The 72,089-nt window shown below is 46.6% G+C and overlaps 1 long non-coding RNA gene across 1 annotated transcript; it reads left to right on the plus strand.

Annotated features, from left to right (window-relative positions):
• The first annotated feature begins 734 nt into the window (after nucleotides 1–734).
• Nucleotides 735–34,003, plus strand: LOC137517751 (uncharacterized). Its single transcript, XR_011020651.1, has 3 exons — nucleotides 735–802; nucleotides 20,807–20,895; nucleotides 33,873–34,003. It is a non-coding gene; the product is annotated as an uncharacterized lncRNA (long non-coding RNA).
• The last annotated feature ends 38,086 nt before the right edge of the window (nucleotides 34,004–72,089 follow it).

The raw sequence follows: 72,089 nt of genomic DNA on the forward strand, positions 1-72,089 counted from the left end.
GGGGAACCGCTGCCAGATTGTGTATGTTGGGGGAACCGCTGCTTCCAGATTATGTATATTATGGGGGAACCACTGCTGCAAGATTACATATATTTTGGGTGATTTTTTTTGGCGATCCGCTGCCAGATTATGCATATTTTGGGTAACCGCTGCCAAACCAAATTATGTGTATGTTAGGGAAACTGCTGCTGCCAGATTACGTCTATTTTGGGTGAACGGTTGCCATATTATCTGTATTTTGGAGAAACCTCTGCCATATGGCGTGGATTTTTTGTGGAATGCTGTCAGATTACATGTGTTTTGGGGGAAAACACTAAGATAGAGCTCAAACTTCCCCGGCAGACCTTTTACACCACTGCTAAGGTCATGTATATTTTGCCCCACCCATGACCACGCCCACATTCTGTTGCGTGACCACACCCATTTTTCGGCGCACTGCGCTACGCGCGGCGCAGGAGGTTTTTTTTATCAGTGTGAAATATCTGTTTACAGTAAATTATTAGATCTTACTCTGTAAAAAAATAACATTAAAAATGTGGGCGACACTGGTACGGGGCCCCATAATCTCCTATTGCCAGGGGGCCCCATGAGTTGTCAGTCCGCCCCTGTTCATATATCTTTTACCGGAATCGCACACTCTACATTTTCTCTTTAATTGCAGAAAACAAATAACATTTTATTTTATTTTCCCATATAGCTGTTTTCTGACTTTCATCTCATCTCATATTCATTAGGTTTGACTGAGAAACACTATTTGGAAATGCTACATGTCGGTGCCTGGCCATTATACACACAAGCCGTTGTAAGTGGACTGTTTTAATTGTAAAGTCATGGCGTCTATGCAACACCCGTGGCTTTTGCCAATTTATTATTGTAATAAGGAATGAAGTAAACAAAAGCAATACGGAAAAGTTGTGATCATGTCATTATTTCTGGGCCCTTTAGAACTTTCTTCATATTCAGTGTCTTGATCTCCCCGGCCGCCCTCCACAATCCACTCTCCGCACCACAGCTAAAAGTTCCTCTTCATTAATTTTAATTCGGTGTGACTCATTGTTACCCACATACTTCATTCTTATGAAAATTAGCTCATCTGAGTTTTTAATAAAAGTTGAAAGTGGTGACTGTTAATGTATTCAGGACTGTTATAGTGTTTCAGTTATAAGCTGGAGGGGTCACAGGAATCAAAAAGGCATTATGGTAAATTTTTACCTCGACCTGTTTTAAATTGACAAACACTTAACGTTCACAGATGGAAAGGTTGCATGCCTGATAAAAATGATAATAAACATTTTTGTAAGGATCAGTTATTTTAACAATTTTGTGTGTTAATTCAACTAAGCTCCAAATTCAGCCGCTCACTCTCCCTATAATATAGCTCTCTGTAGGCAGGCATGGAGTGCGGACAGGGCTGGGGGAGGGAGGGAGGCGCTAGGGTTCAGAGCAGGTCTAATACTGGTGCAGGATAGGGATGACCAGGAAAAATTCCTAAACTTAATTTTGCAGGGCAATCTCTAAATGTCCATGAACTAAAACAAGCGTGTTCACCATACGTTCTTAAAGTGATATGGAGGCTTCCATATGTATTTCCTTTTAAACAATACTGGTTGCCTGGCAGTCCTGCTGATTTGGCTGCAGTAGTGATTTGGCTGCAGTAGTGAACTGAATTACACCAGAAACAAGCATGCAGCTAATCTTGTCAGTTCTGACAATATTGTCAGAAACCCCTGACCTGCTGCATGCTTGTTCAGGGTCTATGGCTGAAAGTATTAGAGGCAGAGGACCAGCAAGGCAGCCAGGCAACTGGTATTGCTTAAAGAGACACTGAAGCGAAAAAAAAAATGATGATATTATGATTTGTATGTGTAGCACAGCTAAGAAATAAAACATTAAGAACAGATACATCAGTCTAATTTTTTCCAGTACAGGAAGAGTTGAGAAACTCCAGTTGTTATCTCTATGCAAACAAGCCATTAAGCTCTCCGACTAAGTTAGTCCTGGAGAGGGCTGTTATCTGACTTTTATTATCTCAACTGTTCCTGGACTATTTACTTTTCCTCTGCTAGAGGAGAGGTCATTACTTCACAGACTGCTCTGAAAGACTCATTTTGAATGCTGAGTGTTGTGTAATCTGCACATATTATAGAATGATGCAATGTTAGAAAAAACACTATATACGGTACCTGAAAAAAAAAGTATGAGAATATTTTCTTTGCTGCTAATCTTCTAGTAATTATTCATAGTACACAACCAATTCACTGTATCATATTTTTTTCTCGCTTCAGTGTCTCTTTAAAAGAAAATAAATATGGCAGCCTCCATATTATTCTCACCTCGGGTTCCCTTTAAAGTGTGGTTTATTAATCATACATCATCAATGTGCTCAACAGTGCTCACAGGAGTGTATACGCCAGGGGTCGAGTGGGGCGTGGACGCGGGTGGACGACGTCCACCTGCTTTTTTCAGAGGGTGCACGCCGTCCACCCTGGCATGTGTGGAGGGGAGCAGCGCAGTGAAAGGAGAGTAGTGGGCAACGTGCAGGGCCGGGCCGAGGCATAGGCTGGAGAGGCTCCAGCCTCAGGGCGCAGTGTAGGAGGGGGCGCACAATTAATTCAGCTGTCATTCCTAATTGTGTATGAAGCAGAAAGAATTAAGAAAAGGGGATACATAGCAGTGACTGCAAGCCAGATAACTAGATATTAAGGTGTTGGGGAGGTTGTGGGCCCTGTGGCTCTCTTAGTCTAATAGTAATCAGTGTGTGACAGCTGAGGTGGGAGGGATGGAGGGGCGCACTTTGGTGTCTCAGCCTTGGGTGCTGGAGGACCTTGTCCCTGCTCTGGCAACGTGGAGAAGGGGGGATGTCTCCTTTCCTCACTTTGGGGCTCTCCATCCCTCGCCCTCCCCTCCAGAACTAAAATTTGTGGCGGCGGGCAGGACTTACCTCTTCCTCGATCCAAGCGCCGGGTAAGATCTATGTGCCGCTGCTCTGGTCTAGACAAGAACAGACTAGCAGCAGTGGAGTGCTCCCTCTCGCGCTGGAACGAGGAAGAGATAAGTCCCGCCCGCTGCCAGCCGCCCGCACATTTTAGTTCTGGATGAGGAGAACGAGGGATGGAGAGCCCCAAGGTGAGGGAAGGGGGGGAGATGTCCCCCCTTCTCCACGCTGCCCACTACTCCTGCTAGGGGGGACACATGACTACCTATTCTGGGGACATATACCCCTGACTACATATACTGGGGACATATACCCCTGCCTACATATACTGGGCACATTTACTGAGGACATATACCCCTGACTACATATACTGGGGACATATACCCCTGGCTACATATACTGGGGACATATACCCCTGACTACATATACTGGGACATATACCCCTGACTACATATACTGGGCACATATACCCCTGCCTACATATACTGGGGACATATACCCCTGCCTACATATACTGGGCACATATACCCCTGCCTACATATACTCGGGACATATACTCCTGACTACATATACACTGCACATATACCCCTGCCTACATATACTGGGGACATATACCCCTGACTACATATACTGGGTACATATACCTCTGACTACATTTACTGGGCACATATACACCTGGCTACATATACTGGGCACATATACCCTTGGCTTCATATACTGGGCATATATACCCCTGCCTACATATACTGGGCACATATTCCCCTGCCTACATATACTGGGCACATATTCCCCTGCCTACATATATTGGGCACATATACCCTTAGCTACATATACTGGGACATATACCCCTGACTACATATACTACTGGGCACATATACCCTTGGCTACATATACTGGGCACATATACCTCTGGCTACATATACTGGGCACCTATACCCCTGGCTACATATACTGGGCACATATAACCCTGGCTACATATACTGGGGACTACTATACCCCTGACTACATATACTGGGCACCTATACCCCTGGCTACATATACTGGACACCTATACCTCTGGCTACATATACTGGGGACTACTATACCCCTGACTACATATACTGGGCACATATACCCCTGCCTACATGTACTGGGCACATATACCCCTGCCTACATATACTGGGCACATATACCCTTGGCTACGTATGCTGGGCACATATATCCCTGGCTACGTATACTGGGCACATATACACATGGCTACATATACTGGGCACATATAACCCTGGCTACATATACGGGGGACTACTATACCCCTGACTACATATACTGGGCACCTATACCCCTGGCTACATATACTGGACACCTATACCTCTGGCTACATATACTGGGGACAACTATACCCCTGACTACATATACTGGGCACATATACCCCTGGCTACATATACTAGGCAACTATACCTCTGGCTACATATACTGGGGACTACTATACTCATGGCTATTTATACTGGGGACACCTATAGACCTGGCTACCTATGCTGGGGTTACCTATTTTGGGGGAACTGCTGTCAGATTATCTTCATTTTTGTGGAACCGCTGTTAACAGACTAAGGGCTTGATTCACTAACCGGCACTTAGCCGGTTAGTGTGCCTTATCTGAGGTTAGTGTGCCTTATCTGAGTTAGTGTGCCTTATCTGAGGTTAGTGTGCCTTATCTGAGGTTAGTGTGCCTCATCTGAGTTAGTGTGCCTTATCTGAGTTCAGTGTGCCCTATCTGAGTTAGTGTGCCCTATCTGAGTTAGTGTGCCTTATCTGAGTTAGTGTGCCTTATCTGAGGTTAGTGTGCCTTATCTGAACTTAGTGCCCCTTAAGTAGCTTTGTGCACACTAAAAGATGCACAAAACTACACCGTGCACTGCACGATAACATCGCACCCGCTACACTGTACATGATGCAACCTTAAGGTCGCATAGGATGTGACCTAAACTGTACATCAGTGCACCGTTATCGTTGCATCCTATGCGACCTTATGGTCGCATCATATACAGTATAGCGGGTGCGACGTTATCATCGCACTGCGCACAAAGATCGACGCATTACGCTGTGCGCGCTGTGCTCGGTGCAGTGCGCGCCGTAGCTTTGTGCATCTTTTAGTGTGCACAAAGCTACTTAAGGGGCACAAAGTTCAGATAAGGCACACTAACCTCAGATAAGGCACACTAACCTCAGATAAGGCACACTAACCTCAGATAAGGCACACTAACCTCAGATAAGGCACACTAAGCTCAGATAAGGCACACTAACCTCAGATAAGGCACACTAACCTCAGATAAGGTTAGCGCTGTAGTTTGTGCTCACTAAATGATAAGGCACACTAACCGGCTTAGTGACGGTTAGTGAATCAAAAGTGTATTTTGGGGAATAGCTGCCAGATTGTGTATGTTTGGGGGACCACTGTTGCCAGATGAGGCAGGGGGGAGTGAAGGCGCAAAATTGCATTTGAACTTTCACAAAAAATTTGATTTTTCTGCATTCCCACTGCTTTAAACGTGAATTGCTTATAAAGTGCAAAAAAGCAGACCTGCAACATGATTTTAAAACACAGAGAAGGACAAATGTGATGCCGTTGAAATAATGTACATGCGCATCAAATTCAAAATCGCAAAAACGCACATGAATTATGATAAGAATGAACGGGCCTGAAATATTTTTTTTCCTGCTTCAATTGATGAAAGTTTTGGAATTTGAAGTTACAGTACACATTTTCTTGTTTGCGTGTGCTGCCTCACTTGTAATGTATTTATACAGTGCGCACAAGTCTCCAAAATTGTTCTGTGTTAGTTCGCGTTTTTGTTTTTGCAGGAAAAGCTGGCTTTATGCATCCTTTTTTCAAATGCCATGAGCAATCCTAATTCTACTGTACTTTTACACAATTTATAAAATGGCATGAAAACCCATTTTCAAAAGAAAAAAATGATAGTGGAATAAAATGCTATGGCAATGAGACGCAAAAAGAAAAATGGCTGCCAGTTTGCATGTCCAAATGTGCGCCCGGGCCTAACAATTAAAACATGGGGCCCACCTCACACTCAAGTGTGTGCCCAGCCTAACAACTGAAAAAAACGGATAACACGGGGCCCTCCCTTCCAAGCAATTGTAAAAGAAAATGTGGACTGCCACTTTAAAATTCAAAAGCAGAGTTTCACCAATTGACCATAGCAGTAATAGTGGCTGTTATTGGACTCATAGCCAAGGAGAGCCTGGTGTCAGTGGTCACTGATAAGGAGGTCCATGGTGGGCCTCGTAGAGACCTGTGGGGGGCCCCTGGAGATGCAGTGTACCGAGCAGAGCGGAGGAGAGAATTAACACCCCTCTCCAGACTCCAACTACTATCCACCTTCTCCAGGACATCCCTGTTAGTGATGGGCGAACAGTGTTCGCCACTGTTCGGGTTCGCCCGGATTTTGGGCTGTTCGAGTTCGGTTCGGGCTCCGCCGGACACCTCGTGGTGTTCGACCATGCGTTCGGCCATGTGGAACGAACTTATGTTCGGCCTGACAGCGCATGGCCGAACGTTCCCCGAACGTTTGGCTCGCGCTGTGATTGGCCGAGCGGGTCACGTGGTTCGGGCTCGAACACGCGGCTCGCACTGCGATTGGCCGAGCGGGTCACGTGGTTCGGGTAAATAAATACCCGAACCGTGTCATTTCTCCACCACTTGAAGTTGGGTTTAGCTTTGGGTAGGCAGGCAGGTTAGACTCTCTCACCAGCTAGGCTAGCCAGGGCCCCCCCAGCCTCCTAGTCATACTATTGTAGTGCCAGTCAGCGTGCTTGTACTGCTGGGATCAGTAGTACTTCCGCCACCAGTATATAGCATTGTCTATTTGCCACTGTACTGCCAGTCAGCGTGTACTTCTGGGATCAGTAGTACTTCCGCCACCAGTATATAGCATTGTCTATTGCCACTGTACTGCCAGTCAGCGTGTACTGCTGGGATCAGTAGTACTTCCGCCACCAGTATATAGCATTGTCTATTGCCACTGTACTGCCAGTCAGCGTGTACTGCTGGGATCAGTAGTACTTCCGTCCGTCACCAGTGTATAACATACTATATAGCATTGTCTTATTGCCACTGTACTGCCACAGTCAGCGTGTACTGCTGGGATCAGTAGTACTTCCGTCCGTCACCAGTATATAGCATACTATATAGCATTGTCTTATTGCCACTGTACTGCCACAGTCAGCGTGTACTGCTGGGATCAGTAGTACTTCCGTCCGTCACCTATATATACTATATAGCATTGTCTTATTGCCACTGTACTGCCACAGTCAGCGTGTACTGCTGGGATCAGTAGTACTTCCGTCCGTCACCTATATATACTATATAGCATTGTCTTATTGCCACTGTACTGCCACAGTCAGCGTGTACTGCTGGGATCAGTAGTACTTCCGTCCGTCACCAGTATATAGCATACTATATAGCATTGTCTTATTGCCACTGTACTGCCACAGTCAGCGTGTACTGCTGGGATCAGTAGTACTTCCGTCCGTCACCAGTATATAGCATACTATATAGCATTGTCTTATTGCCACTGTATTGCCATAGTCAGCGTGTACTGCTGGGATCAGTAGTACTTCCGTCCGTCACCAGTATATAGCATACTATATAGCATTGTCTTATTGCCACTGTACTGCCACAGTCAGGGTGTACTGCTGGGATCAGTAGTACTTCCGTCCGTCACCAGTGTATAACATACTATATAGCATTGTCTTATTGCCACTGTACTGCCAGTCAGTGTGCGTGTACTGCTGGGATCAGTACAACCATAATGAAGAAATCCAGTGAAAGAGGGAGGGGCAAGGGAAGAGGTGTTTCCCCTGACGGTTCACGTAGAGGCCGCAGTGGAGCACCTAAGAAAACCCACTCAATACCACCCATGTGTGCCAGACAAACAACCCTCACTAATCTACAAGAGCAGGAGCGGATAATGAATTGGTTGACCTCTCAAGCGTCCAGCAGCGGGTTAAGCAGCAGCAGCACCAGCACATCCTTGTCACGCACGAGGTCCTCTGCCAGTTACAAGGAGCCAGTGGGCACAAAGGTGACACAACCAGCAGCTACACCATGCACACAATGGTCAAATAACCAGTCCAAACAATTATTTCCGGACACAATGGGCTCTTCGGAGGAGCTATTCCCACTCCTACCCCCACAAACAATGGAACAGCCAGAAATGTTGTGCCCGGATTCACAACCATTGTGCGAGGAAACTGCACCACTTATTGAAATGCAAGGCGAGGACGAAGACACCCAAATCCCTGAGCAATGTGCGCAGGAATTGGAATTGCAGGAGGTCCACCAAGAACATCTTGAAGACATGGGAGTGAGGTGCGCAGAGGGTGTTCTGGGGAGCTCTAGTCCACTGCACACAGACACAGTCACAGATGAGGAGATGGAAGAGGAGGTTTTGGACGATGTGGACACAGAGCCGGATTATCGAGTAGAACCTCGCCGTCGGGATAGCAGCAGTACAGATGAGTCTGCTGCAGAACCCACTGCTGCAAGAGTTCGCCGTGTGCCACAAAGTAGGCGGGGTATTTCGGACACAACAGGCGTAGCCGTAGAAGTGAGACGCCAAAGAGGCACGAAGCAAACTCGCCAGCAAAGCAGGAACTCAAAAGTCTGGGCTTTCTTTGAAGACTGCAAGGTGGATGTTACCATGGTGATTTGCAAGGTGTGCAGGACCCGACTGAGCAGGGGGAAAAATGTCAACAACCTCTCCACCACCAGCATGCGCCGCCACATTGTAGCCAAACATAGCACTCTGTGGTCAAACACGCAAGGCCAGGGTAGCGGCTCGCTTCCAGCCCCCAGCAACACTGCCTCCGTTGTCACCAGACCCTCCTCAGCAGCAGCCCAGCCATTACGTGGTGCACAAACATCCGTAGTAGACGACGATGTCAGTTTCCGCAACAGTCCTCTTGACGTTTCCCAGTCTTCAACCACCACGACAACAACAATCAACTGTCCTTCAGTGTGCGATCCTACGGTTCAGTTGTCTGTCCCGGAGATGTTTGAGCACAAGAGAAATTTGCCAGAAAATGACCCACGGGCCGTGGCACTAACAGCCAGCATAGCCAAGTTTGTGGCCTGCGAAATGCTGCCATATCGCGTGGTGGAGACAAACAGCTTCAAGCGCATGATGGCGCTTGCCATCCCACGTTACGTGGTTCCCAGCCGATACTATTTTGTGCGGTCTGCAGTGCCAGCGTTACATGAGCACGTGGTTAGCAAAATAACCAGAAGCTTGAAAAATGCCGTTGCCTGCAAGGTTCACCTCACCACAGACACCTGGACGAGTGCCTTTGGACAGGGTCGATACATCTCCCTGACGGCGCACTGGGTGAACCTTGTGGAGCCTGGCAGTGACTCCTCCTCACCGGCTACGGCGCGGGTGTTGCCCACGCCGCAAACTGCTGGACCGACGTCCCTCAGAGGCACCAATCTCGACTCTGACTCCTTCTCCTCCAACGCCTCTCAAAGCTGTACCTCATCCGGCATCGGTAACCCAGCAATAGGGTCGTCGTGGAAGCAGTGCAGCACAGCTGTTGCCATGCGTCAGCAAGCCTTACTGAAGCTGATCTGCCTTGGAGATAAGCAGCACACAGGTGAAGAAATTTGGAAGGGAATCAAGGAACAGACCGATTTGTGGCTGGCACCGCTGGACCTGAAACCAGGCATGGTTGTGTGTGACAATGGGAGCAATCTCATTCGCGCTTTAACTACTTCCCGACCGCCGTATAGACAAATGGCGGCCGGGAAGCAGACGCCGCAAGGACTGCCGTATTGACAAATGGCGGCGGTCCTTGTTTGGGCATGGGCGGAGCGATCGCGTCATCCGTGACGCGATCCTCCGCCTCCGCCTGTCGCCGCTCACTCGCCGCAACATCCCGCCGGCCATACGGAAGCGCCGGCGGGATGTTAACCCGACGATCGCCGCATACAAAGTGTATAATACACTTTGTAATGTTTACAAAGTGTATTATACAGGCTGCCTCCTGCCCTGGTGGTCCCAGTGTCCGAGGGACCACCAGGGCAGGCTGCAGCCACCCTAGTCTGCACCAAGCACACTGATTTTCTCCCCCCCCCGCCCCAGATCGCCCACAGCACCCATCAGACCCCCCCCTGCCCACCCCCCAGACTCCTGTTTGCACCCAATCACCCCCCTAATCACCCATCAATCACTCCCTGTCACTATCTGTCAACGCTTTTTTTTTTTATACCCCCCCCTGCCCCCTGCTCCCTCCTGATCACCCCCCCCCACCCCCCAGATTCTCCCCAGACCCCCCCCCAGACCCCCCCCCCCCCCATGCACTGTATGCATCTATCCCCCCTGATCACCTGTCAATCACCTGTCAATCACCTGTCAATCACCCGTCAATCACCCATCAATCACCCATCAATCACCCCCTGTCACTGCCACCCATCAATCAGCCCCTAACCTGCCCCTTGCGGGCAATCTGATCACCCCCCCACACCAATAGATCGCCCGCAGATCCGACATCAGATCACCTCCCAAATCCATTGTTTACATCTATTCTCTCCTCTAAACACACACTAATTACCCATCAATCACCCATCAATCACCCCCTATCACCACCTGTCACTTTTACCTATCAGAGCAGACCCTAATCTGCCCCTTGCGGGCACCCAATCACCCGCCCACACGCTCAGATTGCCCTCAGACCCCCCCTTATCAATTCACCAGTGCATTCATTACATCTGTTCTTCCCTGTAATAACCCACTGATCACCTGTCAATCACCTATCACCCATCAATCACCCCCTGTCACTGCCACCCATCAATCAGCCCCTAACCTGCCCCTTGCGGGCAATCTGATCACCCACCCACACCATTAGATCGCCCGCAAACCCGCCGTCAGATTACCTCCCAAATGTATTGTTTACATCTGTTATCTTCTCTAAACACCCACTAATTACCCATCAATCACCCATCAATCACCCCCTATCACTGTTACCTATCAGATCAGACCCTAATCTGCCCCTTGCGGGCACCCAATCACCCGCCTACACGCTCAGATTACCCTCAGACCCCCCCCTTATCAATTCGCCAGGGCATTATTTACATCTTTCCTTCCCTGTAATAACCCACTGATCACCTGTCAATCACCTGCCAATCACCTATCACCCATCAATCACCCCCTGTCACCCCCTGTCACTGCCACCCAACAATCAGCCCCTAACCTGCCCCTTGCGGGCAATCTGATTACTCACCCACACCAATAGATCGCCCGCAGATCCGACATCAGATCACCACCCAAGCGCAGCGTTTACTCTCCTCTAAACACCCACTAATTACCCATCAATCACCCATCAATCACCCCCTATCACCACCTGTCACTGTTACCCATCAGATCAGACCCTAATCTGCCCCTTGCGGGCACCCAATCACCCGCCTACACGCTCAGATTACCCTCAGACCCCCCCTTATCAATTCGCCAGTGCAATATTTACATCTGTTCTCCCCTGTAATAACCCACTGATTACCTGTCAATCACCTGTCAATCACCTATCAATCACCCATCAATCACCCCCTGTCACTGCCACCCATCAATCACCCCCTGTCACTGCCACCCATCAATCACCCCCTGTCACTGCCACCCATCAATCAGCCCCTAACCTGCCCCTTGCGGGCAATCTGATCACCCACCCACACCAATAGATCGCTCACAGATCCGACGTCCGATCACCTCCCAAGTGCAGTGTTTACATCTGTTCTCTACCCTAAACACCCACTAATTACCCATCAATCACCCCCTGTCACTGCTACCTATCAGATTAGACCCCCTATCTGCCCCTAGGGCACTCAATCACCCGCCCACACCCTCAGAATGCCCTCAGACCCCAGCCCTGATCACCTCGCCAGTGCATTGCTTGCATCTATTCCCCCCTCTAATCCCACCTTGAGACACCCATCAATCACCTCCTGTCACCCCCTAGCACACCTACCCATCAGATCAGGCCCTAATTTGCCCCGTGTGGGCTCCTGATCACTCGGCCAAACCCTCAGATCCCCCTCAGACCCCCTTCCGATCACCTCCCCAGTGCATTGATTGCATCTATTTTCCCCTCTAACCACCCCCTGAGACACCCATCAATCACCTCCTGTCACCCCCCTAGCACTCCTATCCATCAGATCAGGCCCAATACAACCTGTCATCTAAAAGGCCACCCTGCTTATGACCGGTTCCACAAAATTCGCCCCCTCATAGACCACCTGTCATCAAAATTTGCAGATGCTTATACCCCTGAACAGTCATTTTGAGACATTTGGTTTCCAGACTACTCACGGTTTTGGGCCCGTAAAATGCCAGGGCGGTATAGGAACCCCACAAGTGTCCCCATTTTAGAAAAAAAGACACCCCAAGGTATTCTGTTAGGTGTATGACGAGTTCATAGAAGATTTTATTTTTTGTCAAAAGTTAGCGGAAATTGATTTTTATTGGTTTTTTTCCACAAAGTGTCACTTTCCGCTAACTTTTGACAAAAAAATAAAATCTTCTATGAACTCGTCATACACCTAACAGAATACCTTGGGGTGTCTTCTTTCTAAAATGGGGTCACTTGTGGGGTTCCTATACTGCCCTGGCATTTTAGGGGCCCTAAACCGCGAGGAGTAGTCTAGAAAACAAATGCCTCAAAATGACCTGTGAATAGGACGTTGGGCCCCTTAGCGCACCTAGGCTGCAAAAAAGTGTCACACATGTGGTACCGCCGTACTCAGGAAAAGTAGTATAATGTGTTTTGGGGTGTATTTTTACACATACCCATGCTGGGTGGGAGAAATTTCTATGTAAATGGACAATTGTGTGTAAAAAAAATCAAACAATTGTCATTTACAGAGATATTTCTCCCACTTAGCATGGGTATGTGTAAAAATACACCCCAAAACGCATTATACTACTTCTCCTGAGTACGGCGGTACCACATGTGTGGCACTTTTTTACACCCTAAGTACGCTAAGGGGCCCAAAGTCCAATGAGTACCTTTAGGATTTCACAGGTCATTTTGCGACATTTGGTTTCAAGACTACTCCTCACGGTTTAGGGCCCCTAAAATGCCAGGGCAGTATAGGAACCCCACAAATGACCCCATTCTAGAAAGAAGACACCCAAAGGTATTCCGTACGGAGTATGGTGAGTTCATAGAAGATTTTATTTTTTGTCACAAGTTAGCGGAAAATGACACTTTGTGAAAAAAAACTATTAAAATCAATTTCCGCTAACTTGTGACAAAAAAATAAAAACTTCTATGAACTCACCATACTCCTAACGGAATACCTTGGGGTGTCTTCCTTCTAAAATGGGGTCATTAGTGGGGTTCCTATACTGCCCTGGCATTTTAGGGGCCCTAAACCGCGAGGAGTAGTCTTGAAACAAAAATGACCTGTGAAATCCTAAAGGTACTCATTGGACTTTGGGCCCCTTAGTGCAGTTAGGGTGCAAAAAAGTGCCACACATGTGGTATCGCCGTACTCGGGAGAAGTAGTATAATGTGTTTTGGGGTGTATTTTTACACATACCCATGCTGGGTGGGAGAAATACCTCTGTAAATGACAATCTTTTGATTTTTTTTACACACAATTGTCCATTTACAGAGGTATTTCTCCCACCCAGCATGGGTATGTGTAAAAAATACACCCCAAAACACATTGTACTACTTCTCCTGAGTATGGCGATACCACATGTGTGGCACTTTTTTGCACCCTAACTGCGCTAAAGGGCCCAAAGTCCAATGAGTACCTTTAGGATTTCACAGGTCATTTTTGAGAAATTTCGTTTCAAGACTACTCCTCGCGGTTTAGGGCCCCTAAAATGCCAGGGCAGTATAGGAACCCCACAAATGACCCCATTTTAGAAAGAAGACACCCCAAGGTATTCCGTTAGTAGTATGGCGAGTTCATAGAAGATTTTATTTTTTGTCACAAGTTAGCGGAAATTGATTTTAATTGTGTTTTTTCACAAAGTGTCATTTTCCGCTAACTTTTGACAAAAAATAAAATCTTCTATGAACTCACCATACTCCTAATGGAATACCTTGGGGTGTCTTCTTTCTAAAATAGGGTCATTTGTGGGGTTCCTATACTGCCCTGGCATTTTAGGGGCCCTAAACCGTGAGGAGTAGTCTTGAAACGAAATTTCTCAAAATGACCTGTGAAATCCTAAAGGTACTCATTGGACTTTGGACCCTTTAGCGCAGTTAGGGTGCAAAAAAGTGCCACACATGTGGTATCGCCGTACTCAGGAGAAGTAGTATAATGTGTTTTGTGGTGTATTTTTACACATACCCATGCTGAGTGGGAGAAAGATCTCTGTAAATGGACAATTGTGTGTAAAAAAAAATAACAAATTGTCATTTACAGAGATATTTCTCCCACCCAGCATGGGTATGTGTAAAAATACACCCCAAAACACATTATACTACTTCTCCTGAGTACGGCAATACCACATGTGTGGCACTTTTTTGCAGCCTAACTGCGCTAAGGGGTCCAAAGTCCAATGAGCACCTTTAGGCTTTACAGGGGTGCTTACAATTTAGCACCCCCCCAAAATGTCAGGACAGTAAACACACCCCACAAATGACCCCATTTTGGAAAGTAGACCCTTCAAGGTATTCAGAGAGGGGCATGGTGAGTCCGTGGCAGATTTCATTTTTTTATGTCGCAAGTTAGAAGAAATGGAAACTTTTTTTTTTTTTCTCACAAAGTGTCATTTTCCGCTTACTTGTGACAAAAAATAATATCTTCTAAGAACTCACTATGCCTCTCAGTGAATACTTTGGGATGTCTTCTTTCCAAAATGGGGTCATTTGGGGGGTATTTATACTATCCTGGAATTCTAGCCCCTCATGAAACATGACAGGGGGTCAGAAAAGTCAGAGATGCTTGAAAATGGGAAAATTCACTTTTTGCACCATAGTTTGTAAACGCTATAACTTTTACCCAAACCAATAAATATACACTGAATGGGGTTTTTTTTATCAAAAACATGTTTGTCCACATTTTTCGCGCTGCATGTATACAGAAATTTTACTTTATTTGAAAAATGTCAGCACAGAAAGTTAAAAAAATCATTTTTTTGCCAAAATTCATGTCTTTTTTGATGAATATAATAAAAAGTAAAAATCGCAGGAGCAATCAAATAGCACCAAAAGAAAGCTTTATTAGTGACAAGAAAAGGAGCCAAAATTCATTTACGTGGTAGGTTGTATGAGCGAGCAATAAACCGTGAAAGCTGCAGTGGTCTGAATGGAAAAAAAGTGGCCGGTCCTTAAAGAGACTCTGTAACATTCAAAAGATCCCCTGGGGGGTACTCACCTCGGGTGGGGGAAGCCTCCGGATCCTAATGAGGCTTCCCACGCCGTCCTCTGTCCCACGGGGGTCTCGCCGCAGCCCTCCGAACAGCCGGCGACTGTGCCGACTGTCATTTCAATATTTACCTTTGCTGGCTCCAGCGGGGGCGCTGTGGCGGCTTTCCATTCCGAACTACACGGAAATACCCGATCTCATTCGGGTCCGCTCTACTGCGCAGGCGCAGGAAACTTGCGCCTGCGCAGTAGAGCGGACCCGACGGCGATCGGGTATTTCCGTATAGTTCGGAGCCGACAGCCGTCAGAGCGCCTGCGCAGGAGCCAGGAAGGTAAATATTGACGTCACCGCTGCCCGGACTCCACGGAGGGCTGCAGCGGGACCCCTGACGGATGGAGGACGGCGTGGGAAGCCTCATTAGGATCCGGAGGCTTCCCCCACCCGAGGTGAGTACCCCCCAGGGGATCTTTTCATGTTACAGTTCCTCTTTAAGGGGTAGAAAGCCCTAGGTCCTCAAGTGGTTAAAGTTGGCTAAGCTGAGACACATCCCTTGCCTGGCACACGTTATGAACCTAGTTGTTCAACGGTTCCTGAGTACATACCCAGGCGTGGCAGATCTTCTGCTGAAGGTCCGACGAGTGGCCAAATATTTCCAAAAGTCCAGTACCGCTTCGGAGGGACTCACCAAGATGCAGGAGCGGTTCAATCTACCGAACCATCGCTTGGTGTGTGACGTACCCACGCGCTGGAATTCGACGCTGCACATGCTAGCACGCTTTTGCGAGCAGAAGAGTGCAGTGGTCCAGTACATGACGGCGCAGTACCGACATTAGAGAGGAGATTGACATCCTCCTCTAGCCAGTTCCACGCCGACAGACTGACTTCCGCTAACCCAGGACGAGGAGGGGAACAAAGAACGCAAGCTGCAGGTAGTGCCCACAAGGGAATGGTATCTGCAGTGTCCTTGGAGTGGCAAAATTTTATGACACCCATGCAGCAGCCCACAGAACAGCAATCGCCCAGTTCCACCTCCAACACCGATCGCCTGCAGAAGATGGTCAAGGACTACATGTCAGATGGCGTAGCCGTGTTGAACAATCCATCTGCACCCTTCAATTATTGGGTCTCTAAGCTACACATCTGGCACGAACTGGCAATGTACGCAATAGAGGTGCTGGCTTGTCCTGCAGCCAGCGTTATGTCCGAATGCTGTTTCAGTGCTGCCGGAGGCATCATTACAGATCGGCGTATCCGCCTCTCCACAGCAAATGCAGACCGGCTGACACAAATTAAAATTAATCAATCGTGGATTGGAAACGACTACGCAACACTCCCCGAGTCCGACCCCGACCAAGGACCATGAACATCTGTGATGGCTTAGCGTTGCCACTTTCCGTAATATCCCATTTCTATTTATTAATCACTGCATGGCGACAAAACTCATTGCTTTGCTTTGAAAATAATACAAGATTGTTGTTACCTGTGCCAAAAAAAACTGACATTTTCCGCATTTAAAAGACAATTTCCCTTTGAAACTTAAAAATCGTTTTTCTCAAAAACTATAAGGTCCTTTCGGAAAAAAATAGTTTCCTCTTATACTTACCCCCCCCCCCCCCCCCTGTCCACATACCCTGAAAATTTGGTCTATGTTACATGTAAGGAGGCTTTGCAAAGCAGGAAAGTTCGGGTCCCCATTGACTTCCATTATGTTCGGTGTTCGGCACGAACGTACCGAACATCGGGACACCGTTCGGCCGAACGTTCTCGAACCCGAACATCTGGATGTTCGCCCATCACTAATCCCTGTCTCCATGACCATGAGTGCAGCTTCGTTACTCATTGCTTGACCCGCTGGCAAATTACAGTAGGTTACATGGAGAGACAGTGCTGGAATTATAGAAATGGTGAGTGTGAAGGAAGATAGATCCTCAGTGGAGTCTGGAGAGGTGAGTTACTTCTCTCCACTGCTCACTACTCTGCATGGGGAAGGGTCACATTTGGCTACCTATATTTGAGGATGTTATCTAATACTGGAAGCCCCTCCAGCTATGTATACCAGAGGCTATTTCAGGCTACCTATACTGAGGATGCTACTGTCCCTCTGGCTACCCATTCTGGGGTGCAACCTGGAGACTTGAAAAAAATGCAGAGTTGAAGATTTCAAGTAAGATTCCTTAAAGACTCCTATCCACATTCGAAGATCGAATTTTATTTTACAGATCAAGTATGTGTTTTGTTAAACTTAAATTGCAAAATGCTTGATATTTATGTTTAGACCATGTTTGAAACTAAAGGGCAAGTGGCCTGAAAGTGATGCTGCTCGCTGCCAAGGATGGGGTAGACTGGATGCTTGTTCAAAGGGAGTATTGTATGCAAAAATCTAATAACAGGGAAAAAAACAGAGAATTCATTGACACTATCGGAATAAGAAGGTTAAGCGAAGCCTGGGATCCACCCAGACCATGGATTGCAAGTAGAATGTTCTGTCCAAAGGTTAAGGCTGGATTTATATGTTTTCCACCCATAAGCCAAGACTCCTCACACAGCACAAGTTCTGTGCTTTTCCCCAATGATGACCTCTTCACCTTGCTCTCCTCTCGCTTCTCCTACTCTGACTGCACGTTATTAGTGTAAACACAGTACAAACATGCTGCCCCTGAAATCTCTGCGCCTGATGCAAATGTTTCACTTTGCTTCATGAGAAAACCGCCCTGTTTTCCCATTGGCATTGGGAATTGTGTTTTTCAACCAAAATGATTTGAAGAATTATTTCGTTTAGCAGCTCTGGCTGCATGCCTTCTGATAGGTTCCTTGTTAAAATGTAAAATATATCCGCCCAGTGCTTCCAAACAACATATAAACCTATAAGCAGGTAAGCAGGGGTGAGGGGTTAGGGTTGAACAGGAAGGAATTAACAATAAAGGGGGATTTGTGGGGATTTAGGCATAAGAAAATAGTACATAGTAAGGGACGGGTTAGGTAGAGACATCAGGAAAAGGCAGGGCCGGGCCGAGGCATAGGCTGGAGTGGCTCCAGCCTCAGGGCGCAGTGTAGGAGGGGGAGCACAATTCATTCAGCTGTCATTCCTAATTGTGTTTGAAGCAGAAAAAAATAAGAAAAGGGGATACATGGAAGTGACTGCAAGCCATATACCTAGATATTAAAGGGACACTTAAGTTAAACAAAAAAAAATGAGTTTTACTCACCTAGGGCTTCCAATAGCCCCCTGCAGCTGTCCGGTGCCCTCGCCATCTCCCTCCGATCCTCCTGGCCCCGCCGGCAGCCACTTCCTGTTTCGGTGACAGGAGCTAACAGGCTGGGGACGCGAGTGATTCTTCGCGTTCCCAGACACATTAGCACCCTCTATGCTGCTATATGGTACAGTATATGATATATGCTATAGCAGCATAGATGGCGCTATTGTGGCCAGGAACACGAATAATCACTCGCGTCCCCAGCCTGTCAGCTCCTGTCACCGAAACAGGAAGTGGCTGCCGGCGGGGCCAGGAGGATCGGAGGGAGACGGCGAGGGCACCGGACAGCTGCAGGGGGCTATTGGAAGCCCCAGGTGAGTAAAACTCATTTTTTTTTGTTTGACTTAAGTGTCCCTTTAAGGTGTTGGGGAGGTTGTGGGCCCTGTGGCACCTCTTAGTCTAATAGCAATCAGTGTGTGACGGCTGGGGTGGCAGGGATGGAGGGGCGCCCTTTGTTGTCTCAGCCTTGGGTGCTGGAGGACCTTGTCCCGCCTCTGGAAAAAGGTTAAGTTTAGAGTGAGAGTGAGTTAGGGCTATGCATCAGAAAGGATTTTTATCAATAAGTGCATAGGTTAGGGGGTTGATACAGGAGTAGCACTAAAATACCAATAAAAAATGCCCAAAGCACAAAAGTGTCAGCAATCACAGTCTCAATAACCCACAGTAAAGCCATTGTATCAGACTGATATGTAATTTGTTCTGGGGTAAGGGTGCTACTGCCTACCTATACAAGGCAAGTCCCAGGTCTGGTTGATAGAGAGATAGTGTACTGATTAAGGGCTCTGCCTTTGACATGGTAGACCAGGGTTTGAATCCTGGCTAGGTCAGTACCTATTCAGTAAGGAGTTCAAGGCAAGACTCCCTAATAGTGTTGGGCGAACACCTGGATGTTCGGGTTCGGGCCGAACAGGCCGAACATGGGCCAGATGTTCGGCATGTTCGGCCCGAACGCCGAACTCAATGGAAGTCAATGCGACCCCCGAACATGCCCATTTTGGGGGCCCTATGGGGTCGCAGGCATAAGGGGGGAGCATGCCCCGATCGCGGGGGGGGGGGGGTCGGAAATTCCCCCCACCCCCTCCGCTAGCGCTCCCCCCTCTGCCCGCTTCCCCATAAAAAAAGTTTCAGGCAAGTTAAATAGTACCTGGTGGCTGGCACTGGCAGTGGAGTGAGGAGGAGGAGGAGTCCGAGTAGCAGAGTGACGCGTTGAGGCCGGGCAGCGGGCGGTTCAGCGGTAGTACCCTTGTGGTACTTCCGCCCTTTCTCTGACCTCACGTCCTCTGCATACGAGGGTACGCGTCATGCGTACCCTCGTATGCGTCATCACGTAGAGGACGTGAGGTCAGAGAAAGGGCGGAAGTACCACAAGGGTACTACCGCTGAACCGCCCGCTGCCCGGCCTCAACGCGTCACTCTGCTACTCGGACTCCTCCTCCTCCTCACTCCACTGCCAGTGCCAGCCATCAGGTACTATTTAACTTGCCTGAAACTTTTTCTATGGGGAAGCGGGCAGAGGGGGGAGCGCTAGCGGAGGGGGTGGGGGGAATTTCCGACCCCCCCCGCGATCGGGGCATGCTCCCCCCTTATGCTTGCGACCCCATAGGGGGGCCGTATTGCGGCATGTTCGGGCGAACAGGGGCCCTGTTCGGCCCTGTTCGGCGGGCATTGAATAGTTCGGACGAACCTGAACTAAAAAGGCCGAACACCATCAGGTGTTCGGCCGAACTCGAACATCACCCGAACAGGGTGATGTTCTGCAGAACCCGAACAGTGGCGAACACTGTTCGCCCAACACTACTCCCTAACACTGCAGGGTGGTTTTTGAGCGTGTCCCAGTGACTGCAGCTCTTGAGCGCTTTGAGTCCGACAGGAGAAAATAGCTATAAAAATGTTTGGATTATTACTATTATTATTAGAGCAGGAATGGGATCATACAAACAGTCACTGTGTTTGGGTATGGAGCTCGTAGATCTAAGGATTCTCTGCGTGTTCAGAACTTTGGAAAGCTCCTGATCTGCTCAGCCTAAGCTGATACACTCAAATGACTGCACAAGATAACAGGTGGTGTGGGAGTATTGACTCAATTGTTATACTGTATACAGAGCATTTGCAGGGCCCAATATTACCTGAATGAACATTTGTTGGTTGGAAATCGGCATTCTTTATATTGTATATACAGTATTTAATGTGAAAGAACTGTGCAGCTGTGTGTGCCCTGTGGCTCTGACCTCCATGTTTTCTGTGTTCCTTCAGGTATGACTGCACTACATATAGCCGTTGATACAGGACGCAAGGATTTAATCCTCTGCTTGCTGAAGCATGGAGCTGATGTGAACACAGTGGTACGATGCCATTACTACGGTACTCAGTCCACCTGGAAGCTCATGTGTGTCATTGGCTTGTCACAGAAATCACCCTTCACATGTACTTCCATAGTGCTTAGAGCAGGGGTAGGGAACCTATGGCTCGGGAGCCAGCTGTGGCTCTTTTGATGGCTACATCTGGTTCACAGACAAATCAGTAGGGGTTGATTCTCTAAGATACACTGCTCAAGCAGCGCAGCTTAGTGTGACAGCGCAAGTACAATTTTCATAGTAGTGCACGCTCCGCTGTAGCATGCACTACTAGCTTACTCGCGCTACCCCAAATTGTCACACTCTGGATCCTGTCAGGTCCAGTGACTTTGTAGGACGAGATCCCCGCAGTTTCATTGGCCCAATAGGCTGCCTGTCACTCGACAGGCAGTCTATTGGCCCAAAGTGCATGAATCTCGTCCTACAAAGTAAATCAACCCCCAAGACAGCTAGCTAATTGTACAAGTTGTTAGTCGGTATTTCTCCTGTCTGGGAAAATGCTGATGTTGTTGAAACCCAAGAAAAGCTGAAGACGTGACTGACACTTCCGCTGCCCTGCGGATCAGCTGTATACGCATCATTATGGCAATGACAACAGGGTCGTAAGCCCTCAGCTGCGCATGCCCCCTGTCCCAGTTTGAAACATGTTGTATGGAGGCTTTTCCACTGTCCCAGTTTGAAACATGTTGTATGTAGGCTCTCACAGAATTACATTTTAACATGGGTTCCTGACCCCTGGCCTCGAGCATCATGTCATTGTGCACAGCTTGGGCGTCTGAGCCCTCCTGTGCAGGGGTAGAGGGATGAATATGAAGCTGCCACAAATTAAAGGGGCATTGTAGTGACATACAGCAGAAGCAGGATACCCACTTTTATGTTAATTGTTCTGGTTTTAGCACCAGCAAAAACCTCTAATATCTATATATTGCTGTATATTGGTATGTAACCCCACTCTCCCTTTGATGCTTAGCCTAAGCTGTTTAGAAAAACGCAACTCTTCGCCCAGAGCATTTTGAGAGACCAGTTATATTTTGTACTGACTTTAGGACTCTCAGTAAAAAAAAAAAAAGAGGCTCCTACATGAGATAAAGTAAATGTCATGAAAGTTTAATGAGTTGGCACAACAACGTTTTGCAAAAAAAATGTAATGCTCCCTTGATAAGGGGGATCAGACCACGGAGGGACGGTGAGGACCAGGTGCGCCTGTGTCTGCGCTATTCCGCGCAGCACAGGGAGATTGTACGTATTCTTCAACGTCATTGGTATATTCTGACCAATGATCCTAAAATTGAGACACTGGTGACCCCAGAGCCGAGGGTCACTTGTAGGCGTGTGCCGTCCCTCCGTGATCTGGTGGTCAGAAGTCATTTTAAGGGATTAGAATCCGCACGCCCCCATTGCGTTGTTACTGGCACTTACAGTTGTGGTGGATGTACTGTTTGTCCTTTTCTGTCCATTGGGAGAGAAGTTGTTCTTCCCAATGGACATCGCTGGCGGTTGCAACATTATGTTAATTGCAGTACCCCCTTCTTGGTATATCTGCTCCTTTGCCAAAGTGGGGCATTTTACGTCGGTAAGACGGGACGTGAATTCACCTCAAACCACAGCAGTGGAACAGCATTTTAGGTCAGTGCATGGGGGCGACTATCAAGGCCTACCATTTGTTGGCCTTGATCGCATACATTACATACCACTATTAGAGGGGGCAATTATGACCGGTTACTCCTTCAGAAGGAGACCTGGTGGATTTTCAAATTGAGAGCTACTGATTACCCCCTGGTCTCATTGATACAGTTGGATTTGCAGCATTTTTGCCAATCTGATTCACCAATCGTAGACAGGTAGCCACACTTGCCTCCTGTTTGTGTTTCTCTTTTTCCTCCCCCCCCCCTTTTCTTTTTCTATTATCTGGCACCCTGTGTTCTGCTTTATGTTGCTCCCGCCTGTTGGCACCTTGCCCCTTCCCTGCGGCACCTCCGCATTCTGGGCATTTCGTTAAGATTAGCCTACATTTTTCAGTATATAATTGTGCTATTTCAGCACTGATGGTGGACACAGGATCAGTGCTATCCAATGATATCCTGCGCCTGAACTTGTGAACTGATGTCTACCCTGATAGGGGAGCCAGTAGTGATGCTATATCCACACGAACAACTCCAATACACTACTGTCTGCTTGACATATAAACTTTATTCAAATACTGTATAAACAACATACCCTGAACCCATTAAAAAGAGCAGTACTGCGGTGTTCTGCCTAAGCTATCCACAGCCGGCTGTGTCACATTCACCGATCTCCACTACATACAGTCACCCATTCACATACACTGGTCATTATACTCCCGGGAGTTTTTGTGAGATGCCTGCCAGCAGCATTTTTATCTCAATTGGCTCCAGGTATGTCCCTTGTTATTCATGCGGGGGCTGTATGCGGGATGTTAGTGCAGCAGTGTCCCATAAGCAGCAGGTCTATGCCCCATGGATATGTTCATGCAGAATTAGTGGTGGATACACAGCAGACGCATCAAGTACATGCAGCTTTATATGGGTTGCCACTGAGGGCTCTCACCACCTACTGCGCATTGTCCCACTTCGCTTGGGTCTGATGTATAGTCCTCTTTTGTGCGCTCTGCGTCCTGTTCTGTCCACTCTGCGTTCATAAGCGTCCATATGCCGGCATGTCCGCACTGTGGGGATCTCTTCCTGCTAGCACAAACTCACACCGCTCGAGACCCGGATGTGACGTCACCGCTCTGCTCTCTGCATCACTAGTATCCGCCGCCCACCAGCCTTCGTCAGATGATAGTGGGCGGTTGTTCAGCCTCCCGTTTTTGACATCCCAGCAACGTTCACTAATTTGTATACTCCTCCCCATATGTACGTTCTTATTAAAGTGCTATGTCCTGATTCCATTACAGTTTTCTCGATGTTGTCCTCCACAAAAATAGGATAGCTGGGGATAAAGGGGTCCTCCTCACGTTATCACAGAAACCCTCTCATTCTACACTGTCTGTTATATGATGTATACGTCTGTTAGCTATAACACAATGTGGAAATACTTGTGTGTGTCCCATAATGCGACACATTGATGCTCTTCTAAGGACTGAGAACATAGCTAGCAATTACTTAGACTACATTTCTCCAATCTTATTTCCAACTTCATGCAAGCAACAGACACTCCTCATACACACACTATCTAAATTATATCAATTATCAAAAGATATTAATGTCAATGGAAGAATGGGGGTCACTGCAATAACTGCTGGGCTTATGACACTGGGGAAGGAAGGGGGCTAGGGGGAGGTCAGAATTTAACCCTTGTGGGATGACTGTTCCTAGCCTAAAAATCCAGCTTGATTCAATTTGGCATAATTTTCTGTCAAGATCACCCCCCCTAGAGGGTATCTGCATTTTGACTACGCCTTTAAATCTTAAGCCTTCAGGGTTCTTTCCATGATTCAACATAAAATGTAATCCCAAGGGGCTGGTCTCATCCCCCTCGTTTATATTATGTACATGTTGCTGGATTTGTTTTTTAAGCAATTGCGTAGTTTTTCCCACATAATTTAACCCACAAGGGCATGTAATCATGTAGACCACATATCTACTTTCACAGTTTATGAACGTTTGAATTTCATACATTTTTTGTCTTCGTGAGTCATGAAATTCGCTTGTTCGATCAACCAAATGGCACACACTGCACCGTCCGCACCGATACATCCCCAACGGACGCATGGAGGGTCCCAACCACATCCTCGCCGATTGGGGTGTAACCGATTTGAATTCAGATCTAACCAACATGTCACGGAGATTCGGCGCTCTTTTTGCCGCTAATTTAGGATAACCTCCCACTGCTTCGACTATCCGTGGGTCTAGGCACAACAAATGCCAGTGTTTGGCCAAGGCTCTTCGCAATTGGTTCCAGTGTGTACCATACTTTGTTACAAGTCTGACTTGATTATCTTTCTGTTTCTGTTTACGTCTATTGCCTGTTAGTAAGTCATTTCTTGGTATCAACTCAACTTTTTGTCTTGCAATGTCCAGAGTTTCCTCATCGTACCCCCTCTTTTTGAAACGTTTAGTCATATCTGTAGCCTCTCTTTCATAGTCCTCGCTGTTTGTGCAGTTCCTGCGCACTCTCAACAGTTGTCCTACTGGGATGCCCTTCAATAGAGATGGGGGGTGGAAGCGTGTCGCATGAAGAAAAGTGTTTCCTGCAGTGGGTTTTCTAAATGTTGTGGTCTTCAGTTTGTCGCCCTCCCTCCGTATAGTCAGGTCCAAAAACGTGATCTCCCTTTCGTCAATAGTGTGAGTTAGGACTATGTTCCTGTCATTCATATTGAGGTGGTCCAGGAAGACCGCCAGTTCTTCTCTTGTACCTCTCCTAACCAGGAGGACGTCATCCACGTACCTTATCCAGGTCGCGACGTGTGCCCCAAACGCCACATTAGGATATACCTCCTGGCGTTCCTAAAGGCCTAAATGGAGGCACGCATAGGCTGGGGTACACGCCGCGCCCATCGACGTCCCCCTGATCTGGCGGTAGAAGACCCCATCAAATCTGAAGCAATTACAGGTGAGGACCATCTCAAGGAGATCCATGATTAGCTGACACCTACCTCTCTGTACCATGGCCACGTTTTTTAGAATAAACTCAGTTGCCCTCAAGCCCACGTGATGTGGGATTGATGTGTACAGTCCTTCCACATCTATACCTACCAGTAGGTCACTAGGTCCCACTCTTAGGTCCTCCAAGAGGTACAATACGTGTCCAGTATCACATGCATATGAAGGCAACCCCTCTACCAGATGTTTCAAGTTCTCATCCAGAAAGGTTGCCACTTTCTCAAAGGGGCCACCTATGGCCGATACAATCAGCCTTCCCGGTGGACACTCTGCATTTTTATGTACCTTGGGGATAAGGTATAGTACTGGGATACGGTAGGCGTCCACCTTCATGAACCTCCACTCATCATGATTGATGTATCCTGCTCCCAAGGCTTCATCAAGTTTACCATTAAGTCCTCTTACTATGTCGGGGAAGGGATCTGCCGACAATTTCTTGTACACCTCACTATCCCCCAACTGCCTCCACACTTCGCTCAAATAAAGTTCTTTTCCCCACAGTACAACGTTTCCACCCTTGTCGCTGGACCTCACTAAAACTGAATCAGCACGTCGCAATTCCTGCAGCGCCCGATTCTCCTCTGGAGTTAAGTTAGACCGAACTGACGGCTGCCAGTTTAGGGATTGCAACTCCCTTTCAACTGCTTCACCGAAGGTTTTTAAATGCGGGTTCAGCGACAATGGCGGGAAGTACCTAGATCAAAGTCTCAAATTAGTGAATGTGTTATGATCATGTCTGCAGCGTTTACTGCTGGCCGCAGTGGTATTGTAACCCAAGCAGTTCTGATGTCATTACATGCATTTTCTTGCATAGTTTGGTTTGCACTTAAACTAGTTGCTGATTCCATCTGCAGTCACTCTGAAATTAATGACTGTTTAACATGCTCTTGTGTAAACAAACATTGTCTGCTGCAGTGGAGGGGCAGTCCCTTTCCTGCAGGCTGCATATCATTGTCTGCCTTTTCCTGCTATCAGCCTGTGATTAATTACCATTCACTTGTGTGGGAATCTGCAGGTCTGCTCCCATTGGATGACCTCAGTATAAAGAACTGCTTCCTGCAATGTCTCATGGGCTACCATAGTCTCAGACTCTATCTGTTACTCTGCTCGTGCCCCACCTCGTTCCTGGTCCGTGTGGACTGCGCTGACTCCTGCGAAGGGGTCAGCGAGTCCTCCTAGTTCTGCTCTTGTTCTAGAAGTTGTTACTTGCTTGTCTTGTGTCATATATTGGTTCATCGCCAATATATACGCATACTTGCACATTTTGTTATTTTCCTTGTATCCGTGTTACGTTGATATATCAGTGTCGCTGATATATACGTACACGAACTGTTTATATCCTGTGTTCCGTTAGTCAGCGTTCCAGCACGCTGAGCTAGTTATCCTGTTCCTGGTCCTGTTTGTGGATTGCGTTCATCTCTGCGAAGAGATAGCGAATCCTTCTGAGTCCTGTTCCCTGTATTACTCCAGTCTTAGTCAGAGTTCCTGCTTATGTCATATATCGGTTCATTGCCGATATATACATATGTTAGTCAGACGTTACGAATAGTTTCATTGATAGCTGTAATTGTAATACGCTAGGAAAACATACTTATTGTGTATTTTATCTGTGTTACGTTCATCTATCTTGATCCTGCTATTTCCTGTCTCTCCTGTCCTGTCTTTGTGAGGCACGCCATCGCCGCAACGCGTTGGCTGCCTCATTCCAGTCTGTCTGGTTTTGGACGCTTGCTGTCGCTAAGTAATCGCTAGCTAGCAAGCGTTCATTCTGTCTACCTGTCCTGATCTCCTCAGTCCTGGTTTATGCGCTCAGCGCTACTTTGCGCTGAGACGTTATTACGAAAGTGTTTGTGGCTGTTCGGATCTGCACCGGCTCTGTGCACCACAATCTCCTATTGGAGTCAGTCCTCTCCTCCACTAAACTGGGGATATCCTGATCCCTTGTGCTGGTGTGTGTACCTCCTTCACGTCAGCTTATGTGTTGTATGCTGACTTTGGAGATTACACCTCCAAGCTTAACAGAATGTCACCGGTTGTCTGTCCTGGTCCTGAACTTCGGTTACATTTCAGTCCAACAGGGCTTCCAAGTCAATTAGGGCTTGTCTATCTGAGACCGTTAGTTCTGTCTCTAAGTCATTGTCATCCCCTTCTTTGTCCCGTTCCTGAGACTTCTTGGCCCACATTACCCTGAACATTACTCTTCGCAAAAAAAGTCTTAAATCCTTGTAGACCTCAAAATGATCACCATGGTGCGTAGGACAAAATGACAAACCCCTGTTTAAAACTTTCTTATGGGACTCATTAATCTCAAAATCTGATAGGTTGATAATATTGAGTGTTTCATGGACCATGACTTCATCTTGAATCTCCATCTCTATGGTTTCTTTTTGGTTTTCACTGCCCGTGGCAAGTTTTCCCGTTTCAAAATTGATTTGGGGGTTCTTTTCTCTTTCCTCTTTTTCTTTTGTTGTTTCTTTTTGACCCCCTCTTGTTCCTCTGCCCCTTCTCCCTCTCCTTCTTCCTCCCCACTTTCGTCTAAAAAACCCACTGACTTATCTGATCCTACTGATTCACCTGACTTAGAACCCGATCTTGTTCTGGGCTGTCCTGGTTGGTATTCAAAGTGTATACCATCCTTCCACTCTTCCACATCAATTAAGAATTTTTCTCTTTTTACATTTTTGATTTTCTTTTGAGTCATTTCTATCTCCTTTTTAAGTTGTGCATTAAACTTCTCAAACTCAGAATGAGTCTCGAATTTCCGCATTTTATCGAGACTCCTCTCAATTTCAATCTGTAGCTCTTCTACCTGAAACTCCTCCTCTTCCTTCATCATCTGCATAGTTCTCAACCCCCTTTCCATGCATTCTTGTTTCCATTTTGGTAAAAACCTAGGGTTCAACAAGTGCCCAGAGGGTTTTATTTTTTCCCTTAATCCCCATGGGACGACTTTTTTAGAAATGTAAGATTCAAGTGTAGCCACAGTCCATTTTCGCCTCAACATTCTCAAGGTTAATCTCCTATGTGTGCGGAAGGTCCGTCTCCACTCCTTGTTATCATCTCCAGCTTGCCCAGGTGATATAACTACTTTTTCTTCAAACGCTGAGACAATATCTGTCTCCAATTCAACAGTAAGTGAGTATGCCATGTTGCTGGTTAATGTTCAATTAAATGGAATTAAAAACACCCCTAAGGTATATTGTGCATACCTAGGCGCGTACATTTGAAATCGGCGCCGGTAGACTTGGGCGCAGGATACAGCGGTATATAGCTGATCCTGCTTCTGCACAAGTCCGGGCCGATTTAATTACTATTCCCCCTCCAGGCCGACATGGATAGTGGGGGAATGAAATAATTCGGCTTCCAGCGATTGCTGGAGGCCGAATTATTATGTTTTTAAGCAACTTCGGCTCTGTCTTCTGACGGAGCCGACGTTACTCACTGAGCGCTTCAATAGGAATGATTCCTATTGTAGTCTATGGAGGCGCCGGCTGCGCCCAAATCTAGCAGCGCTGAAAAGCACTGCTCCGATATTGTGCATGCCTAGGCACCTATAACAGTATGCTACGATTCGGCTGCAAGGAACCTACAATACACCAATGCTATCCAATGATATCCTTGGTTGATCGAACAAGCGAATTTCATGACTCACGAAGACGAAAAATGTATGAAATTCAAACGTTCATAAACTGTGAAAGTAGATATGTGGTCTACATGATTACATGCCCTTGTGGGTTAAATTATGTGGGAAAAACTACGCAATTGCTTAAAAAACGAATCCAGCAACATGTACATAATATAAACGAGGGGGATGAGACCAGCCCCTTGGGATTACATTTTATGTTGAATCATGGAAAGAACCCTGAAGGCTTAAGATTTAAAGGCATAGTCAAAATGCAGATACCCTCTAGGGGGGGTGATCTTGACAGAAAATTATGCCAAATTGAATCAAGCTGGATTTTTAGGCTAGGAACAGTCATCCCACAAGGGATAAATTCTGACCTCCCCCTAGCCCCCTTCCTTCCCCAGTGTCATAAGCCCAGAAGTTATTGCAGTGACCCCCATTCTTCTATTGACATTAATATCTTTTGATAATTGATATAATTTAGATAGTGTGTGTATGAGGAGTGTCTGTTGCTTGCATGAAGTTGGAAATAAGATTGGAGAAATGTAGTCTAAGTAATTGCTAGCTATGTTCTCAGTCCTTAGAAGAGCATCAATGTGTCGCATTATGGGACACACACAAGTATTTCCACATTGTGTTATAGCTAACAGACGTATGCATCATATAACAGACAGTGTAGAATGAGAGGGTTTCTGTGATAACGTGAGGAGGACCCCTTTATCCCCGGCTATCCTATTTTTGTGGAGGACAACATCGAGAAAACTGTAATGGAATCAGGACATAGCACTTTAATAAGAACGTACATATGGGGAGGAGTATGCAAATTAGTGAACGTTGCTGGGATGTCAAAAACGGGAGGCTGAACAACCGCCCACTATCATCTGATGAAGGCTGGTGGGCGGCGGATACTAGTGATGCAGAGAGCAGAGCGGTGACGTCACATCCGGGTCTCGAGCGGTGTGAGTTTGTGCTAGCAGGAAGAGATCCCCACAGTGCGGACATGCCGGCATATGGACGCTTATGAACGCAGAGTGGACAGAACAGGACGCAGAGCGCACAAAAGAGGACTATACATCAGACCCAAGCGAAGTGGGACAATGCGCAGGAGGTGGTGAGAGCCCTCAGTGGCAACCCATATAAAGCTGCATGTACTTGATGCGTCTGCTGTGTATCCACCACTAATTCTGCATGAACATATCCATGGGGCATAGACCTGCTGCTTATGGGACACTGCTGCACTAACATCCCGCATACAGCCCCCGCATGAATAACAAGGGACATACCTGGAGCCAATTGAGATAAAAATGCTGCTGGCAGACATCTCACAAAAACTCCCGGGAGTATAATGACCAGTGTATGTGAATGGGTGACTGTATGTAGTGGAGATCGGTGAATGTGACACAGCCGGCTGTAGATAGCTTAGGCAGAACACCGCAGTACTGCTCTTTTTAATGGGTTCAGGGTATGTTGTTTATACAGTATTTGGACACAGGATCAGGACACTGGTTGTGTATATGTCCACAAACATATACTTTTGTAATATTTGTTGAGTGACCCATCAACTCTGTTATGCATCAGCCTATGTGGATTGTCTGCATTGGTGATTATATCACATACTTGGTTATTGTTGGAATCCTATTATTTGTAGGGCTGTAATTAAACGTCTGTGTACCTGGTTTTGCCTTTTAGCCGTTCCCCCTCATTCTGCCTTTGCTCCTGCCACTCAATTTTGGTGAATCCTTGTTGTGCAGATGCCACCCTGCTTTTCTCGTATTTTGGTCCATTTTTCTGGTTTCTGTGCTTGGCATTCAGGGCAGGACATTGTGTGATGTTGAAACCACGCCTCCCTTCGTAAAAGCCAGTAGATCGGGCAAAACATGTCAGGGCTGCGGGCGTGACTCTGACACGGCACTCTCCTACGGTTTTCCGCTCCCCGCACGCCTCCTCACATACCTCATGCGACTGCCGATAGCTTGCTAAGCTTGGTCTTGACTTCCTCCTTGGAGCATCACGCTGAGGTCCCTTGAGGCAGGATTGACTTTCCATGTCATCTTGCACAGCGAGACAGCTTTCATGCAAACGCTGCACAGCAAAGGCCCGGGCTTCCATATTGTTTGAGGGCGAAATCCTTTCCGATTGCCTAAGCACAGGCAGGACAGGTGATTTGACATCCAGGTCCCCAGCTTTAGGTCACTCCCCTAGCCATGAGCTCCGGCAGTGGGTTTGAGAGACTTATGCTTCTATGGACATTCATCAAGCTGGACACAAGCAGAATCCCATTTCATCACTTCTGGACCTGGTATAGTATCAAACACCACAGGGATGTAGCAATAGGGGTTGCAGAGGTTGCAACCGCATCGGGTCCTTGGGCCAGAGGGGCCCCGGAGGGCCCTCCCTCAACTACAGTTTTAGCTCTGTATTGGTCCTGTGCTCATAATCACCACTTCTACAGATACTTTGAATAGTAATAATGATTAATAAACTGTTCCCCATCCCCTTCTTGCACCTCTGACACTGTAGTTGCAATTGGCAGGTTTTGATGTGCCATATCAATTGTTATGTATAGAGTGCTTGGGGGCCCCATTGTAAAATGTTCATCGGGGCCCACAGCTCTCTAGCTACGCCACTGAAACACCCCCTCAATTGCACTTCCTATACAAAGCGTGCTTGACCTGCAACTACCTGCTGTGAACTCTTTCAGCTTGCTTTTTGCTGTTTCGCTTTCTTGCAAGCTTGATGAACTTATTTATTTGCTTTTTGCACACAGGCCATTGTGTGCTGCTTGCATGCGCTTGCTAAATGGCTATTAGCCTTCCTGCTGTGAACTCTTTCAAGCCTGCCAGTTTTGAATTTTTGTACTCAACGATGTTACAATCTATATTACAACTTTACAGGCCTGTGCATTTCCTTGGATCCCTTATCACGTTAGGTGATCTTAGGTGTATGTATGTGAGGATGTGTGTGCTTTGTTGAGCGATTACTCTATGAAGCTTTGGTCTGTGTCTTTTAACACTTTTTTGAATTTATCATTAATAAAGATTTTGTATTTTTTATACTTTTCCAAAAACGAGTTTGTCTAGATAATACCCCTCAACCCCCATATTTCCCTTGAATTTTACGTAGGTGTGGGAGTTCTGACTCAGAGGCTCGTACATGAGATAAAGTAAATGTCATGAAAGTTTAATGAGTTGGCACAACAACTTTTTGCAAAAAAAATGTAATGCTCCCTTGATAAAGAGGTAGCCAGATAACACTACACTATTACATTACCCTCAACTTTTGGGACAAACAGAGGTGTGGAAGAGCCCCTTGTCCTTAATGAAAAAAAGGTACATTGTAAGGGGAGGGTATTATCCCTCAATGTTAGAAGTCTGGATTCATGCTAGTCGGACTCGCTGACTCTGCCTTCCTGGCCACCCAATTTGGATATAGTGGATGAAGGGATTTAAATGCTTGGAGGGGGGAACCCATCCTGTTTTTTTGCAACTTAAAAAGCAAAAACTAAAATGTTAACATAATTATTATTTGAGATTGCAGTGAAGCATTATAATAAAGAAAATGAGATTTAGAGGAGTACAAAAAAAAACATTTATAGAATGTTTTATAAACATTTTCCATGATAATTTTGTAAGGAAACTCTTCATAAAACATCTCTGCATGTTCCAAAAGCGGGTACATTCAAAAGAGGTGCTGGGTAAAAATGGCACGGGGTGATGCTGACAATGGCATCTTGATACTAAAGTTATTTAAGGTTTCAGAAGTGTCCTAAAATGTCAAATAACTTTAGTAATTAGATGTCATTAGCAGCATCTCTCATACATTACCTGGTCCCAGCAATCGCGTCCTCTCTCCGCTTCCTGTTTAGCTTGCAAGAGTCCTGCAGCCAGCTAATCGCCATGAAGGGAGTGGGGACTGAAGCCGCATGGTGATTGGCTGGCTGCCGAATTCATTCAAACTAACAAGGAAGTGGAGAGGATATGTGATTATCAGGGACCAGGTAATGTATACAAACCCCCTGGCTACTGTCACACTGAACCCTCCCTTTACCTATGCCTAAACCTATCTGCTCCAGCCCCAGCGCCTAACCCTGGACTACACTCATCTGCTGCCTAACACTAACCCCCCTGCCTCTACCTACTCCCTGCCGCATAGGCAGCAATAGTACAAGCCATGATTTGCAGCAAGGTGATTCAATTATGGTGCCCAATAAATAGCGGGCACTAGATGCCTGCTATTTATTGCGCACGCTATTTATCCGGCGCCATAATTTAACCTTCTTGCCGCTAATTTGGCTTGTACTATTGCCACCTATGGCGGAGCCATTTTTATAGGGGCTTGTCCTGCGCCATTTTTATCTGCTCCGCCAAAAGCAGCCTGGATCCCAGCAAAGAATGGGAATGACATAGAAAATCCCTGATGTGACATCATAGATCAAACAAGCAAGCTCACGTGGATTTATCCTGCCTGCAGAATAAAACTAGGAAAGTAAATCAGATCCATTATATAACTAGAGGTAGCACTGGTAGTGAGCGCTCCACCGGTGGTCACGTTTACCAAACTCGTGACAAGAGGAGGCACAAAACTGCCATGTATAGGAACACTTTTGTTTCGTTTGTTTCTATTGTACTGCACTTAAGTAAACTGTAATGAAATAAAGCACCAGCACTATTAACAACTGTACATATTTATGTTTCTTTTGTTCTGTTTTATGTAAGAAATCACAGTCTGTACTGGTATAAAAATGAAGATATATATGGAATCCACCTTCATCATCAAAGAACCCAACAAACGTGTATTTATCCTTGCGAGCAGCCAAGAACATGAATCAGTATGGCAAGGGCGATATGAAAAGCTAAAACAAAAACAACTCCATCAACACAGAAGAAATATCAGATTTTTTTTCCTACCTACGCAGTTTTGATGCTGCTGCAGCATATTATTTGACTCTGCTCTCCTTTTTGATCAGCTGTACAATACAGTACTGAAATCCTTAAAGCAAACCAAAAGCGAACAAAAAAAAGTATGATATAATGAATTGTATGTGTAGTACGGATAAGGAATAGAACATTAGTAGCAGAGAAAAGAGCCTCATATTTTTATTGTCATTTATACAGCTTTTTTTTTTGCTTTTTTTTTTTTTGAACATTGCATCATTCTGTCATATTTGCAGTTCAGAAACCACACTCTGGCGCACATGCAATTAATTTTTTCTCCTGAGTTTTCTCCTAGGTGATATTTTCAAACGTGTCAATAAAATGCATTTTGAACTAACAGCAAGCAAGAAAATACTCAAAATAATTTTGATAGTACTTTTTTACCAACTTTTGGGTACTTTTTCAATTTTAAAATGCTTAAAAGTTATTTAAAATTGAATATGAAAAATTATCTCCTAGGAGAAAACTTGGGAGAAAAAGTTTGCATTCAATTGCCTATGAGTAATGAGCACAGCCGAGGCGGACTGCGTCGCCACCGTGGCTGCCTCTGTGCCCCTGTCCGTCCCTCCGGCGTCTAGGACGCCGGGAACGGAACTACCTTCTTCCTGTAAGGTCGCTGTCTCGCGCGGGCGCACGCATAGACAGGACCTTTATCCTGGGAGAGCGCTCGTCATCTGACTGGCTGGTCAGCTGACAGCGGAGGAGACTTACGGCGCCCCGGATTGGCTGCAGCAGGGGGCGTGCCAGTGAGGTCTCCTCTGCTTCTTAAGCCTTCGACTTTTAGTCTGGTGCTGTCTGTTGTCGTGAACGCTTGTGTGTCAGCACTCAGACCAAGCTTAGGATTACTGTGTCATTACTGTGTTATACTTTAGACCAGTTCCAGGGTGTTGAGACCAGGGACCTCACACCCAAGCTGAGGATTACTGTGTCATTACTGTGTTATACTTTAGACCTGTTACAGGGTGTTGAGACCAAGGACCTCACACCCAAGCTTAGGATTAGTGTCATTACTGTCTTGTCTGTTAGACTAGACCCCAGGTGTGATGCTAAGGATTTCACATCTAGACTAGGATATTGCTTTATTGCTTATGTTATCTGTTAGACTAGTTCCCGGGTGTTGATGCCAAGGACTTCACACCTAGACAAGGAGATTGTATTGTATGGATTTCTGTGTATGACTCTTGGCTAACTACTCTGACTCTGATCCTGCTTTCTGATCTTGTGCTTCTGCCTGTCTGTCTTCTAGTTGCTGAACCTCTGCTTGATTACTGATTACTCTCTTGTCTCACGATTCTGTACCGATACTTACCTCTCTTTTGCTGAGCCTTGCCTGTCAGACTACTCTACTCACCAGTGGGCCCTCGCCACTGGTGAGGTGCTAGCTTCACCAGCTCTGCTGGTGAAGTTGTTCTTTAGTGCAGTTCTGTTTGTGTCTCAGGTTATCACTCGCCTGCAGTATTGTCTGAATCACCCGCTCCTCGGGAGATTCTATTCCAGTATCCCCAGCTTGCTGGGGTTTGTACTTTATTATACGGACGGCCTGTGTATCTTTAGTACCTCACCAGCACCTCTGTAGAGGTCTAGCCTTTATTAGGTTCAGCTAGTGCCAGCCTGCTTCTCTGTAGGGGCCTAGTCTGCGTGCTCTGAGGCTCATCAGCTCCACTGATGAACACCTGTTATGTATTTACTATCCTCACCTGCTCCACTGGTGAGGTATAGCTTAGTGTTTTTTGGTACCTTCTCAGCTCCCCTGGAAGGTTTAACAAAGCGGTCTGAGTCATTCGTGTCACCTTTCCAGTTCCACTGGAAAGGCCTAGGGTAGCTTCTTGCTGCCAGTTAAGCTAGCTCCGCTGATAGGACTAGTTTACTATCTGGTGTATGTCTGTTATTATCTGTCTGATTGGTTCTTGTCTCTCGCCGACACCCCTGGCAGAGACTAGCTAAACTACCACCGTATTCTCTGCCTGTATCCTTCCCAGCCTCACTGGGGAGCCTATTGTCTATCCGTCTTGTTTGTATCCAGATTGTTCCTTACCAACTCCTTGGGTAAAGTCCTGTAAAATCATTGAAGTTACGGTTGCACCAAACACTACACACTCTGATCTTGGTCTTGCAATACTGGTATTATTGGTGATTCTGCGGATCACACATAGTCGAGTATAGCGTCTGCATTGTTGGTGATTCCGCAGATTACCAATAATCAGACGTCTGAGTTGTGGCACTCAACCATCACACTATGGGTCTCTGTCTTTTAAGCTATAAAACAAACAAAGCAGAAATAATGACCCGTTGAACTTTCCTGCAGTAAAACCTTATCTCAAGCTGTCGCTTACTGTTTCTTGGCTGTTTAAGTGCTTTAAAAAACAGGACTGTATTCAGCCCAGTGAGTCGAAGAGCTCAGAGAAGCTCTTTTGTGTAGATAACAACTTAAGTTTTTAACTCTTCCTGTACTGGAAAGCAACAGGATACTTTTTTCTTTGCTACTAATGTTCTTTTTCTTAGCTGTACAGCACATACAGTTCCTTATCTTATACGTTTATTTTCGCTTCAGATTTGCTTTAAGAGGAGAAGCTGTAATCTTGCAGCAAAGTGACACAGGCATATGGTTGGTGGGTCCTAAATTTCTAGTAATCACCTGGAATGTAAATGAGTTGTGATGATCAGATGTAAAGCGAAACATTGATATTTAGTGTGACACTTTTGTCAGACAATGTTATGATCATGTCTGCAGCGTTTACTGCTGGCTGCAGTGGTATTGTAACCCAAGCAGTTCTGATGTCATTACATGCATTTTCTTGCATAGTTTGGTTTGCACTTAAACTAGTTGCTGATTCCATCTGCAGTCGCTCTGATGTTAATGACAGTTTAATATGCTTTTGTGTACACAAACATTGTCTGCTGCAATGGAGGGGCAATCCCTTTCCTGCAGGCTGCATATCATTGTCTGCCTTTTCCTGCTGTCAGCCTGTGATTAATTACCATTCACTTGTGTGGGAATCTGCAGGTCTGCTCCCATTGGATGACCTCAGTATAAAGAACTGCTTCCTGCAATGCTTGATGGGCTACCATAGTCTCAGATTCTGTCTGTTACTCTGCCCGTGCCCCACCTCGTTCCTAGTCCTTGTGGACTGCGCTGACTCCTGCGAAGGGGTCAGCGAGTCCTCCTAGTTCTGCTCTTGTTCTAGAAGTTGTTACTCTGCTTGTCTTGTGTCATATATTGGTTCATCGCCAATATATACGCATACTTGCGCATTTTATTATTTTCCTTGTATTCGTGTTACGTTGATACATCAGTGTCGCTGATATATACGTACACGAACTGTTTATATCCTATGTTCCGTTAGTCAGCGTTCCAGCACGCTGAGCTAGTTATCCTGTTCCTGGTCCTGTTTGTGGATTGCGTTCATCTCTGCGAAGAGATAGCGAATCCTTCTGAGTCCTGTTCCCTGTATTACTCCAGCCTTAGTCAGAGTTCCTGCTTATGTCATATATCGGTTCATTGCCGATATATACATATGTTAGTCAGACGTTACAAATAGTTTCATTGATAGCTGTAATTGTAATACGCTAGGAAATCATACTTATTGTATATTTATCTGTGTTACGTTCATCTATCTTGATCCTGCTATTTCCTGACTATCCTGTCCTGTCTTTGTGAGGCACGCCATTGCTGCAAACGCATTGGCTACCTCATTCCAGTCTGTTTTATTGTGGACGCTTGCTGTCACTAAGTAGTGGCTAGTTTAGCAAGCGTTCATTCTGTCTACCTGTCCTGATCTCCTCAGTCCTGGTTTATGCGCTCAGCGCTACTTTGCGCTGAGACGTTATTACGAAAGTGTTGTTTGTGGCTGTTCGGATCTGCACCGGGTCTGTGCACCACAATCTCCTATTGGAGTCAGTCCTCCCCTCCACTAAACTGGGGATATCCTGATTCCTTGTGCTGGTGTGTGTACCTCCTTCACGTCAGCTTATGTGTTGCATGCTGACTGTGGAGATTACACCTCCAAGCTTAACAGACAATGAGGCCAGTATTGGCTGTCTGGCTGGTCCAATCAACTGTCTGCACTGCAAACCTCACAGAGGTGATGAATTATATCTGTCCACCTGAAACATAATCATTTGGGTTGCCATTATTCACACAATCACTTGGTGAGTATCACAAATTTATGGAAGCGGCACTGGAACGTTTGTTGACCACGCTGTGTTGTTGTTGACATCACATAATGGAGATCATCTGTTCATACCAAGTGTAAATGAAATGGACCCCCGTGAGAAATGATACACTGTACTTGAATTGTCAAATCAATTACCTACTCAAATACCTACATTTATACCACTACAATTACTTTCTGTAGGATCTTCGCTTCCGTTTTTGCATATTGTATCTGAACTAGGGATGATCAATGAGATGCAAATATTTCTGAGTTGCAGGATTATGTAAATGTTTATTTAAATATATGCAGCTGGAAAATGGACCAATCAAGTCCCACCCAAGTTTAAATTGATTGGTCTCTTTTAACTGCTTGAGGAGATAGGCTTATACCCACTAGCGACAAGGCCATTTTTTACATTTCAGGCCACCACAGCTTTAACAGTTTGCTGCATGGCCATACAACTTCATAATTCAACTTTATATGAGAGCAAGTAAATCCTCCCATGATGCATCACTACTGAATATGCAAATCTTTTATGTCCAAGACAGCAAAGCACACTTCTGTACCACTCATGCGCCATGCGTCTATAGCCAATTAATTCTTCTAATCCAGCATGCATACAGCTGTTTCAAACTTGTTGGTCCTCATCAATGTAAGACATGCTGTCAAGGTTCTCTTGATCTCAGCACCAGTGATTGGTGCAGGCTCCCCTTGGCCGTGGTTAGTAGGCACAGATCTTTACCAGCGCACCAACAAGGGAAGATAGGCCATCACCCCTGATGGGCAACGGACTACTTTGCTGCCTAGTACCCACCAGGGCACGACCCCCAGGACTGCCCCACCAGTGATGAGAAGAACAGGAGGGGTAAACCCTGCAGTAAGGAGAGTAGAGCGGACTGGAAAGACTGGACAGAATAATGAATGGCATGCCAGGACAGACCGAGGACACACTGGCTTAATATGACAGGACTGGCTGAACTGATGGAACAGGACACAGAACAGGACACGTTGTCACATGGGACGGGCGCACGCATGCATAAACACAGAAGCCTCCTTAGAGGCTACCAGTGGGATACCGGAGAAGACCGGACCTGCGGCGAATGTCATCTATGCAAAACACACAGTTCTCCAGGCAGTTAGTGGTGGTAGTCTACATAGCCTCCTGTTCCTCCTTGGCTACTTTTTGATGGATCTTACAGGGGCGTATCTAAGTAATATAGCGCCTATAGCAAACACTGAAGTTGCCCCCCCCCCCTCCCCTGGGTCAGATCCCCCTTCCCCTCTAAAAACAGCATCCGTTATCACATACATGTGTAATGGTTGCTTGTGTGTTTTTTCCTCAGGATATTGCTGATGTTACTTTTTTTTTTGAGTTAGCTCTTGTTATTCACTCTCTGTCCTGTTTTCTAACACTAAGCAAAGTGCGCCCTACATGCATAAGTTAAGCAGCCATGTTTCCCGGATAACAGCATTAATCTGATCTGAGGTCTGAGTGACAGGGAGGCAAGGTGGCAGGCATGGCGGAGCAGCACAGGGGCAGGCAATGGCGCCCATGGGGAAGTGGCGCCCGTGGCGCCCGTGGCACAAGCCATGCCTGCACCCCTCTAGATACGCCTTTAGGATCATAGAATTATGGGATAGCCCACTGTGTACTATAACTTTCTTTCCCCAGAACCACACAAATATTAGGTTCAGCCAGAACCAGTCCATAACTAGTTCATAATTTCCATGTTACTGGTTGAATTCACCTTTTGACCAAAATCAGTGGTTATTCAGGAAGTGGAACTCTTCTTCATTGCAGCTTATGGCACTAGACAACATGAAGTGGAAAATGCTATCTGGTGATCTAGGATGGCAATAAAGCTGATCAGTCCTTTATAAATATGGCAGACATCACTATCGTCTTATAATTGTCAAGGAGAATCCTGACTGGGTGCTCACCACCTCGAAATTAAGTCTGGGAGACACAGACAGACATACAAACCCATCAGAATTGTATCTTAAACATTTTGGACCAGCACCATGCATAAAAATAATTATCCTAGACTAGAGTGTGCTAAGGGCCAGACTACCAATGATAATGCAAAGAAAAAAAAAGTACCCTTTTTGAAAAGCACCAAACTAATCATGTCTTTATTGTTTATAAACACAAAAAAATCATAAAAACAATTAAAAAAGTCACCAGAAAGGGTGACATGCAGTGTGTAAAATAATAATAATAATAAATAATATTATTATAAACAACAGGGCAACTGGAAAAACCACCCTATTAGTAAATTATTACACATACATATGCCAGCCTCAAAGACACCACTGGTATAAGTATTACAATATTATAATGACAACCATGGTAATAGCATACAAATTGTGATATAAAAAAGTGCAATTTTGTGCAGACAAAGAGTGATCAGAATGAGCGCACTTGACAAAAAAGTACATAAGTGAAAGAGAAAAGTATTAAGGTGGAATAAGGATGAGATGTAGGGAAAATCCTATAATAGGAAAAATTTCGAAACAACTCAGAAATCTAAAAAATGCTGCAGCCCCCAAGTTTGCATTTGTGGAAAAAACGACCCGCTCTGGTGTGCACCAGTCCATTCACTTTCATTAGCCAAGCGGTTTCCCCCCTGCAAGCGTTTTAAAAAACGCTCCAGAACCGCTCTGGTGTGCACCAACCCGAATACAGGATTTTCCTAATATAGGATCTTCCCTACATCTTATCCTTATTCCACCTTAGGCCTGAAACACACCAGAGGAGTTTTTCTGAGCGTTTTGAGTTTTTAAATCTGCTGCTAATGTTATCCTATGTGTCTGTGCACACTGGAGGAATGAGGTTTTGTAAAAAAAACCCATAGCATTACATTGGGAAGAGCTTTTAGAGGTTTCAAAACCTCTTCCCAATGTAATGCTATGGGGTTTTTTACAAAACCTCACTGCTCCAGTGTGCACAGACACATAGGATAACCTTGCGTTTCAGGCCTAATACTTTTCTCATTCACTCATGTACTTTTTCTCAAGTGCGCTCATTCTGATCGCTCTTTGTCTGCACAAAAAAGTTGTTTCCAGTTGGCCTGTCATTTATAATAATATTATTCATTATTATTGTTTTACATTTTTATAATTGGAGAGACACTGCATGTCACCCTTTCTGGTGACTTTTTTTTATTGTTTTTTATGATTGTGTTTATGAACAATAAGAATTTGTATATTTTGATACTACATGATTAGTTTGGTGCTTTTCAAAAAGGGTACTTTTTTTCTTTACTTTATCAGACATACAACCCCAGGGAAGAGAGACTATGCCAACACTGTGAGCAAAAGACACTCAAAGATGAGAATCACTTCCTGCCGCACTGCCCCAAATACACTGCAAGAAATTGATGGAACTATTTCCAGACTTTTACACAAACTGCTAACCCACTGTACCCCTACCCCATTCCACCCCCCCCCCCCCCCCTCCCACACACACACACACTTTGGTAATGACTGTATGAATCTTGGTCATGCCAATAAAGCTATCTTTGATTTGATGAGTGGCGATTCCTTAGAAAAATGGTGATCATTTAAGGTGACTGCCACTTTTATAAACATTGTGATCTGAGAAAGTGTTTCAGCAGAAATAATGTCATTCCTCTGGCCATTTTTACGCATAGGCTTTATAGATTCAGCAAACCAGCCAGTTTTCACAAATGCCCCAAAACTGGTACAACAGGTACACTGTACAGTACACATGTTCTGCGGCAAAAACAAAAACATGGGTCAGCAGTCAATATAAAAATAATAGATGGAGTCATAAGCAGAAAACCTGCCGTAGCTACACAGAATGAGCACCTGCAATACGGATTCTCCTGGCCAGTAGCGAGCTGCTGGCTTACCAGCCTTATGAGGATTTACAGAATGCTTAATAGATTATTTACTGAATATGTTTATTTTTGTATCTCCAACTTCACTGTACGAAATGTTACACGCTCCACTAGTCAACAGCCGACTGCCGCCTAATAAGCTGTAACAGTAGGAAAGCAGAGGCCTTGTCAAAGATAATGCCAAGAAGAAGCTGTAAAATGCAATTTACATTATTAAACTCTTAATAGTGTTTTGCATTATAATTCTGGCATCCATGAAAAAACAATTACAAAAAAAAAAAAGCTAAGCAAGCCGTACATGTGCAAAATATAAAATCCCAGCTGTGACAATGTGGTACGCCTTGTCAACACATTCTCATTCCTGTTAACTGCACAGTACTCTGGTGATCATTTATAATTAAAGCATATTTCCTACATATTACCAGGCATCATGACTACTAAACAGCTTTCTAGCAGTATTGTTATTAGTATTCTCTGAAATGTGTTATAAAATGACTATTACACTGTTGTCTGTATTGATTTGTGTGTGATCCTTGTTGTGGACCTTAGGAATGTGTATTACTTGTCCTGGGGTTGACATTATTTATCTCCAAGTAGGATATCTATTTTCAATTACAGTGAGTTGCATTCCTGCTGATTTTCTCAGAGTGCGGAGAGAAGATTGAGTCTTCTTTTCTGGAAGTTTAGCAGCAGAAAAGTTTCTGGAGTCCTGCTAATATGATGGCGATAACATTACAGATCACAGTAATCTGCTTTCTTCTAAGTATCTGAGCAGTGAGCACAGACTCTACTAATGTCTTTAAGGTAGAAGTTATGGAGGCAAATAAAGATGGTGCAGGATGAGCGCCGATAAAAATCGCCATAGGCTGCAATAGCAAAAGCTGTGATTAGCGGCAAGAAGGTTAAATTATGGAGCCTAGTGCCCGCTTAGTCGGGCACCATTATTTAACCTCCTGGCTGCTAATCACAACTTTTACCATTGCTGCCTAGCAGGGGCGCCGCCAGGCACTAAGCAGACCAAGCGGCCGCTTGGGGCCTCATGTCTTTAGGGGCCTCGGAGGCTCTGTGACGTCGTTGTGAAATTTTTTTAATTCCCTCTCCCCCTGCATTGCTCGGAACTCCCTGGCCGTGTCTCCCTCTGTGACGTCCCCAGTGACGTCACACGCAGCTGCCGCACCACCGCGCAGCGTGCATTTGCAGTGAAACGCAGAGCCAGGCCAGCCAGATCCATTCGCTGGTGATGGGTGAGGACTGTCCGACTGCGGTGCACTTTGAACATTAACTCCGCCCTCCCATTGAAGCCTATTGGATGGGTTCAGCCAGGCCATGTGCTAGTTCAGTGCCTGCTAGCAAGCAACTCCCCCGTCTGCCATACAGGACGAGAGAATCCACATGTGATTGGCAACTGCACGGATTAGCCAGGTCCCTGACGGAGCAGAGCCAGAAAGCTTGGGGGAGATTTAAAATGTAAAGGACTGGTGCTGTACACCTCCGGTGCGGGGAACACGTGACCGCGTCGCAGAAGTTACACAGAAGCCTGGTCTGGGGAATCTGGTAAGATTGGTCTCTAGTCTCATTCCACGCAGCAGCCTCCACTGTTTGCCTCTCTTGTCCCCTGCATCTTCAATCAGCCCATGCTCTCTCATCCTGCTATAGTGCCCTATAACCAGCACTTTCCTCTCAGAACCCCCAATGTGCCCTCATGTACTCCTACCCACCACTTACAATGCTCTATTGCTCTATCACCACTCAGTGTGCCCTCACTCTCTCTCATCCTCCCCCTGCATCCAGAAAGTGCCCACCCAAGTACCCTCAATGTGCCCTCACTCTCTCACCTCCAAGCAACCTCGAATTTCCCTCACTTCCTCCCCAGCTTCCCCCCCCCCCAATCGTGCGCTCCTTCACTCTCCAGCCATGCGCTCCTTCCCTTACCAGCCTCAACACCCCACCCCCCCTCGGTCGTGCGCTCCTTCCCTCCCCAGCCCCCTCGGTCGTGCGCTCCTTCCTTTCCCAGCCCCCTCGGTCGTGGGCTCCTTCCCTCCCCAGCCCCCTCGATCGTGTGCTCCTTCCCTCCCCAGCCCCCTCGGTCGTGGGCTCCTTCCCTCCCCAGCCCCCTCGGTCGTGCGCTCCTTCCCTCCCCAGCCCCCTCGGTCATGCGCTCCTTCCCTCCCCAGCTCCACATTGTGATGCGTGGCAACGCCCATTTTTGCTCACCGCAGGACTGTCAGGATGGGGAGGGCACAAAGAACTGTCTGTCCCCGGGCGCTGAAAACCCTAGCTACGCCTCTGGGTCACACTGTTGTCCGCACTGGGCTTGCGCCCGGCAGAGCAACGCTACGGGAAGATGGCGCCCGAAGCCCTGTACTGGAGACTATTTGTGTCTCCAGTATAGGGCTTCGGGCGCCATCTTTCCGTAGCCCTGCTATTCAATTCAGCGCGGGAGATTGCAGTTTGGGGCAGCTGCGCACCAGAGGCTGACCGGGAGAGAAGACTTCTGTCAGGTGAGTAAATTCATTTTTTTTTTCTGAAATGTGGCCCACATTGCGTTTGTTTTCTGCTGAAATGTGGCCCAAATTGCGTTTGTTTTCTGCTGAAATGTGACCCAAAGTGCATTTTTCTGCTGAAGTGTTGCCCAAATTGCGTTTGTTTTCTGCTGAAATGTGACCTAAATTGCATTTGTTTTCTGCTGAAATGTGGCCCAAATTGCGTTTTTCTGCTGAAATGTGGCCCAAATTGCATTTGTTTTCTGCTGAAATGTGGCCTAAATTGCATTTGTTTTCTGCTGAAATGTGGCTCAAATTGCGTTTGTTTTCTGCTGAAATGTGGCCTAAATTGCGTTTGTTTTCTGCTGAAATGCGGCCCAAATTGTGTTTGTTTTCTGCTGAAATGTGGCTCAAATTGCGTTTGTTTTCTGCTGAAGTGTTGCCCAAATTGCATTTGTTTTCTGCTGAAATGTGGCCTAAATTGCATTTGTTTTCTGCTGAAATGTGGCTCAAATTGCGTTTGTTTTCTGCTGAAATGTGGCCTAAATTGCGTTTGTTTTCTGCTGAAATGTGGCCCAAATTGTGTTTGTTTTCTGCTGAAATGTGGCCCAAATTGTGTTTGTTTTCTGCTGAAATGTGGCTCAAATTGCATTTGTTTTCTGCTGAAATGTGGCCCAAATTGCGTTTTCTGCTGAAATGTGGCCCAAATTGCTTTTTTTTTCCTGCTGAAATGTGGCTTAAATTGCATTTTTCTGCTGACATGTTGCCCAAATTGCGTTTTCTGCTGAAAATGTTGCCCACTTTGCATTTATTTTCAATGTCATGGCCACGGCCATAGCAAACACCCCCCACGCCCATTTTTCGGCACAAACACCCCCGTCCCATCCTCCTGCTCCACCCACCTGTCATGCCACGCCCACTTTTTGGCGGGATAATCACGCCCATTTTTTGCCGCGGCGCGCCGCAGGGTAGGGCCACTTCCTGCAGTCCGCTTGGGGCCACAAAAACCTTAGCTGCACCCCTGCTGCCTAGGGTGGCAGGGCAGGGAGTAGGTTAAATTAGGCGGGGGGTAAGGTCAGGCACTGGAGTGGAGTGATTAGAGTTATTCAGCCAGGGTAGAGTGGCTAAGGTTAGGCAGTGGAGGTGGAGTGGTTAGGGTTTGGCATCGGTGGGGTGGGGGTCTTAGGGTTAGGCACAGGTAGAGGGAGGGTTCAGTGTGAGAGCAGGCACAGTTGAAGGGATACATTATCTGATCTCGGACTATCAAATCTTCTCCACTTCCTTGTTAATTTGCAGCGGCTTCAGTCCCCGTCGGTGATTGGCTGGCTAAACGACTCCTGCATACTAACCAGGAAGTGGAGGAGGAGACGAAATCGTCGTGACTAGGTAATGTATGCAGATGCTGAAAATTGCATCTTGTTACTAAGGTTATTTAATGTCTTAGGACATTGCTAAAACCTTAAATAACCTTAGTAGCAAGATGTCATTATCGGCATCACCAGAGCCGGGACAAGGTCCTCCAGCACCCAAGGCTGAGACACCAAAGTGCGCCCCTCCATCCCTCCCACCCCAGCCGTCACACACTGATTGCTGTTAGACTAAAGCCCAATTTACACCATACGATTGTTTGTGCGATACGATTACGATTCTATTTACGGTCCGATTAATTTCGACATGTCCGATCGGGATTCGATTCAATTCGATTTGCCATTGCAAAACAATGGCAATTCGAATTGAATTGCATTGAATTGAATCCTGATCAGACATATCAGACATGTCGGATTTAATTGGATCGTAAATAGAATCGTAATCAAATCGCACAAAGAATCGTATCGTGTAGATGGGGCTTAAGAGGCTTCAATCATAATAGGGGAATAGTAGCTGAGTGAGTTGCGCACTCCCCTCCTACACCGCGCCCTGAGGCTGGAGCCTCTCTCGCCTCTGCTTCGGCCTGGCCCGGCCCTGGGCATCACCCTGTGACTTTTTTTGCGCCACTATTTTTTAATGTACGCAAAGTTACATGTAGGCTTCAGGGATAATTTGCTACAGATGTGGAGTGGAAAGCAGTACAGAGCAGTGAAGAGAAGTTGCGTCACTTCAAACACCAAACCATGTGCAGAAAAGTTTGAAATAATTACAATTTTGTACCTCACTGGTGTTCACAGCTCAGTTTTGCTGATCTTCATTGCTTAGTTTATTATATCTTGCCCTCACTCTGTTTCTAGTCAAATGACAAGCAGACAGCCACTGACACAAAATAAAACCTGCTGGACCACATGGCATTACCATGTTTGAGGTGGCTACTGCCAGCAGCAGTGCTAGTTTTGGGGAACACTTGTTACTGTGCTCAGAGAAGCAGCAATAGAAAAGCTGCATTATGTATTCTTGAAAAGTTTGTTATTACACATGGGGCCTGATGCACTAAAGTACAAGGGAGCACTGCACATTAACTCATTAGTAGCACATGCGTTACCAGGTTAACATGGGAGTTGTGCGCGTTACTATAGCAATGTGCGCATTACTGCAGTAATGCATGTGTTGCTAACAGGCTAACGGCCAGTGCTTTCCCAACGCTAGTAAGGGTAAAATTACTGTGCGCTCCCTGCGCAGTGCAACTTTACCATACTTTAGTGCATCAGGCCCATAATACAAAAGGAGTAACTACAAATTAATCAGCCACCCAGCAAAACTTTAACAAAACCACTCTTCCTTCCATTAGTGATCCCTGTGGCCCAGGGCCCACCCACCAGGAGTCATACAACAAGTAAAGCCACCATGGTCCCTCTGCCAATAAAACTGTAGCCACCACGGCACCTTTGCTCACATAACAAGTGGTTGTGCATTATGTTGGATGTGTGTATGAGCCATTAAAGTCTTGTAAAGATTTGTTTGATCTCTTATCACTTAAGCCTCATACACAAGCTTGACTTAAAGAGGAACTCCAGTGAACATTTTACTGTTGGCAGGTGATGTAGCTGCTGCATGGTTTTTGGCAGTTGGAAACAGCTGTAAACAGCTATTTCCCACAATGCAGCAAGGTTCCCAGACAGCAAACTGCCAGGAGTATGTACTTTTCTTGTGGGAGGGGTTTCTTGTGGGGGGGGTTTCACCACAATATCAGTCATACAGCGCCCCCTGATGCTATGTTTGTGAAAAGGAATAGATTTCTCATGTACAGGGAATGCAGAATTATTAGGCAAATGAGTATTTTGACCACATCATCCTCTTTATGCATGTTGTCTTACTCCAAGCTGTATAGTTGTCTTACTCCAAGCTGTATATACTCCAAGCTCGAAAACCTACTACCAATTAAGCAGATTCGGTGATGTGCATCTCTGTAATGAGAAGGGGTGTGGTCTAATGACATCAACACCCTATATCAGGTGTGCATAATTATTAGGCAACTTTCTTTCCATTGGCAAAATGGGTCAAAAGAAGGACTTGACAGGCTCAGAAAAGTCAAAAATAGTGAGATATCTTGCAAAGGGATGCAGCACTCTTAAAATTGCAAAGCTTCTGAAGCGTGATCATTGAACAATCAAGTGTTTCATTCAAAATAGTCAACAGGGTCGCAAGAAGCGTGTGGAAAAGCCAAGGCGCAAAATAACTGCCCATGAACTGAGAAACGTCCAGCGTGCAGCTGCCAAGATGCCACTTGCCACCAGTTTGGCCATATTTCAGAGCTGCAACATCACTGGAGTGCCCAAAAGCACAAGGTGTGCAATACTCAGAGACATGGCCAAGGTAAGAAAGGCTGAAAGACGACCACCACTGAACAAGATGTACAAGCTGAAACGTCAAGACTGGGCGAAGAAATATCTCAAGACTGATTTTTCAAAGGTTTTATGGACTGATGAAATGAGAGTGAGTCTTGATGGGCCAGATGGATGGGCCCGTGGCTGGATTGGTAAAGGGCAGAGAGCTCCAGTCCGACTCAGACGCCAGCAAGGTGGAGGTGGAGTACTGGTTTGGGCTGGTATCATCAAAGATGAGCTTGTGGGGCCTTTTCGGGTTGAGGATGGAGTCAAGCTCAACTCCCAGTCCTACTGCCAGTTTCTGGAAGACACCTTCTTCAAGCAGTGGTACAGGAAGAAGTCTGCATCCTTCAAGAAAAACATGATTTTCGTGCAGGACAATGCTCCATCACACGCGTCCAAGTACTCCACAGCGTGGCTGGCAAGAAAGGGTATAAAAGAAGAAAAACTAATGACATGGCCTCCTTGTTCACCAGATCTGAACCCCATTGAGAACCTGTGGTCCATCATAAAATGTGAGATTTACAAGGAGGGAAAACAGTACACCTCTCTGAACAGTGTCTGGGAGGCTGTGGTTGCTGCTGCACGCAATGTTGATGGTGAACAGATCAAAACACTGACAGAATCCATGGATGGCAGGCTTTTGAGTGTCCTTGCAAAGAAAGGTGGCTATATTGGTCACTGATTTGTTTTTGTTTTGTTTTTGAATGTCAGAAATGTATATTTGTGAATGCTGAGATGTTATATTGGTTTCACTGGTAAAAATAAATAATGGAAATGGGTATATATTTGTTTCTTGTTAAGTTGCCTAATAATTATGCACAGTAATAGTCACCTGCACACACAGATATCCCCCTAAAATAGCTAAAACTAAAAACAAACTAAAAACTACTTTCAAAAATATTTAGTTTTGATAATAATGAGTTGTTTGGGTTCATTGAGAACATGGTTGTTGTTCAATAATAAAATTATTCCTCAAAAATACAACTTGCCTAATAATTCTGCACTCCCTGTAAAAGGGGGTATCAGCTACTGACTGGGATAAAGTTCAATTCTTGGTCGGAGCTTCTCTTTAAGTAGGCTGAGGCGGCTGATAATGACCGCCACAGCTGACAATCAGCCATGTATCCAGCAGCCGGTGACCTCCAACCTGCGAGCAATCTGCCCCCCAACCCCATTGACTCCGATCCCTTGCCAATCTCATTATGACGTCACACCTGCACCGCTCGTGGTCCCTACAGTTGTGTTCAAAATTATTCAACCATGGGCCCAAACAGTTCTAATTTTGTTTCATCAGTCCACAGAACACTATCCCAAAACATTTGTGGTAGTGTTCTGTGCCCATGGATCAACGCTATGTTTGGAGGAGGAAGAACAAGGCCTATGAAGAAAAGAACACCTTGCTTACTGTGAAGCATGGCAAGGGGTCAATCATGCTTTGGGGTTGTTGTGCTTCTGCAGGTACAGGGAAGCTTCAGCGTGTGCAAGGTACCATGAATTCTCTTCAGTACCAGGAGATATTGGATGAAAATGTGATGCAGTCTGTCACAAACCTGAGGCTTGGGAGACGTTGGACCTTTCAACAGGACAATGTTTCCAAGCATACCTCCAAGTCCACTAGAGCATGGTTGCAGATTAAAGGCTGGAACATTTTGGAGTGGCCATCGCAGTCACCAGACTTAAATCTGATTGAGAACCTCTGGTGGGACTTAAAGAAAGCAGTTGCAGCGCGCAAGCCTAATAATGTGACTGAACTGGAGGCTTTTGCCCATGAAGAATGGGCTAAGATTCCCGTAGATCGCTGCAAGACACTTGTGTCAAGCTATGCTTCACGTTTAAAAGCTGTTATAAATGGAAAAGGATGTTGCCGCAATAGCAGCATAGGGGGAGATATTGTGGCTGGGAACGCGAAGAATCATTCGCGTTCCCAGCCTGTCGGGTCCTGACGGCGAAACCGGAAGTGGTCGCCGGCGGGGACGGGAGGATCAGAGAGACACGGCGAGGGCACCGATCAGCTGCAGGGGGCTGAGGGAAGCCCCAGGTGAGTAAAAATATTTTTTTTGTCACTTAAGTGCCTCTTTAATTGTAAACAAGATGACTGAAATGATCAAAATCAATGTCAAACTGGCCAAAACACTAAATTTCAGTGGGGTTGAATAATTTTGAACACAACTGTATGTTGTCCTAGCAACACAGTGCATCGTCAGCTACACAGCTGGCACGGGTTTGTGGAGCCCGGCCCAGCAATGTCGCCCAAGGGGATCAGGTCCTGATCCCTGATGGGCGACATCCGTCAAAGGTGTGTACGCACCTTTAGACAAAACTATGTTCTATCAGCACCTTCAGCTGTAGAATGGCATTCATATGAAGAGAAAAAGAAAGCTGTTTGGCGATAAGATCCAAATCCAGTTTTCAATGTTATACTCCAATCTAGCCTATCTAACTCCTGACAGGAAATTCATAATGGGGTTGATTGCAGACTCAGGCTGTAGAGATTACTGTGAGTCATATGCAGATATTTTGTGTATATTCTGGATAAGTAAAAAAACATTTGAAGTTCTTATTCCTAGAAATGTTGACATTCTTGCTTATGTGGCTGAGCTGCCCTGTGAGGAATTTGCTTAAGCCTGGATTGCCTTTTTGAATGAAATATTAGAATTAGGAAAAATACTCTACGCCCCATAGAGGAAATCTTTCTAAATATGGCGTAATGGTTGCTGAATGCCCCAAGTATTTATTTATTTAGTCATTCATTTTGTATTTATATACATAGAGCTGACATCTTCTGCACAGTGTATAGATTGTCACTAACTGTCCCTCAGAAGCAGTGCGGATCCAGCTTCAAATTTTTTTAGGGGGGGGGGGGGCACAAATGGGGAATATTTGGCTGGGTGTTGGGGCCCATTTGGGTAATCAAAATTGTTGTTTGATTGGCGAGCTTTAGATATTAGATTATTATCCTGATTCAAATTTTCCTGTCTGTAAATTACAAGCTCTAGCTTATTGGCTAATGTAAAAGAAAAACAGTAAACTTGTTTGCTTGTAAACCTTCTTCATATTCTATTGTTGTTGACTGGCAATGTTGGAACATACAGGGCCATATGCAATTAACTTTTTCACCTGAGTTTTCTCCTAGGAGATAATTTTTCAACTTCAATTTATAAAAACTTTTCAGCACTTTGCTTTGTAAAAAGTACCAAAAGTAGGTAAAACGTACTATCAAAATTATTTTAAATATTTTTTTTTTTTTTTGCTCATTGGTGGTTTAAAAGGCCTTTTATTGACAAGTGTGAAAATATCACCTAGGAGAAAACACAGGAGAAAAGGTTAATTGCGTATGGGCCACAAATCAGAAGGAGGTAGAACGTGTTTTTTTTTTGCAAATATAAGTGTCATCCAAATACATTAAAGAGTAACTGTTAGGCATAAAATGCTAAATTAATTCTCTACTGCAGGCTATTACATTGATACAAAGGATAGTAATCAGGCAATTCAAAAGTTTGAAATCAAACTTTTTTCCAAATGAGCTTTTCTCTCCTTATGCCCCCAGGCTCTAACAGCGTATGCAGATGCAAAAGAGAAGTGACATGCATGCTGGATCAGCCTGATTGGCTGAAGCTTCTGTCACTTACCTCTTTGCGCTGCGATTGGCCACCTGGTCTCCCCTTCACTGCGGTGGATCCACCCGCTGTTAGAGTGCAGGGAGGGGGGCCAGAGGCTGTCTCCTGTCACTGTCCTCTGCCCTCCTCCTCCAGTAGCATGTCCACTCCCTCTCCGCCCGCCTGCTGCATCTGTCGCCGCCGCATTCCTCCTCTTCCCCGCACTGATCAATGGGGAAGGATAAAGACTGCGCTCACAGACTCACCTAATAATGGTTCCAGGCGCTGCAGTTCCCTTCTATACTCTCTGCACTGCCGCTGGCGGTAGTGCAGAGAACAGATAGGAATGGCAGCGCTTAGATCCATTATTAGGTGAGTCTGTGCCAGCTGCATTTATCCTCCCCGCTGTGCTCATAATTAGTGCAGGGAGGAGGGGGATGCGGGAGGGGGGGGGGGGGGGAATCTACTCGGAGGACACAAGATGGCCCCTGCCATCAAGAGAATGCTCCTAATTTACTATATAAAATTATATGGAAGCAAAAGGAGGACATTACAATACACATGTTATGTAAGTAGTGTTGGGCAAACAGTGTTCGCCACTGTTCGGGTTCTGCAGAACATCACCCTGTTCGGGTGATGTTCGGGTTCGGCCGAACACCTGATGGTGTTCGGCCAAACTGTTCGGCCATATGGCCGAACTAAGAGCGCATGGCCGAACGTTACCCGAACGTTCGGCTAGCGCTGTGATTGGCCGAACGGGTCACGTGTAGTGTTGGGCGAACATCTAGATGTTCGGGTTCGGGCCGAACATGGCCGAACTCCGAACATAATGGAAGTCAATGGGGACCCGAACTTTCGTGCTTTGTAAAGCCTCCTTATATGCTACATACCCCAAATTTACAGGGTATGTGCACCTTGGGAGTGGGTACAAGAGGAAAAAAATTTAGCAAAAAGAGCTTATAGTTTTTGAGAAAATCGATTTTAAAGTTTCAAAGGGAAAACTGTCTTTTAAATGCGGGAAATGTCTGTTTTCTTTGCACAGGTAACATGCTTTTTGTCGGCATGCAGTCATAAATGTAATACATATAAGAGGTTCCAGGAAAAGGGACCGGTAACGCTAACCCAGCAGAAGCACACGTGATGGAACAGGAGGAGGGTGGCGCAGGAGGAGAAGGCCACGCTTTGAGACACAACAACCCAGGCCTTGCATGAGGACAAGAAGCGTGCGGATAGCAATTTGCATTTTGTCGCCATGCAGTCATAAATGTAATACAGATGAGAGGTTCAATAAACAGGGACCGGAAACGCTAACCCATCACAGATGTTCATTGTTCATGTTACTTGGTTGGGGTCCGGGAGTGTTGCGTAGTCGTTTCCAATCCAGGATTGATTCATTTTAATTTGAGTCAGACGGTCTGCATTTTCTGTGGAGAGGCGGATACGCCGCCGATCTGTGACGATGCCTCCGGCAGCACTGAAACAGCGTTCCGACATAACGCTGGCTGCCGGGCAAGCCAGCACCTCTATTGCGTACATTGCCAGTTTGTGCCAGGTGTCTAGCTTCGATACCCAATAGTTGAAGGGTGCAGATGGATTGTTCAACACAGCTACGCCATCTGACATGTAGTCCTTGACCATCTTCTCCAGGCGATCGGTGTTGGAGGTGGATCTGCACGCTTGCTGTTCTGTGTGCTGCTGCATGGGTGTCAGAAAATTTTCCCACTCCAAGGACACTGCCGATACCATTCCCTTTTGGGCACTAGCTGCGGCTTGTGTTGTTTGCTGCCCTCCTGGTCGTCCTGGGTTTGCGGAAGTCAGTCTGTCGGCGTACAACTGGCTAGAGGAGGGGGAGGATGTCAATCTCCTCTCTAAAGTCTCCACAAGGGCCTGCTGGTATTCTTCCATTTTGATATTAGATTTGATATTAAGCGCTACACAGTCCTGCTTCTGAAGGAGGGAAATCCTCTCTATCACAAAAGTTCTTTTATATTGCCGACCTGGTTCTCACCACCACCACACCAGATATTGGAAAGGGACTCACCCTCTTCTAAGACCCCCAATTGGGTCTTAGTCTCGCCTTGGGGATATTCCCAGGTCACCCCCGACCTTACCGATCTGTATCTTTAGTGGGCTGGGCCAATCCTTGGTATTATTCCATAAGTACTGACAGATAACCTCCAAACAAACAAAGCTCACATAGCGTAATACTGTATGATATTAAAAGTTCTTAAAAATTTATTGCACTTACAATATTCTCCGAATAAAAACAGCATGAGTTTTTCAACGGGCTCTCCCCCGTATTGGTGGCCTCCGGAGGGCTCCCCAAAGGTAGCTTCTCGGACTGGCTGCCGCGCGGTCAGCCTTCCGTATGGTTTCCGCGTCTGCCCCCACTGTTGGCTCTGCACTCCACGCCGTCTCAGGTCCCGCCCGACTAGTTTCGTCACAGTACGTGACTCATCAGGAGCTCCTGATGAGTCACGTACTGTGACGAAACTAGTCGGGAGCTCCTGATGAGTCACGTACTGTGACGAAACTAGTCGGGCGGGACCTGAGACGGCGTGGAGTGCAGAGCCAACAGTGGGGGCAGACGCGGAAACCATACGGAAGGCTGACCGCGCGGCAGCCAGTCCGAGAAGCTACCTTTGGGGAGCCCTCCGGAGGCCACCAATACGGGGGAGAGCCCGTTGAAAAACTCATGCTGTTTTTATTCGGAGAATATTGTAAGTGCAATAAATTTTTAAGAACTTTTAATATCATACAGTATTACGCTATGTGAGCTTTGTTTGTTTGGAGGTTATCTGTCAGTACTTATGGAATAATACCAAGGATTGGCCCAGCCCACTAAAGATACAGATCGGTAAGGTCGGGGGTGACCTGGGAATATCCCCAAGGCGAGACTAAGACCCAATTGGGGGTCTTAGAAGAGGGTGAGTCCCTTTCCAATATCTGGTGTGGTGGTGGTGAGAACCAGGTCGGCAATATAAAAGAACTTTTGTGATAGAGAGGATTTCCCTCCTTCAGAAGCAGGACTGTGTAGCGCTTAATATCAAATCTAATATTGACTGTATAAAAATATTGGCGCACTTCCTGATTTGAGTGTATACATTTGCGCATCTCAATTGGTTTGTGTTCTTCCATTTTGACCTGTCTGGCTCTTTCTTCAAGCAGTTTTGGAACATTGTGTTTGTACCGTGGATCCAGAAGGGTATTAACCCAGTAATTGGTGTTGTCCAGAATGCGCACAATGCGTGGGTCGCGTTCAATGCAGTCCTAGGCCGAAGAGGTCATAGCCTAGGGTCACAAAACCTGTTTATTTGGGCAATTTCAATGGTGGCGAGTCTGACGTACATAAATCGCAGCAATGGCCGTTAGCAACGTCTGAATCTCACGAAATGTCTCATGCAGGTAGAAGACATATTGTTAGACTTGGGCTCCAAAGATGGGTTCCCTACATCTCTGCAAACCAGAGTTACAGGGCTCCAAATTTGGTAAAATCCCCCATAGGCTTTCATTGGGCCTCCTATTTACAGTTCCAAAATCTCACATCTTTTCAAACGGCAATTACTCAGCAGTGGCAAATTTTCTAGCATTGTAGGGACCCTTAGGGGGAACATGACTGGTGAGTTTCGGGCCCCTAGGCCAAAGAGGTCATAGCCTAGGGTCACAAAAACCTGTTTATTTGGGCTATTTCAATGGTAGTGATGGTGACGTACATAAATCGCAGCAATGGCCGTTAGCAAAGTCTGAATCTCACGAAATGTCTCATGCAGGTAGAAGACATATTGTTAGACTTGGATTCCAAAGATGGGGTCCCTACATCTCTGCAAACCAGAGTTACAGGGGTCCAAAATTGGTAAAATCCCCCATAGGATTTCATTGCCTCCCTATTTCACTTTCCAAAATCTCACATCTTTTCAAAGGGCAATGGCTCAGCAGTACCAAATTTTCTAGCATTGTAGGGACCCTTAGGGGGAACATGACTGGTGAGTTTCGGGCCCCTAGGCCGAAGAGGTCATAGCCTAGGGTCACAAAAACCTGTTTATTTGGGCTATTTCAATGGTAGTGATGGTGGCGTACATAAATCGCAGCAATGGCCGTTAGCAACGTCTGAATCTCACGAAATGTCTCATGCAGGTAGAAGACATATTGTTAGACTTGGATTCCAAAGATGGGGTCCCTACATCTCTGCAAACCAGAGTTACAGGGGTCCAAAATTGGTAAAATCCCCCATAGGATTTCATTGCCTCCCTATTTCACTTTCCAAAATCTCACATCTTTTCAAAGGGCAATGGCTCAGCAGTACCAAATTTTCTAGCATTGTAGGGACCCTTAGGGGGAACATGACTGGTGAGTTTCGGGCCCCTAGGCCGAAGAGGTCATAGCCTAGGGTCACAAAAACCTGTTTATTTGGGCTATTTCAATGGTAGTGATGGTGACGTACATAAATCACAGCAATGGCCGTTAGCAAAGTCTGAATCTCACGAAATGTCTCATGTAGGTAGAAGACATATTGTTAGACTTGGATTCCAAAGATGGGGTCCCTACATCTCTGCAAACCAGAGTTACAGGGGTCCAAAATTGGTAAAATCCCCCATAGGATTTCATTGCCTCCCTATTTCACTTTCCAAAATCTCACATCTTTTCAAAGGGCAATGGCTCAGCAGTACCAAATTTTCTAGCATTGTAGGGACCCTTAGGGGGAACATGACTGGTGAGTTTCGGGCCCCTAGGCCGAAGAGGTCATAGCCTAGGGTCACAAAAACCTGTTTATTTGGGCTATTTCAATGGTAGTGATGGTGACGTACATAAATCGCAGCAATGGCCGTTAGCAACGTCTGAATCTCACGAAATGTCTCATGCAGGTAGAAGACATATTGTTAGACTTGGATTAAAGGGAAGGTTCAGGGAGGGTGGGGAAAAAATAAAAATCAATTTCCACTTACCTGGGGCTTCCTCCAGCCCGTGGCAGGCAGGAGGTGCCCTCGCCGCCGCTCCGCAGGCTCCCGGTGGTCTCCAGTGGCCGACCCGACCTGGCCAGGCCGGCTGCCAGGTCGGGCTCTTCTGCGCTCCAAGTCCTTGTACTTCTGCGTCCCACGCCGGCGCTCTGACGTCATCGGACGTCCGCCGGGCTGTACTGCACATGCGCAGTAGTTCTGCGCATGCGCAGTACAGCCCGGCGGACGTCCAATGACGTCAGAGCGCCGGCGTGGGACGCAGAAGTACAAGGACTTGGAGCGCAGAAGAGCCCGACCTGGCAGCCGGCCTGGCCAGGTCGGGTCGGCCACCGGAGACCACCGGGAGCCTGCGGAGCGGCGGCAAGGGCACCTCCTGCCTGCCACGGGCTGGAGGAAGCCCCAGGTAAGTGGAAATTGATTTTTATTTTTTCCCCACCCTCCCTGAACCTTCCCTTTAATGCCTACATAGACTCAGGCTGACATGTAGAGTTTTTTACAGACCCCATCCTGTTAATTGTATGCTGCTGGAGCCTGGAAACAGTTAACTTTATGTTAGTGAGCAGGGAGGGCACTCGGGGGGGCACAGTGATTCCCAGGGGAAGGGAGAGTGGGTGAAGAACACCCTGGGAAAAAAACACAGAGACTATGGTAGCCCAATAGCACAATATGTCATTGAATAAAGTAAATACAAAGGCTTTCTGCAGGAAATATACTCACAAAGGTAGGTTGCACAAGGGAGCAACTAACCACGTGGCGCAGGTGGAGAGTATCTGCCTGTCTCCATTCGGGTGCCTCCTGGAATGACCGGATGCAGGGTGGTCGCACACTTAGAATAAAAGGAAAAAGAACTACCAGTGGTGAAAAACCACTGGCATACTATACCTTCCTCCCTGTTAGGGTAAAAAGGGAGGGTGAAGATAGCACAACAGGTTTGAAGAGGTGCCCAAAAAAGGATAAAATACAGGTAAAAACAAATAATATAAAAAATCAGAGGTGGCTTACCTCTCAGATGACACAATCAAAATTGTGATAAAATATAGTGTATTTAGCACAGCAACACGTTTTGTAGGTATAAGCCCACTTCATCAGGCCATTAACAGTACCGAATGTATACAGCCTCTAAACTCGGAGCGCCTCTCCGGAACTTACATCTAAAACAGATGCAGCAATTGGAGGATGTTAGCTTCCAAAAACCGTGCAGATTGTTCAGTACTAGAGTCTTCCACGACGTTGACATTCCCTCACAGAAGAATGCAAGTTATGTAATCTGCCCATGTTTTGGGCTCTGCACAGCTATGCAGCCAGTGGCGTAGCTACAAGCCTCGGGGCCCTGATGCGGAATTTGGACCCGGGCCCCCATCCCGATGTGGAATTTGGACCTAGGTCCCCCCCACCCTACATTAAATAGCCAGGTATAGGCGCCTCAAGTATAGGTAGACAGGAATAGGTGCCCTCATTATTGGTAGGCAGGAATAGGGGCCACCAGTTTCAGTAGCCAGGTATGGGTGCTCCAGAATAGATAACCCAGAATTAGGTGCTCCCAGTATAGGTAGCCAAGAATACATGCCTCTGTATAGGTAGCCAGGCATAGGTGCGTCCAGTATAGCCAGGAGTAGGTGCCTCAGTATAGATAGCCAGGAATAGGCTACCGACTCCAGGTACCTAAATATTGCTCCGACTCCTCAGCTCCATAGCCCTACCTCTGGGGACAGTCAGTGACTATGTACTTTATAAAGTGACACAGAAAATGTCTGTGCTATAACATAAATAATATGGTAGGACATCAGGTAACGATTATGCTGGGAATTAAACTGTTAGCTTCTATGAGGTACAGTTGCTGAAATAATTGTGTACTGTGTAAAGCACCGGGGGGTCGGTAATCAATTCTATATACAGTAAATTAAGATGAGACAGTGGAGTGTGAGATGGGGAAATAGAGAGTGATGCTGGAGAAAACATAAGAAAGAAAAAGTCAAGGAAAGAGAGGGGGGACGTATAGGAAAGTAGGAGAATGTGGGAAAGGGGAAGATAAAGAGGTATAGAAAAGGGAGAGACAGATTGGGGGGATATGGAGCAAGATTTAGCTGAGAAAACCTGCCACCAACACCCTGCACTGTGGAGGAGAGCACATGCAGAGCCTGACACAGAGTAGACCTCATGATGACGGGGAGAGAGGGGAGACAAGAAGACCAGAAAGTATATAGCCGGCAGGTTATCTTTTAATCTTAATTGCCCAAACTAGTTCACAGTTCCTTTCTCTGCTCCCGTAATTACAGACATCAGCATGTCATAACGTCGATAGCCTGTGAGACTTGTGTGATGCCGTGTGAGTAGTGAAGCACAGTGCTGCGGCAGCGGGCTGCGCAGGACTTACTTGTTCACAGCTGTGTGCTCGTTCTCTGAGCATCTCTGATAGCCGGAGCCTGGAGCAGGAAGGAGGGGGGCAGAAGTGAAGAACTGCAGACAGTGCTGCAAGCTCTGTGGTCACTTGCTGCCTGCTGGAAACAGAGAGGAGCGGCCATCCCTCGTTTCCGTTTCCTGTGCACAGCAGTCTGCATATGTGGAGTTGCGAGTGCAGCAGAAATCTGGCTCTGATGTGGGGAGGACGAGCGAGCCCCTCGGGGGGCCCTTAGGGGCCCCGGGCCCGGTCGCACAGGCGACTGCTGCGACCGTGGCCCCTACGCCCCTGTATGCAGCTGGTAAACTCAGGTGCAGCCAGCATTTGGAAGCACTGCCATTTTCTCCTGTTGAAAAAAATGGAAGTCTACTTGTGGCTAGCTGCATTCTTGTGTATCAGTTTGCATTCAGTTTATCTATATTAGGGTTTAGTACATAGTTTGCATCTGATTTGTATTCAAGGTGTGTATTTAAGTCCCTAGGGGGGCACTGCACACCTCTGTTGGTTTCATTTCAGTTGCAGCCTGATTAGGACCGTTGCCAATTTCTTGCTGTTCTTTAGAAAACCTCACTCCAATAAAATTGCGAATGCAATTTTATTGGAGTGAGATTTTATGAATATAATATTGCATATTCAATATAAGCGCTGTTTGGATACCTATTTCTCTGTACTATATATCTATTGGGAGATTTTTGGGAAACTCCCATTCCAAGTGCAGCTGCTGACCAATAGGCGCAACACTGTTGTTACACTTTAGAAAACCTGTAGACCATTTATGGCCAGCAGCCCCAGGTTTACACTATGTGTTAATTGTTAGTTAATGGTTAAGTCTCTTCTGTGAGGGCATGTCAACACCGTGGAAGAGTCTAATACTGAAAAATCTGCACGCAAACTTTTTTGGGAAGCTAACGTCCTCCATTTGCTGCATCTGTTTTGAATGCAATTTGAGTAATCTGCCCGTGTTTTGAGCTCTGCACATCTACAGTATGCAGCTGGTCAATTCCAGTGCAGCCTGCATTTGGAAGCGCTGCCATTTTCTCCTGTTGTACATTAGTTTATGAAGCTGATAGACTGACTAACCTTACATGACCTCTGGATCATCTTCGAACCCTGCAGAGAACATGAATGCAGAAATCCCAATAAAGACTGTAACTACTTTGGGTTCTGATGCCTCTTCTTACATCTTGTGGGTGCCGTCATCAATCCCTGCATCCTCCTCTGGGTGCTACTGCCAGTCCTTGCATTCTCCTTCAGGTACTGAGAGCCATTGCCAGTCCTTTTATCCTGTGCTTGCTGCCTTCCCCTCAAGGTGCAACTGCCAGTCCTCACATCCTGGCCAGACTTCACGCCTTCTGCTAACTTCAGGTTAGTCACTCATTGTCTTCATGAAAGGGCAGAAGATACAAGAATAGAGATGGAGTTTGCGCATGCGAACATGTTGTGCACATATGTGCATCAGGATTTGCTCCTCCAAACGGGTACAACTTCTTCCCTTCTTTGTCAGTGGCAAACTTTTTCGCATAATGCCCAGCCTGACCTTAAAACTTAGGTCAGCTGGCTTGGAATGGCCAATAGGAACTGAGTTTGCCCCAGCAAACATCTGCAAAAGCGCATTCATGTCAGGATTCACATTCAAACATGTTTGTGAATTTACATTGCTGCTTGCCTGGTGAAGCGAAAAAAGGGAATTTCACCCAGCACAGCACAAGGACTGATGATGGCACCCAGTACAGGACTGGAAAACGCATTTGAACAAGGACTATCTCCATGTCATACAGTAGGTAAATAGGACTGTAAACTTTGTGCTTAGCAAGCTTTGCAAGACTTGAAGAACATGTCAGGGGGTACCTAACTGGCAGATAATTTGTTTTGTAATTTCTGTTTTCAATCACAATATACAGTAAATGTGTGTGTATACTGTACTCTGTGTGTGTGTACTGCACTGTATTATCAACAGTATAATAAGTATATTAAAATTGTACCTGATGGGAAAAAGGTTCCCCAAATAGTTATCTCAGTAGAGGAAACCCACTGGATTATCCAGAGGCATCCCCCATCCCCCTCACCTCCCCTGATCCTGCGCTGGGCTCCCCAGGACCTCTTTGACAAGGGCTTGGTCGAAGAGTGCGTGTTACCGCGCTCTGTCTGTGAAGGAGTGTGGCCACACAGGTGCAGGAAGGCTTGCGACTGTGGACTAGCACAAAGCCGATCAGACTCATCTTTTTCTGCTTAACCTAAGAGTCCTGCACCTGCACAGTGCAGCCTCGCTTGTCCACAGACAGGAGGATGGGCGAGAATTTCCAGAGGGTTTCAGTGCTGGATCCGTGGTCTTGAGGAGGACGTGGGGAGTCTCTGGAGGATCCAGAGGCTTTAAAGTAAGTTAGTAGATTTAGGCGGCTGAAGCCACCCTGGAGCTTAGACCTGGTGAAGTATCTAGAGTTGATTCTGGGCATTTTCCCTGACAGATACATTTCAATATATTGGATTGCAATTTGAGAAGGTCCTTTCTGTGGATATCAATAGAAAGAGTTCTAAAGAAGTACAGTATTTTAGGGAGGATAGTCGTTTTTATGACGTTAATGCTCCCCACTAATGACATTTTATAATCTTTCCAAGACTCGAGGTGCATGCAGATTTCTTAAGAGGGGTTTATAATTAAGATTGTAAAGCCTGTCATGATCTAGAGACACCTCATTCCATTTAGTTTTCATTTAAATTTAAAGGTATGACTTAGAAATGATTTCTGAGATTCAGAAAAGCAAATAGGAATAACCTCCCATGTGGAATGGTTCACTCTGAATACTCTGCAAAAAAAGACACATGGCATCAAAGAGGTTAGGCAATGAGACCTCAAGACTGCAGAGTGAAAAAAGGGTATCAGCAAAAAGTGATATCTTGAATTCCACTGCCCCTACTCTGATTCCTTGGATCGAGGATTAGGCCAGAATCTGAGGTGCTAATGACTCAGGGCAAAAAGGTGAGAATTGAGAGGGCACCTCTTTCTGGCTCCACTCATTATCAGGAATTCCTCAGAAAGTAACCCCAAATTGCATATTTTGGCCGATGAAGAGACATAAAAGCTCCTCAGAGCGTTCATGAATGAGGCTCCCATCTGAAATCTGGCCAACACCATCCAGAAGTATCTCCAGTTGACCCTGTCAAATGCCTTCAACCGACAACAGTAAGAGAGCAGGTGTCTAACAGTACCTAGCCGAGCGCACCAGGCCCTAAGTTCTCACATTATCGTTCTTTTGCACGCCTAGCATGAAGCCCATTTGGTCAGGGTATATTATACTCTTAAGTGTGGGATTAAGCCGAAGGGCAGAGGCTCTGTTCTCCCTTGTGCCAGACCAGCAGGAGCAGACAGTGTAATGTCCGCTCCAATGGTCTGGCTGTAACCCGGGGTAGATGCGTTACCCCCATAGGCTATATGGGGGAATGTATCCACCTTTCTTGATGAAATTGACGATATGTGTATACCATTTATGATCAGCAGCACAAGAAAAATTATGTTTTTAATGTTAGACTAGTGTTAGGTCTTCCCCGTGAGGGTCCGTCATCACCGTGGGGAAGTCCGATAGGGAATAATCTGTGCACAAATTATTTACTGAGGCTAACACCCTCCTTTGTTATACGAGTTTGAGTGCTAGTTGTGTAATGTTGTTCAGTTTTTGGAGCTCTGCACATCCATGCAGATAAATTATTCGGGTACAGCCTCCGTATGAAAGCGCTGCCAAGTCTCCTGCTGTACAAATTGAACGTAAGTATACCTGTGGCTAGCTGCATTCATTGCTTCAATCTGTATTCAAAATCTTTTAGATTAGAATTAGTACATACTTGAATCTGTTTTGCATTCAAGGCTACACGGGGCTCTGCATGCCTCTGTTGGTTTTCATTTCAGGTGCAGCCTTGAGTGCTATCATTTGTCTGCCGGAATGCATCCACCTGCCCAGGATTATTGCGGTCCGCTTACTGCCATGGATCCATTGCAGCGTGACAAGTGTAAAAAAATAAAATAGGAGCCGTTCACTGTCTGCTTAATGATGAGTGGAGAACTTACAAAGAATGTACAGTCTCCATTCACTTGGGAACACAGCCTTAGACTTTGGCAAAAATCTTAAGATTGAGATTCACTAATAAAATAGGCCTGTAGTTTGTGCACAGAAATGAGTCTTTATTTGGTTTGGGGATGAGGACTATGTGCTCTCTCAGCATGTCCCTTGGCCATTCCAACCACTTGGTTTGACGTCATTACACATCTTAGTTAACTTAGGGGCAGGGCCAGCCTTTGACCTGAGCGACCGGTGCGATCGCTCAGGGCGCCGGCTTCCAGGGGGCGCTCCTGCCGCCTGTGTTTTATAATGCAAAGCTGCGGCCCCGGCTGGGTCCGTCTCGCTGCGCCCCCTGGTGCCGCTGCTGGGGGTGATGGCTGGGGGGCAAAGTTGGCAAACATGTGCCCGTGATAGAGGGGGAGCCGCGGGGAGGGCAGCCCGACCTCTCCCTCCCTTCCTCTCCGGGCCGCCCTCTGTGCTCCCCCCTCCAATGCAGACTGCAAAGAGAACAACTCACCTCCCTGGTTCCGATCGCCGGCGCCTCTCACTTGCCGCTGGTCTCCTCTTCTACATTGTCACTGATGCACACTAAACTTCCTGCTTAACAGGAAGTTTAGTGTGCATCAGTGACAATGTAAAAGAGGAGACCAGCGGCAAGTGAGAGGCGCCGACGATCGGAACCAGGGAGGGAGGTGAGTTGTTCTCTCTGCAGTCTGCATTGGAGGGGGGAGCACGGAGGGCGGCCCGGAGAGGAAGGGAGGGAGAGGTCGGGCTGCCCTCCCCGCGGCTCCCCCTCCACTATGAGGGGGAGGGGCACCTACCTATTTAGCCAATACTGGGGGCACCTACCTATCTAACCCTATACTGGGGGGCACCTACCTATCTAATCTATACTGGGGGCAGCTACCTATCTAATCTATACTGGGGGCAGCAACCTATCTAATCTATACTGGGGGCAGCTACCTATCTAATCTATACTGGGGGCAGCAACCTATCTAATCTATACTGGGGGCAGCTACCTATCTAATCTCTACTGGGGGCAGCTACCTATCTAACCTATACTGGGGGCAGCTACCTATCTAATCTATACTGAAAGCACTTACCTATCTAATCTATACTGGGGTCAGCTACCTATCTAATCTATACTGGGGGCAGCAACCTATCTAATCTATACTGGGGGCAGCTACCTATCTAATCTATACTGGCAGCTACCTATCTAACCTATACTGGGGGCAGCTACCTATCTAACCTATACTGGGGGCAGCTACCTATCTAACCGATACTGGGGGCAGCTACCTATCTAATCTATACTGGGGGCAGCTACCTATCTAACCTATACTGGGGGCAGCTACCTATCTAATCTATACTGGGGGCAGCTACCTATCTAATCTATACTGGGGGCAGCAACCTATCTAATCTATACTGGGGGCAGCTACCTATCTAATCTATACTGGGGGCAGCAACCTATCTAATCTATACTGGGGGCAGCTACCTATCTAATCTATACTGGGGGCAGCAACCTATCTAATCTATACTGGGGGCAGCTACCTATCTAATCTCTACTGGGGGCAGCTACCTATCTAACCTATACTGGGGGCAGCTACCTATCTAATCTATACTGAAAGCACTTACCTATCTAATCTATACTGGGGGCAGCTACCTATCTAATCTTTACTGGGGGCAGCTACCTATCTAATCTATACTGGGGGCAGCTACATATCTAACCTATACTGGGGGCAGCTACCTATCTAATCTATACTGGGGGCAGCTACCTATCTAATCTATACTGAAAGCACTTACCTATCTAATCTATACTGGGGGCAGCTACCTATCTAAACTATACTGGGGGCAGCTACCTATCTAATCTATACTGGGGGCAGCTACCTATCTAATCTATACTGGGGGCAGCTACCTATCTAACCTATACTGGGGGCAGCTACCTATCTAACCTATACTGGTGGCAGCTACCTATCTAACCGATACTGGGGGCACCTACCTATCTAATCTATACTGGGGGCAGCTACCTATCTAACCTATACTGGGGGCAGCTACCTATCTAATCTATACTGGGGGCAGCTACCTATCTAATCTATACTGGGGGCAGCTACCTATCTAATCTATACTGGGGGCAGCTACCTATCTAACCGATACTGGGGGCAGCTACCTATCTAATCTATACTGGGGGCAGCTACCTATCTAACCGATACTGGGGGCAGCTACCTATCTAATCTATACTGGGGGCAGCTACCTATCTAACCTATACTGGGGGCAGCTACCTATCTAATCTATACTGGGGCAGCTACCTATCTAACCTATACTGGGGGAACCTACCTATGGTAGATCCCCCCCCCCCCTTAGTGTATATAGGCTACTAGTCTTGTAGATGTAGGCAGATTCCCCCTTTAGTGTATATAGGCTTGCGCAAAAGGTGGATCAGCGCAACACCAGGCCGCCTCCGAATGGCCTCCATCAGAGATGCGCTGAGCCCCCCCAGGAACTACAAACGCACCTTGAACCCAAACAGAAGCTCTGCATATACACCAAAAGCATGGCTGTTATGTGGGAGCAGCTGACTAAAAACGAATTACATTAGTACATAGCAAGGAAATGAGCAGCGCTACTTAAAAACAGACTAGTGCCTACCTGCAAAAGAGTGCAAGCCCCACTTGTGGGGTCGAATACACACCGAGCATACACATGACCTGTCTACCACTAGAGGAGGATGTTGGTTTCCATTAACAGCTTGCATGCAACCTATTAAGTACTCGTCCCTCCCACTGCGAAGAAGTCAATCCTCCATGGGAGGGGCCTAACACTAACTAAATCCTAACCTATGTATATGCATAGCCTGGGTGCGGCTAATCAAATAAAATCAAAAATTGAAAATTGCGCAAAAGGTGGATCAGCGCAACACCAGGCCGCCTCCGAATGGCCTCCATCAGAGATGCGCTGAGCCCCCCCAGGAACTACAAACGCACCTTGAACCCAAACAGAAGCTCTGCATATACACCAAAAGCATGGCTGTTATGTGGGAGCAGCTGACCAAAAACGAATTACATTAGTACATAGCAAGGAAATGAGCAGCGCTACTTAAAAACAGACTAGTGCCTACCTCTTTTGCAGGTAGGCACTAGTCTGTTTTTAAGTAGCGCTGCTCATTTCCTTGCTATGTACTAATGTAATTAGTTTTTGGTCAGCTGCTCCCACATAACAGCCATGCTTTTGGTGTATATGCAGAGCTTCTGTTTGGGTTCAAGGTGCGTTTGTAGTTCCTGGGGGGGCTCAGCGCATCTCTGATGGAGGCCATTCGGAGGCGGCCTGGTGTTGCGCTGATCCACCTTTTGCGCAATTTTCAATTTTTGATTTTATTTGATTAGCCGCACCCAGGCTATGCATATACATAGGTTAGGATTTAGTTAGTGTTAGGCCCCTCCCATGGAGGATTGACTTCTTCGCAGTGGGAGGGACGAGTACTTAATAGGTTGCATGCAAGCTGTTAATGGAAACCAACATCCTCCTCTAGTGGTAGACAGGTCATGTGTATGCTCGGTGTGTATTCGACCCCACAAGTGGGGCTTGCACTCTTTTGCAGGTAGGCACTAGTCTGTTTTTAAGTAGCGCTGCTCATTTCCTTGCTATGTACTAGTGTATATAGGCTACTGGTCTTGCAGTCGCAGATCCCCTTTTAGTGTATTTAGGCAGCAGATTCCACCCCCCCCCCATTAGTGTATGTTTGTGGTGCGCTCACACGCAAAGAGGATGAATTGGGGGGGGCAAAATCTGGTTATGCTCAGGGCGCTGTGAAACCTAAGGCCGGCCCTGAGTGTTTGTACTTTTCAATGAGCCGAAATTATTTTTGGTACAATAATTCATTCTATTTACAGAAAGTTCTGACAATATTTTGTCAGAACTGAAATATACCAGTTGCCGTCAGTTACAGTATATATCAGCTGCTGTCAGTTACAACTGAATGTGTAAGGTAATGTCCATGTTTGCCTATGGCTCAAGTGGGCGATATTAAAGTTTAATAGTGTGCTGTCCAGGAAGCTGTTATGGGGTAATGGCCATTTTCAAAATGGAGGACAGAGAATTCCATTGATCACAGTGGACAAACAAGACGCAGGAGAGGAGAAAGAGCTTGATGAGTAGGCTACACAGGAGGTAAGTATGACGTGTTTATGTTTATTTTGACTTTTAATTTTCAGTTCAGGTTCTCTTTAAGTGAGTTGTTTGTTTAGTTGGTTGGTGTGTGTGTACGTACTTGTCATGTAAACAACTTGTTATGTGGTTGGTCATGTTGTGCGGTTGGTTGTGCAATAAGTTGGACGTGTGTATGAGCCTTTACACTGAAGATGTCCTTGGAAAGTTTTGAAGCCTTATACCAATGAAGTGCTTGGGGGGCGCTCATCTAACACTCACACTGGGACCCCTGGCTCCTTAGCCATGCCACTGCCCAAAACATTAGGGATTTTGTTTTTTTTAATCACCATACCATCATTAACTTAAAGTACACCTCAGCTGTAAATTCCAAACTGAAAAATATCCAGAATGACATTTACTATGACTGTTGCCCCGCCTTTTTCTATCCAATGCAGCAATGGCCGACTGCTTAATGAATCAGCAGGGAAGCATTGGAATGGAACAAACTGTGGCTGGCAATGCACTACTTACAAACAAAACCTCAATTTTATGGCACAAGTTATTTCTTTAATTTGGTGATAAGAAGCCTCGTAACTGATCACCAGACCAAACTGTTACCTCTCACCACATAAAGCAGCAGAACACGGCCCACTGACTTCATTGTCGCAGGAGTCCTAATGGAAAAAGAGCATGGCGATTGGCGCCTGTTATAAAAGCAGAGATTTGTGGCAAAGTAGGGTAATTTAGGAGCGCAGAATCGGCATGCCTTTGCTCAGGGGTGCCTCTAGTCATTTTGTCACTCCAGGCGAGAAAACCTGTGGTGCCCCCCCCCCCCCCAAGCCCCTCCCCCCCAGGAAAATAATCATAATGCAGCATCGTTTCACCAGAAAATAATCATAATGCGGCAGTGTTTCATCAGAAAATAATAGTAATTATCGTAATTCAGAATCGTAATTCACCAGAAAATAATCGTAATGTGGCAGTGTTTCACCAGAAAATACACTTATTGCAGCAGCAGTTCACCAGAAAATATTCGTAAGGTGGCAGCGTTTCACCAGAAAATACACTTATTGCAGCAGCATTTCACCAGAAATTAATCATAGGGCATCAGCGTTTCACCAGAAAATAATCGTAATGGTGCAGCGTTGTCAGAAAATAATCGTAATGTGGAAGCGTTTCACCAGAAAATACACGTAATCCGAGCAGAAGGAAAGAGTAGAGAGGGAGAGGCAGCATAAGATGTAAGAGGGGGGTAGAGGAACAGAGAGGGGTAGAGACAGCATAAGATGGAAGAGGGTGCAGAGAAACAGAGGGGAGAGGGAGAGACAGCATAAGATGGAAGAGAGTGCAGAGGAACAGAGAGGGGTAGAGACAGTATAAGATGGAAGAGGGGGCAGATGAACAGAGAGGGGAGAGGGAGAGACAGCACAGCACTAAAGCACAGGTTTACAGCTTTACCAGCCTACAGCCTAACCAGCTTTCAAAGAAAACTCTAGTATCAAAAGAGCAGGGCACATTCTAGCAGTTATAACAGTACTGGGAGTCTGCACACAGGACAGGAAATGTTCTTAGCAGCCTGCCTGCATACCTTCTCTTCTGCCTGTGCATGCAGATTATCATCTCTGGAGTAGTGATGGGTCGTTCGCGAACGACAAGAGCCGGTTCTCAGTTTTGAAAGAGCCGATGCCTCAGCCGCCCCACAGAGCTCTGCTTTGCTCTGCAATAAAGGGCGCTGAGGCATGTTGGGAGATGTAGTCTTCCTCTTGCAGCTTGTAGGAGTGTATGGGGTGGAGCAGAGCAGTAGCAGGAGGGATTGCCCCAGTCAGAGAAGCAGTCTGGAATTGTCATGGAGACGGGGGCGGGGCTTTTACTCCGATTATGAGTGGTGTTTAGTGATATTTAATGAAGAGCCGATTCAGAGCCGTAAGAGCCGGCTCTTTAATGGGAGCCGATTCAGAAGAGTCGATTCTCTGAAAAGAGATGAAATTCCCATCACTACTCTGGAGCAGAAACTTCCCTTCTCCCGGGCTGTGTTGCTGTCTTGTGCGGGGGCGGGGCTCCAACACGGACACATCACATTCTTCTCTCTGTGACTGCATCTGTCCCCTGGCTGTCTCGCTCCAGTGTCTGTGTGCAGCCAGTGACACAGGTGGGGGGTCAGACTGTCGGGGGCATAAGCTGGCTGGCCGCTGGCTCCTGGTTTGACTGGCATGGGGCGGAGTTAAAGGCTGGGCCACACGAGGTAAACACTTTACCTGTGTGGCTACTGAGAAGAAGGGGCACGGCTTTAAAGAAGGAGGCTGGCAGAGAAGAGCAGTATTGATTGCTTTATTGGCTGGGGAGAAGTGGAGGTGGAGGCACTGCTGAGCACATGGTAGCATGCCGAGCACCGGGGACTGAGTCGGGAGGTAATATAATATATAAAAAAAGAAAAACCATGGTCACAGTAGCAGCGGCGGGGGAATGCGCCTCACCACCTCATGGCGCCTCACCACCTCATGGCGCCCCAGGCAACCGCCTATACTTGCCTGGTGGGTGAGACGCCCCTGCCTTTGCTCCTGCTTTCAGGCACTTCAAGGCATCGAAATGTATCTTCTTTGCTGCAAATTGCGGCTTTAATAATGGGTGTGATTTGAGGCAAAAAGTTACATTTGGGTGCTAGAAGGCGCTATGTAATGCCAATTACATAGTGGGTGTAATTGAGTCTGCTGTGAGATATCACAATTTGCATATCAGCATGCCTTGGCACCCACAACTTTATCGACCGCCTCCAAGCATCCAAATTTACCTTCATTGCCACAAATCGCGACTTTGCGGCATGAGAAGGTTAAGGTTAGGAGGCGGGTGGGTAAGTGTTAGGCTCCTTGGCCTTCACTGTAACTGTACTGCTACTTTTTAAAGCACACCTGTACAGGGCCGGCGCTACAAGTAAGACAACGGTACAATTGCCCCCGGGCCCCAGAGTCCCTGGGGGCCCCCCTTTGCCAGCCAAAGAAGATGTCCACCTGTCTGACTCAGCAGCGGCATCCACTGGATGCTTTGGAAGCTGCCGCTTGCTCAATGTGTGTGGTCTGACTGTGTGCCGGGTGCAGGCGGTAATGAGATTGAGCTGGGGAGAGAGAGACTGGGACCATATGTAACACCTGATTCTTCCTGGTGGTGGTGGCGTCCAATCTCCATGGTTCCCTTCCTGGCTCGCTGCTGCGTACATGCTATGCCGCCGGCCAGCTGTAGCAGTGCTCCCACCTCCCGATGTGATGCAGGCATGGACATCAGGGCCTACATGCCTGCAAGGAGAGAAGAAGATATGCACTGTTGTTAATGGCAGCACCTGTGTCTGCCCCCCACCTTGATGAATGTGCCTGTGCCTGTCTGTGCTGGTGAGTCAGTCAGGCAATTGTACACTGCTCACTCTCCTCTCTCGGGGTGGGAGGGATGCTCTGCCTGCTTCCTGCTGCCTGCCATGTACCGGGGGGGGGGGGGGGGCACATTTCTACCTATACTGGGAGCAATACTCCACCTATACTGGGGACAATACTCTACCTATACTGAGGGCAATACTCTACTATACTATACCTATACTTGGAGCACTACTATATCTATACAGGGGGCAATGCTATACAATACTATACCTATACTGGGAGCACTACTATACCTTTACTGTGGGGGCAACACTATAGCTATGCTGGGGGCAATACTCTACCTATACTGAGGGCAATACTCAACCTATACGGGGGGGGGGGTAATACTCTACCTATACTGGGGGCACCACACTACCTGAAGAGAAACTACTGGGGACCAGACTACTGGGCTGGCTGCCAGGGAGTTAACGGGGGAGGGGGGGGGGGGTGACTGACTTTGCCTTAGGGTAGGGGCCCCCAGTTTACCTTTGCCCCGGGGCCCACATGCTGGTTAATCCGGCCTTGAAGCTGAAAACAAAACTTTGGAGTTATCTGAGGCCATATGCTACACGGAAGCGCTCCCTCTTGCTCAGATTGAAACAAGCTCCTTATTGTCGCTTGATGAAGCGAGGGATTGCCCACAAAATGAGTTGCATTATTATTTTTTTTCACCCGACTGGGAGTCGGCCCCTGGCCGCGCATATTCTTTTCTGCCTTGCCGCCGTCAGGTGCGTCCTGCGCAGGCGTACTGCATCTGCACAGGACGCGCCTTATGGCTGCAAGGCGGAGAAGAATATGTGTGGCCAGTGGCCGACTCCCAGTCGGCTGACAATGAAACTAACGTGCAGCGGGGACCGGAGGACACTCGAGGAGGGGCGAAGGCACAGGATGGTTGCAGGGGACTTGGGAAGCCCCGGGTAAGTGAAACTTTATTTAGGTGCAGGGTTAAGGTTGCCTTTAAATAAAGAAAACATTATTTCAGAAAATATAGACTGATGTGCCATCCTATGGGAGGTAAGCCCACCACTACCTACCCCTTTTAAATGTTTTTTTTTACATGTTTTACTCTACACTGGCGCCTGGGATGCAAAAAATCCAGAGCAGTTATTATGAATATTTTGTATTTCCGTAGCCCTGTACAGAGAATATAGTCTTGTTACTTAACTATGCCTCAGAGGGGCTTGTAATCTAATCTCTA

This window comes from Hyperolius riggenbachi, chromosome 5 (assembly GCF_040937935.1).
Source record: "Hyperolius riggenbachi isolate aHypRig1 chromosome 5, aHypRig1.pri, whole genome shotgun sequence".
NCBI classification, from domain to species: Eukaryota; Metazoa; Chordata; class Amphibia; order Anura; family Hyperoliidae; genus Hyperolius; species Hyperolius riggenbachi.